The sequence below is a fragment of the Papaver somniferum genome, chromosome 4 (assembly GCF_003573695.1).
Source record: "Papaver somniferum cultivar HN1 chromosome 4, ASM357369v1, whole genome shotgun sequence".
NCBI lineage: Eukaryota > Viridiplantae > Streptophyta > Magnoliopsida > Ranunculales > Papaveraceae > Papaver > Papaver somniferum.
In genome coordinates, this window is record NC_039361.1 from 19,370,837 (window position 1) to 19,433,249 (window position 62,413).

General features: G+C 36.0%; 5 protein-coding genes and 1 long non-coding RNA gene across 6 annotated transcripts; 4 read left to right on the forward strand and 2 right to left on the reverse strand.

Moving 5' to 3' along the window:
* Window positions 1–13,071: 13,071 nt before the first annotated feature.
* On the reverse strand, window positions 13,072–13,993 carry LOC113274865 (CEN-like protein 1). Its single transcript, XM_026524280.1, has 4 exons — window positions 13,796–13,993; window positions 13,657–13,718; window positions 13,522–13,562; window positions 13,072–13,437 (listed from the first exon to the last, which is right to left on the reverse strand). Exons 1-4 carry the CDS (start codon window positions 13,991–13,993, stop codon window positions 13,214–13,216), a joined length of 525 nt encoding a protein of 174 aa, XP_026380065.1. The 3' UTR covers window positions 13,072–13,213.
* Window positions 13,994–15,844: 1,851 nt separating this feature from the next.
* LOC113274864 (replication factor C subunit 2) lies at window positions 15,845–18,607 on the reverse strand. Its single transcript, XM_026524279.1, has 7 exons — window positions 18,387–18,607; window positions 18,108–18,214; window positions 17,889–17,990; window positions 17,553–17,748; window positions 16,613–16,741; window positions 16,326–16,520; window positions 15,845–16,204 (listed from the first exon to the last, which is right to left on the reverse strand). Exons 1-7 carry the CDS (start codon window positions 18,549–18,551, stop codon window positions 16,094–16,096), a joined length of 1,005 nt encoding a protein of 334 aa, XP_026380064.1. The 5' UTR covers window positions 18,552–18,607; the 3' UTR covers window positions 15,845–16,093.
* Window positions 18,608–30,722: 12,115 nt separating this feature from the next.
* LOC113274866 lies at window positions 30,723–32,097 on the forward strand. The gene is made up of 2 exons (XR_003323286.1): window positions 30,723–31,269; window positions 31,450–32,097. It is a non-coding gene; the product is annotated as an uncharacterized LOC113274866 (long non-coding RNA).
* A 6,122-nt stretch (window positions 32,098–38,219) lies between these two features.
* On the forward strand, window positions 38,220–41,543 carry LOC113274867 (E3 ubiquitin-protein ligase At1g12760-like). Its single transcript, XM_026524281.1, has 5 exons — window positions 38,220–38,997; window positions 39,193–39,312; window positions 39,403–39,535; window positions 40,582–40,746; window positions 40,924–41,543. Exons 1-5 carry the CDS (start codon window positions 38,399–38,401, stop codon window positions 41,095–41,097), a joined length of 1,191 nt encoding a protein of 396 aa, XP_026380066.1. The 5' UTR covers window positions 38,220–38,398; the 3' UTR covers window positions 41,098–41,543.
* Window positions 41,544–42,275: 732 nt separating this feature from the next.
* Window positions 42,276–42,887, forward strand: LOC113273581 (BON1-associated protein 1-like). The gene has a single exon (XM_026523253.1). The coding sequence runs from the start codon at window positions 42,305–42,307 to the stop codon at window positions 42,764–42,766; it is 462 nt and encodes a 153-aa protein (XP_026379038.1). The 5' UTR covers window positions 42,276–42,304; the 3' UTR covers window positions 42,767–42,887.
* A 6,147-nt stretch (window positions 42,888–49,034) lies between these two features.
* Window positions 49,035–53,463, forward strand: LOC113274868 (leucine-rich repeat receptor protein kinase EMS1-like). The gene is made up of 2 exons (XM_026524282.1): window positions 49,035–52,489; window positions 52,585–53,463. Exons 1-2 carry the CDS (start codon window positions 49,262–49,264, stop codon window positions 53,287–53,289), a joined length of 3,933 nt encoding a protein of 1,310 aa, XP_026380067.1. The 5' UTR covers window positions 49,035–49,261; the 3' UTR covers window positions 53,290–53,463.
* Window positions 53,464–62,413: the final 8,950 nt, after the last annotated feature.

Here is a 62,413-nt window from a genome sequence, read left to right on the forward strand (position 1 = left end):
CGGCATCTTGATTATGCAAATAAATATCCTCATTTTCAAGGGTATTATTAGAAACACTATATTGGAAATTAAGATTATTTCGAGCAATTCGTTCGTTTGTCTCAGCCATCAGCTTGAGGGATTCCTCTATAGAAGGTTTACTCATGGGTGCAGTTTGTTTATTCATTTCTAACACAAACCTATTAGTATTCTCAGTTAACTGCTTGAGAGACTCTTCTAAAGGAAGAACAGGTTCAGAAGGATCATAATACGGACTAGTTTTCAACATTTTCATTATATTGTCCAAAGACGAGGAACTAGTACTATAATAATCATTATTTTCTTGCTCGTATGACCGGTGTATGTGTGTATAGTAATTGGGCTCACCATGGTATGAGCCGTAACCTTGAAAAGGTTGATGTTCCCAATCACTATTCACACTATGGTTAAAATTGTAACGTCCATTTTGAAACTCAGTCGTATATTCGTTGTATTGGCTATTGTGATACCAGTTCGACATTCTTTTCCAGGGGTGTGAGTTATCACAAAATAAAACCCACTGACAGGGGATTCGTGGGTGGATAGAGTCTTACCTCCCATACCAGACGGGCGATGAACCGTTGAAGTCGACTCAGGCCACCGACTCCGATGTCAGTGTACGAACCCGAGGGGCCGAGACAGTATCGTAACTATCGTCCTTCCCTGCAAACAATTGATATTTAATTTTGACCCTTCCTTAGGGTTTAAAAATAATGTCCAAGAATGTCCAAAAATAAAAATGTCCCAAAAAGGAAAAGAAAAATTACAAAAATAATACCCTATTTACAGTTTCTAAAAATAAAACAAAATAACTATATACAAAATCTTCTTCTTCACTCCTTCCGGATTCCTCTTTTCTTTCCTTATTTGGCGATGCTTTCCTTTTATAGCACTTTTTCTTTCCTTGTAGCTTCGCTCGAAATCTGAAAAGAATCAAAAAATACCAAAGGCGTAAAAGAGAACAAAAATTCTAAAATAAATAAAATAAATCTAAAACCTGAAACCTAATACAAATCCCAGGCAGCGGCGCCAAAAATTGGTGTAGTTTTGAAAGTGGTAGTAAAGTTCGTTCAACTCGGACTCGATAAGATTGGGTTCTAGACTTAAAATAAAAATAGAAAATATATATACAAAAGGTTTGTCACAATGTCGAGAGAGACTGAGACTCAGGATTCCACCAAATTCCATTCATGCGACTCAAACAATAATTCCAATCAATTATAGTTCAAATAATAAAAATATGGACTCTTGTTCTTGCAAAAAATAGATTTTTGAAAAGCAATGAATGTAAATCACAAGCATGATGTATCAAAAATACATAGACCAAGCATACACCATCAAACGAAATCACACCCATTCAATAAAAATCATAAATCGATTAAAAATCAATGCAAATAGTCATAAAAGAATTATTAGAATTACCACATGCGTGAAATAGGGATTCCTCCGTCATCCCAGTATTAGGGTTTAGCTTCTCATATCAAAAACAGGCTCAAAAGAATAAATCATGGCTCAAAAGTTGTTTTAATATGCAACGACGTAATGGCATTACAGAGTTCACTGTTACAGGAGGTGTGGCTAACTGAAGATAAATGTGGTTGTTCAGCTGTTACAGAGAGAATACTGTAGCAGTGTTGCGAATTTGAAACGCTGTTCTTATTTGCAACGTTGTTCTTCAGCAGCAGCAGCGACAAGTTTCCTGTAATCACTGATTCTCGCCTCCTGAGTTCTCCTATCGAACCCCAAACTCTCGACACCTCTTCTAGGGGACCTAAGAATCCTATTTATACACAAAAGGGTCATTGAATCTTTCCAAAATCGCATCAAAATTCCCTTTTTCCTTTCTTGGCAGTCACGGCAATAATCGCTTCCCAAATTTGTTTTATGCGTTTCTGAGCTTTCCCACTTATCTCAAACTCTTCCTTAGATATAATATGTACCTTTGGAACGAATTTCTTGCCTTTAATCTCTCTGAATATCCAAAAACAAACCCAACAGGACCGTGTTTCCTTATTCACCTCTGTTTCCCTTTTCCGGCCATTCCAACCCAATTCGATCGATCCAATTGCTTCTAGTAAATTTTTCTAGCCATGAGAAGTCCATCCCAATCAATTTCCGGTGTTGAATCTCTTTAAAACTGCCCAAAGCTTCACGTCCAAAATCTGCAGACGTATGCATGGATTTTCCCGCCAATTTTCTAATTTGAAACGTGAAGAAGAAATTCCCCCTATCATGTGTTGTTCTCCCTTTAGCAGCTGCCTGGAAATGGGTCACCCCTTAGTAATTAGGTTACCCCTTATCCAAAGTGAGAGTCCGTATAGTAATTTTCTCCCACGAGCGCAAAAACCACTTTTTTAGCCAATTTTGCCGCAAAAGCTTATTTCTCCAAAAATACCTACAGGGACATAAAAAGCCATAATAAATATAAAATTGAGCACTAATAATATATATAATTGGGATTATATAAGACACAAAAATGTGCCTATCAAAAGCCCACTAACTTTGGGACTAAACGTCAATTTCTACTTACTAGAATCGCCGTAGAATTCACGTACGGACTCATATTTTGACGATCCGCCCCTCTATTTCGATTGGAAAATAATTCTCTATCTCCTATCGCGGGAATATTTAGGTTTTGAGCTCGTTTGGGTGGTTAAAACAGCCCGACAGTAAAAACCAGGAAGAATTCAAGAGGGATGGCGGCATGGCCAAAGTTAGATTTTGGTGGCACAAGCCAAAGAATTTGGCGTCAAGACTAAAAGGTCTCCACAAGTCTTTTAGTTCGGTGGCGGACTTGGACGGCTAAGATCTGCATCTTAGATATAAGGGTGGCCATTGATCGTTGCAATCCTTCGTTTTGGCAGACAGCGGCATGAAGGCGTGGTCGGCATGGCTTTGGCACGGTTTAGGCGTGACCAAGCTAGGATTTTGGCATAGTTAGGCGCGACCAAAAACTAGGGTTTTGGCATAGTTTGGACGCGGCCAAAATTAGGGCTTGGCGTTGGGCCAAAGGTTACCACGCGTTGGCTGGCGACCTTGGACGCCTAAGATCTGCATCTCAGATGGAAGGGTGGTCGTTGATCGTTGCAACCCTTCGTTTTGGCAGCCAGCGGCATGTAGTAGGGCTGGCGTGGATTTGGCATAGAGGCATGGTTGGCATAGTTTGTCATTGGCACAGTGGCGCGGCTGGCATGGTTGGAATGCCTTGGCGCGGAGACGTGGCTGGCATGGTTTTCCATTGGCACGGTGGTGCGGCTGGCATGGTTGGCATGCCTTGGCGTGGAGACGTGGCTGGCATGGTTTTCCATTGGCACGGTGGTGCGGCTGGCATGGTTGGCATGCCTTGGCGCGGAGACGTGGCTGGCATGGTTTTCCATTGGCACGGTGGTGCGAGAATTAGGGTTTGGTATATACGAAGATAATGTCAGTCAATACTAAGGAGTCTGCCGTGGAACATGACACATGTATATATATATAAAAAAGGTACCCTGGTAATTCTTACGTAGGCATGCCGATAGATTCAATAAATGCGCTAGTGCTCGTAGTAACTTCATGTCATATGTACGGCTTTACGATTTAACCCCTAAGCTAAAAACTACCATCAACAAAGAGAAATAACATGAGCGGTACCAAAGACCAATGTTCGAGGATCAATCAATTTCAATCAACAACCAAAGGTTGGATTTACCAATTGATCGATTCAACGCACAACCTGTGATATTTCAATTATATAAAAAAATATAATGCGGAAAAGAAATAACATATGCACTAGAAGTTTTCTTAACGAGGAAACCGCAAATGCAGAAAAACTCCGGGACCTAGTCCAGATTTGAACACCACACTGTATTAAGCCGCTGCAGACACTAGCCTACTACAAAGCTAACTTCGGTCTGGAATGTAGTTGAGCCCTAATCAATCTCACACTGATCAAGGTACAGTCGCGTTCCTTACGCCTCTTGAACCACGCCAGATTCTGCGCACTTTATTCCCTTAGATGATCTCACCCACAACTAAAATTTGCTACGAAACAAATTCGAAGACTTGATAAACAAATCTGTATCACACAGAAAATTCTATTGAATAAATAAATCTGTCTCCCACAGATATACCTACAAGTTTTTGTTCCGTCTTTTGATAAATCAAGGTGAACAGGAACCAATTGGTAACCCAGACTTATATTCCCGAAGAACAGCCTAGTATTATCAATCACCTCACAATAATCTTAATTGATTAGCGAAAAAAGATATTGTGGAATCACAAACGATGATACGAAGATGTTTTTGACTACTTTTCAATCTTGCCTATCGGAGATATAAATCTCAAGCCAATCTTACGATTATACTCAATCACGATAGAAAACAGCAAGATCGGATCACGCAACTACAGAGAAAATAGTTGGGTCTGGCTTCACAATCCCAATAAATTCTTTAAGTCTTTAACCTACAGGGTTTCGTGAAAAACCTAAGTCTAAAGGATAATCGACTCTAGCTTATACAACTAGTATCACACAGGAGGTGTGGGGATTAGGTTTCCCAGTTACTAGAGTTCTCCTTTATATAGATTTCAAATCAGGGTTGCAATCTAAGCTACCTTGGTAACAAAAGCATTCAATATTCACCGTTAGATGAAAACCTGATTAGATTCAAGCTAATATCTTTTAACTTTTAGATCGAACTTAGCTTGTTATACACAAATCAAATGTATCTTCATTTAGGTTTGAGTAACCGTACCTAAACTTGTACACTCAGTCAGTTCAACAATAGTTACCAATGGTTAGCCATATGAACACTTTCATATCAACCTTATTCATCTTTACCATAACTAGTTCAAATGACTCAAATGAAACTAGTTAGAGAGTTGTTCAAATTCTTAGATCTCATAGAAGTATACAAGACACAATCTAAGCAAAATCGATTTTGATTCGCTCGAATTAATTCATGAACATTATAGCCACGGTTTGCAAAAATTGCATTCCTTATTATATAAATGTTTTAGTTCATCAACAAACCGATTTTAGAAAGTAACCTTCTTAAGTGTGCAAACGGGTACGCATACTTAAGTAGCCGGATTGAGTTTTTTTTTTAATTCCAAACTCCAGCAGAAATTCACGGACGTGAAACTTCCGCCAGTATGCGTACAGGTACGCATACTTACCCGGATTTCCAACAACCGCCGGTACGCGTATGGGTACACATACTTTAGTTTCCCGGTTTTGGACTTTTACACAAATGTGAGAACACACTATGTTTATATCCAAACATGGTTACTTTTTCTAAACTCTCATTTAAATCATTGAAACTTTCTTAGAGGATGTTAAAATAGTTGTTATTCACAAACTATTAGCATCAAAGCGATTTAAAGTTATTGAAATAATCAACATGACTTTCGGCACGAGTAAAGATGAACTTGGCTAAAGCGAAAGCTTACCAACACATATTTCGAGAAATAGATAAGCGAGATAAACTCGGCTCGAAATAGCAAATGTGTATAATTGAAGTCTATATAGCAATACGACTTTTGTCTCAAATAGGAGATAGAGTAGATAGATTTTTGAGTGATAGATAAGTTCAAGTCTCCACATACCTTTTGTTGATGAAGTTCCACAAGTTCCCTTGAGTAGTTCTTCTTCTTCATTCGGTGAACGACGCGGAGTCTAAAGCTCAACTACACTTAATATCCTAATCCGAGACTTAGCTATAAGTAAACTAGAAATCAAGACTTATAGTTTTGGAAACTAAACTTGACAAACAAGCTTGAGATAGTAACGCTTGCGAGTTCGACCGAGCAATGCTCTAACAATCTCCCCCTTTGTCAATTTTAGTGACAAAACTATCAATACATATGGAATACAAAATAAAATAAAATTTGACGCTTCTCATCCAAATGCTTGATCTCCTTGGTTCTTCAACATTACTCGAAATTTTCTTCACTTCCAAGTACTCCAATGATTCTAAATGTGTTCAACTCAGCATCATCGTTTTTGAAGATCCGTATCTATAACAATGAGAAAACAATAGCTCTCAATCATTGTTATACAGTGGCATAGTATTACACAGCATCAAAGTTCAATTGTATCACAACTTCGACAATAATACTATGGTGATATGTATTGCTCCCCCTTAGTCAATACTTCATCTCACATGAAAACCACTCCCCCTTACATAATGATCTGAAAACCATATGTATTTGTAGTGTGAACTACACATTAATTTTCTCCATTTTTGTCAATAAAATTGGCAAAGGTACGAAAATTAGTGGGATCCTAATGAAATTTCCATAGAGATACTTCATGACCAAAAGAAAAGCACATATCAACTTTTTTTAGATGCAATCATATAACCGAAACTAAATGCATTGATCAAGGAGATTATAAAGATACAAGATAACCCCTATAATATTCCACATCCGCACTCCCCACAAAGATTTGGAAATTAAGCACAAGCTCAATTAAGAACTCTCCCCCATAAAATGTCATTCCCGAAAGAGCAACAAGAGCGACCTTACTTTCACAGGAAAAGAAGGATTTCTTTGGACATTAACAAATCACATGAAACATGAATTTGTATCCAAATATCTCAATTAAATTAACCACAAGAGAACCCATGATTAATTTAATCGAAAATGCTCACATAAGAGAACTTACGGAGCCGCACAGTATTTACATAAATATATGGATCAGGGAAGATCAATATTGCGGAATAAAAAAGATTCATTCTATTTTTCATCACTATTTGCATAGAGACATATAATAGACTTAATCTTTGTAAACAAAAGTTCATCCTATCTTCCATCAATATTTGCATAATGACATAATAGGCTTAACTTTTGTTGTCAAAAGTTCATTCTATCTTTCATCAACATTTGCATAACGACATATAATAGAGTTAACTTTTGAGATAATATGGGACAGTCAAGGTTCACGGACGTAAACAACATATCCTATAACAAAAGTATATAAAACCAATAAAGATTAATACTGCAAAATCAATCTTTGTCCTTAGAAGGTAGAATCAATATTTTTCGCACGGATTTACACCTAGAATAGCTAACAAAGGCGTATAAAAACATTTTCTTAACAAAGAAGAACATACAAAGTCAATAAAGACCATGCATCATAGTTCACAAAAGATGATTGTGGACATTCAAGAATCTCATAGTAATGCGTTTTACTGCCCATTGTTGAACTTCCTTCTTTGTAATTCACCAACAACATTCTTTTAAAAGCTACAAATGAGCTTAGAAGAGTAGTACTCCAAGAAAAAAAGTGTCCAAGTCCAAGAGAAGTGTAACAATTGCGACGAAACGGAGCACAACACTCAAAAACAAGAGATGGGACAAAGACCAATCTTAACTCATCCTAATTCAGGAATTCTGATCTCTATTTTGAAGATAATTCAAAGAGGAAGAGAATGCAAAAAGAATGAGGTAATTCCGAGTTCGTACGAAGACGTTACAGCCAAAACAGGTTTATTGAATATCGACGTCTACGGTCAAGTATGCATACCGGTTTGCAAACGAATTTTCATGACCTGGAGCAGTATGCAAATTGGTATGCATAATAAATTCCCTGGATTTTGATTTTAAATGATGGTATGCATACCTGGTATGTGTACCATGAAGTCCAAACATCCTGAACTACTATTTTCAAACCTAATCATTTAAGAACCTTAAACACAAATAAGTTAGGTAGAAATGAACTATAAGCAAGGTACATGGATCATTATAAGTACTTTAAACGAATAAAAACACAAATCTTGCTCAAGTTTATGGACATAACTTTTTAGAAGAATCCAATCGAATTCTACAGACTTACCGAACATAATCTGTGCGTCTCAATTCTCGTGCTTCCCTCACCGTATACATAGCAGGGCATTCCTTGGTGAGAATGCACTATCAACACACTCAAGTTGTGTTGAGGTGAGAAATGTCTTGCTCACCACAAGTGACTTTTGGATTATTATGAAAGAGATCGCTTTTAGTACCTTTCTCATTCAAATCCATTTTTCCAAAGAACTATTTAAGTTCTAACATCATGGATACTGCCTTCTCCATAGTCATGGAATTTTCTGGGAGATCATTCCTTTTCACACTCAAAACATCATTGACTTTGTTTGGTATCCACTTCTGAGTGCTTTAGGAAAAATAAGAACTTTCTTCCCATTACTCTCTTCTAGAATTCTCGGAAGAGAATCGGATTGACTATTCTTTTGCAAGTTAGTCTTTCTCCAACTGGGAGCATCGGATCTTGTCTTCGTGTTTACGAAGTTATACTTTTGATAACCATTACGATTGTGAAAAGGATTCGTATGACGTTTATAGGAAAATCTAGGTTTATCACAACACTGATTCCTTTTCCTAAAGGTTGCACAGCTACAACTTGTAACGTTAAGGAGATTAGTCTTAACATATGATCTTGGATTCACAACTTATTGTGATGCCTAAACAAGAACATCATGAAGTTTATCATTCCTTATACGGAAACGACATCTCCTTTCCATGTGACCTTTATTTCCGCAATATTGGCAAACATAAGGAATGATATTACCTCGATCTGTGTGTGCTGACTTTGGAGGTTGATATACTTTGATCTTTTGAACCTTAATTGCAGGTGAAGTTATTTCACTTTTTCCATCAGTGGAAACCTTTTATTGAGAAGAATCACTAGCCTTGACAAATTTTACCTCTTTGCTAGTACTTGGAGCATTTATTCCCTTATAACCCAATCCTCGTGTATCACGATGATTTTTACTTGCTCCTAGCATAGTGGTTAATTTGCTTGAACTAGTATTGAACTTTTTCAAGCCATCTTCCAACATCTTGATTTTATCAAGAGCAGCAGCTAAATCAGTCTCAAGGATTTTTTCTCGAGCGAGATACGCGCCTGCTCTGTCATCTAAACTTGCTTGCTGGGAATTAATCTTTGCTTCAATTTCTGCAAGTTTCTCTTCTAACAAGAAGTATTTTTGATAAAAACGATCACATTCAAGTGACTTTCTACTCAGGTTTTCCTCAGTAGCTTTGAGGATCGATTCGCAAGAGCTATTCTAACCATAAAGACCTCCGTAAATCCTTTTCAATTTCTTGTTTTCTCGACAGAGAAGAGTCAGAAGAGGTGTGACATGAAAAGTTGTAATCTTCTTCATTTTTAATGAATCCAAAAACTTAACATACTTTGAGACTTCCTCATCAATATCTCTATCAATATTTGAATCACCTTCATCAGAAAGTTCATCCAACTGTTCTTCTAGGCGTGTTTCCCAATCAACGGTTTCTACATTCAGAGAATGTTTAGATATTGACTTAGATGTGACAGTTCTCTCAGGTGAATTCAATCTTTGAAAATCATCTGGTAACTTCTGACCTGGTACGTTATTAGAGATAGACTCGTCCATAATAATCAGATTGCTACAAACACAAACTTATGAGGTCTTACACGAGTTTGCCTGCTCTGAGACCAATTGAAAAAGTGGGGGTCTAACAACCTCACCCAATATTTCGCTTAGCAATCTGTATGGACTAACTCCAATATACTTTCAAGAGAATCAACTAGACAGTTAGACTCAATCTTAAGAAAAGTATATCAAAGAGTTATATCTCAATTTCTCAATTCAATCCGCAATCAAACAAATAAGAATTTGCGAGCCTGATTGAATATAAGAGAAATAACTTGAACGGTACCAAAGACCAATGTTCAAGGATCAATCAATTTCAATCAACAACCAAAGGTTGGATTTACCAATTGATCGATTCAACGCACAACTTGTGATATCTCAATTATATAACAAAATATAATGCGAAAAAGAAATAACACATACACCAGAAGTTTTGCTAACGAGAAACCGCAAATGCATAAAAACCCCGGGACCTAGTCTAGATTTGAACACCACATTGTATTAAGCCGCTACAGACACTAGCTTACTACAAAGCTAACTTCGGTCTGGAATGTAGTTGAGCCCTAATCAATCTCACACTGATCAAGGTACAGTCGCGTTCCTTACGCCTCTTGAACCACGCCGGATTCTGCGCACTTGATTCCCTTAGCTGATCTCACCCACAACTAAGAGTTACTATGACCCAAAGTTGAAGACTTGATAAACAAATTTTTACCACACAGAAAAGTCTATTGAATAGATAAATCTGTCTCCCAAAGATATACCTACAAGTTTTTTGTTCCGTCTTTTGATAAATCAAGGTGAACAGGAACCAATTGATAAACCAGACTTATATTCCCGAAGAACATCCTAGTATTATCAATCACCTCACAATAATCTTAATCGATTAACGAAACAAGATATTATGGAATCACAAACGATGAGACGAAGGTGTTTGTGACTACCTTTCTATCTTACCTATCAGAGATATAAATCTTAATACAATCTTACGATTGTACTCAATCACGATAGAAAACAGCAAGATCATATCACGCAACTACAGAGAAAATAGTTGGGTCTGGCTTCACAATCCCAATGAAGTCTTTAAGTCGTTAACCTACAGGGTTTCGTGAAAAAACTAAGGTTAAAGGAGAATCAACTCTAGCTTATACAACTAGTATCACACAGGAGGTTTGGGGATTAGGTTTCCCGGTTGCTAGAGTTCTCCTTTATATAGATTTCAAATCAGTGTTGGAAATCTAAGTTACCTTGGTAACAAAGCATTCAATATTCACCGCTAGATGAAAACCTGATTAGATTCAAGCTAATATCTTTCAACTGTTAGATGAAATGTATCTTCATTTAGGTTTGAGTAACCTTACCTAAACGTGTACACTTAGTCGGTTCAACAATAGTTAACCAATGGTTATCCATATGAGCACTTTCATATCAACCTTATTCATCTTTACCATAACTAGTTCAAATGACTCAAATGAAACTAGTTAGAGAGTTGTTCAATTGCTTAGATCTCATAGAAGTATACAAGACACAATCAAAATCAATTTTGATTCACTCGAATCAATTCATGAACATTATAGCCACGGTTTGCAAAGATTGCATTCCTTATTATATAAATGTTTTAGTCCATGAACAAACCGATTTTAGAAAGTAACCTGCTTAAGTATACAAACGGGTACGCATACTTAAGTAGACGGTTTGAGTTTTTTTTTTTACTTTCAAACTCCAGCAAAAATTCACGGACATGAACCTTCCGCCAGTATGCGTACGGGTACGCATACTTACCCAGATTTCCAACAACCGCCGGTATGCATACGGGTACGCATACTTTAGGTTCCCGGTTTTGGATTTTTACACAAATGTGAGAACACACTATGTTTATATCCAATCATGGTTACTTGTTCTAAACTCTCATTTCAATCATTGAAACTTTCTTAAAGGATGTTAAAATATCCACAAACTATTAGCATCAAAGCGATTTTCAAGTTATTGAAATAATCAATACGTCACGAGTAAATATGAACTTGGCTAAATCGAAAGCTTACAAACACATATTTCAAGAAATAGATAAGCGAGATAAACTCGGCTCGAAATAGCAAATCTGTATAATTTGATGTCTATATAGCAATACGACATTTTCTCAAATAGAAGATAGAGTAGATAGACTTTTGAGTGATAGATAAGATCTAAGTCTCCACATGTACCTTTTGTTGATAAATTTTCACAAGTTCCCTTGAGTAGTTCTTCGTCTTCATTCGATGAACACCGTGGAGTCTAAAGCTCGACTACACTTACTATCCTAATCCGAGACTTAGCTATAAGTATACTAGAAATCAAGACTTATAGTTTTGGAAACTAAACTTGACAAACAAGCTTGAGATAGCAACGCTTGCGAGTTTGACCGAGCAATGCTCTAACAGCTACTACCTTGGCTACTGCTATTAATTGGGTCATTGTCACCTTGATAGAAATAGGCAATCTAAATTTAAAAACTACAGGCCATGTTATACACAAGTTCTGAGAAACATTGGGTTGGATCTGATCTAGTCATTGGCTTGTTCCTTGGTACAGACTAGTTTTGGTTTCAAAACTTGTTTGGCCTTGTATATTTTGTGCTCTCCTTTGAGAGAAAAGAAGGTCTTCTGAAATAGTTCTTCGATTTGAAAAGATGTAATTGATAAGCAAGAATTGGTGGAGGTACTATTATTTGTATGAACATGTAATGATCTTGAATCATCTCTCTAAGTTTTCGGATTTCCTAAATCAGAGTTATCAATATATTTACTGTGGTTTAACCTCTTTTTGGGAAGAAAAAAAATGCATGCTCCTCATAATTGCTTTCCTGAAGAAAGTGATAGAGTAAAAGAATTTCATAAACACCTTTTGGATATTTTGATGTCCAAGAATTATATATTCCCCTCATGTCTGTGTGTTGGCATATAAGAATCTCTGATAAATCTCATGAAAAAAAGACATATTTTCCTATGCTTGTGATAAACCAAAAATTATAAACCCGTTGTATTATATTTGGAAATTAATATTATTAACCTTTACATCAAAAGAAAAAGAAAAGAGAATAACCCATTTTTTATGCGGACGTCGTATTAGATTCCAGCATGAGTAAAGCTAGTACTAATTAATACTCTTTCCGTCCCTAATTAGATGACCTACTTGGTTTTAAGTTTTGTCCATAAATAGATGACCTATTTTTGTTACTATAAGAAATATGTATATTTGATAGTTATGTTTACATTCGTTACGTAGGTGTTTTAAAATGCTTTTCAACGGTATAAAATTTACGAAAAACCGTGATATGGTTTAAGAGATAAATCATTTCTAAATTTTACTAACATCCTTGTCTTAAAAATTGTGCAAAGTACAGCTAGGTCATCTAACTAGGGACGGAAGGAGTATCATTTTTAAGTTTTAATTTCCATGATTAAGGAGATGGAATTCTTACATATTGAACCAATTTTTAAAAATCTGGATTAAATTTATATGCTCACACTGGTTTTTATTTAATTACCAACATTTATTTTTTTCGATGAACTGGCATGACTTGAGTTGTCCCTAGAACAAATAATTGGCTGCCGGCTCCAAAAGTTCGGATGAACTACGCGCCCATTTAAAATGGGAGCAAAAGCAAACGCAAAAGCAAAACCACTACTTCAATGAGTTTGTTCACTTAGCTTCAAAGTGAGGGAACAAAACCAGAATCCATAATAAACCATAAAACCTTGAGAGAAAAAAAACAGAAACTAAAGCCTCTCTTTCCGTCTCTCTCAATGTTATTCTTCTTGTTGTAGTTATCTTCTTCTAGCAGCTGTTTCCCTCTGACCAATGAAGTAAACAGCTGCAACAGGGAGACCTAAACCATTTTCCTGAGAGAAACTTCTGGTGTTGAAACCATCTCTTGATTTTGGTGGTGAAGTGATCACTGTTTGTCGTCCTTTTTGTTTGAATAAAATGAACACATACCTATGGATACCGATAACTGGCTTTGGTATCTCATAGCTCACTATTTCTTTTCCTGCATGCATTTACATATATGTTCAGTATCACTATGCATGTAATGAAATTCTCACATAAAACTTCAGATTATTACAGTACTCACCAAATGAGGCATCAGTGGTGCCAGGAATATCAGTAACAATCCTGAAAAAGCAAAAGGAAAATGTTAAGTCATATGACCCCATGCAGAAGAGATGACTATGTTACTATGAAAATAGGATTGATATTAGTAGCAAACCAGTGAAGATGTTCTTTTAGGTATGGATCACTTGGCCCTGGAGCATCAGGATCTGTCATGATCTGTTAGAACACAAAAAGAAGAAGTTCAGCTAATTAGAACTACAAAACTTAAACTTTTAAGTGTGGAAAGTTATTACAAGTGTGTAAGCAGCCCTCATATCAAGGCCACCGATCTCGACTCGCGGTTTCATGGAGAAAGAAGCTGGCATAAATTCATGACCATTAGAAACTTGCTTTGTGTTGTAAATAACTTTTATTTCTACGCTAGGGTTAAACTCATCTACTACCTCCCCTACAACTCCACCTACTCTCAGTGTTGCCATAGACTTCACCATGATAAGTGAAAGTGAGAAAGTGAGCAAGTGCTGAATGTTTTTGTGTGTGTGAGATAGAGGATGGGGAAGTTAGTGTTGGAGATTTTGGTTGAGGGAAATACAAGCATTTTATAAGGAGAAAGAGCTTAGAATTGAAGCTTTAAAGATTCTTCTACAATGTTATATAATCCATGCAAGTCTGAAATTGAGGAAAAAACCATGCTTGAGATTTTCCATAGTTGGTATAATGGAGTGTTACAAGATTGAAGAGACAGCCAATAAGATGTCTTTGGAATTTCTTTTGAATGGGGTTATGGCCCTTATGGGTATCTGTCTAAGGTTGATTGGACAAATGAGAAATTACTTTTGCTTAATTTATTTGGGTAATTTTGGTACTAAACAAGCTTTAATGTGGGTTCTCTCTCAATTTAAGTATTTTAACAGTTATTGGAAGTACTTTGAAAAGCCAAAAATGGCATGTACCACCTAAGTTGAAGAAAAGTTTGTTCTAAATGTCGTTTTTCAGTCGTTCTAATGTAAATTATGTTACACCCGTTGAAAAATATCTGGCGAGAACCTTTTTGGGATTGCCTTGAATCTAGACCGTAAATGTCATCGGCTTGTGGGTTCGAGACAAGCTTTTAAAAGTTGCAATGTGACCACGGCGTTTCTCACGGGTTCTTTCACGATTTATTTAAAATTATCATATTCATTTGTGCTTTTGGAATCGCATATGATTAAATGAGTAGCCTACTTCTGAAGTGTAGTCCATAGACTCCCGTACTTTCCTATATAAACAATTTAATAAAGCCATATCTCATCAACATTCACCACTTTAGAATATGTGTTTACAGTTACTGAAGAGTTTTATTCAGTTAACAATTAGCTAAGATCAAGCCGAAGGCCCAAAAGACAGAATAACCTTTGGTGCACTTATCTCAGATTGCACCAGGAGGGAGCTAATTGATTACAACTGAATTTATGCTTAAAGGAAGGGTGAATGGTGACCAAATAGATCACAATTGAATTTAAAAAAAAAAAAAAAAAACAAGAAAGATGAGCTCAGAAGGCACTCCGAAATTGCTATAATAAAGAGTGCATGATGGGAATTCCCATGCATGTCATAGCTTAGCTGAGCTTTTATAGAACATAGGTGTTCAAAATATTGTTCAGAAAGGACTATCCTGGGCTAATCCAAGAATGTCAAGGGTTCAAATTCATCCATAGATGCTTCAGGAAGAAAAAAAATCATCCTTAGGGTATACATGTCAGACTGCTCCAGGAGGGAGCTAGTCTTCACTCTTTAGGGTATATATGGTGTGGGTTAATAGGCCAGTCTACCCAACCAGAATTCATAGCCTGCCACCTTAAACAAATATAGGGGGTTTGGTATAGCTCTCTTAGCATAGCATCTCTTTTACTTTAGTTACAACAAACCTTGACCAGTGACTAAGATATAATGATCATCAGCAGAACCATTGCAGAACCATTACAGTAGTGGAAAAGTGGTCCTGTGTGTTCTCATCTGCCACCTCAATAAACTAGGGATTTATGGAATACCCCAGGTCCCCAGCAGAAAGGAAAACAAGGGCTGGGTATACTGTGATTTGGCCTTATCCCTGGTCTGAACTGTTAATGCAGGTCCTGCTATTTGCTTGATGCCAATCCAGAACTTGGCTATATGTACAAACCAACCTACATGAATACATGGCATGTGCAAAATTTACTATCTGACCGTCTAACGCCCATAGACTAGATGATGACGGCTTAAAACCCTGGTAGAGGCGGTCAGTTTTTGTTCAGTTATGCTCAAACAATGGTGCAGGGCGTATAAGAACAAGTAATGGATTACAACCCAAACAACGGCTAGAATTCAGTGAAAGTGTTGCCATTAAAAGAGCATAGGTTATATCCATAGTTACATGATGCATTAAAGTCTCACATGTTTGGAGATTAAAAAAAAAATCCTATTAAGGCTACAGATAACATAAAACATACTAGTTCAATCTCGCTGAGGAAACAGTGTGCATAAGTGAAGGTAACAAACAGAAACCAAACAACATGTAGACACCCAATATCCAGAAGCGAAAAAAACCTAAATACTCTAACCAATACATATACTTACATGGCTTTTGCTGTTTCACGTACTATGGAAAACTTAGCAAGAAGACCACATAGTTGAAGCAAAGAACCAACTCCATCACAGATTCTCATATGAGCAAATCCAGTCTCCTGCAGTACATGCCCAAGTTAAAAAAAAAAAAAAAAAAAAATTAGGAGTTGCAATAAGGATGACACCTTGCAGAGAAACATATCAACTTAACCTCAAAATAGCCATATATTTCGTTTATACCTTCAAAAACTCTAACTTCAGATACTCAGGCATGTCGTAGTTCTTAATTATTCTGAAAAGGGTTGTTATCACATCAGTTGGAGAATAGCCCATATCATACAGTTGCTTCAAAGCAGCACATGCATCATCAAAGTTCCCCTCGAGTATATTGCGAACCATGTTCTTAACATGTAAAGGGTGTGGCTGGTCACACACCTGAACATACAAAAAGATCTCACTCAGATACCAGAAAAACATGAACAGAATATCGACGTGAAAAAAGTAAATAAGATGTTTCGACACCTGACCTTAAACACATTCTCTTGATTGACAAATCGAAACCCACTGAAAGTAGCTTGCAAGTTATTCAGTGCCTGTCTCATATCACCATCTGCAGTGAAAATGATGGCTTCTAGACCTTCCGGCACGTAAGGAACCTTCAGTCATTAGAAACAAAGATCAAATTAAATGCTTAAATACATGTGTCAAGACATGTGGCGTATGTAACTTAGGGTTCCCAGTGATAATTCCCAGGGGCAATTTTGAGGGTGGTAGCCACTGTAATCCGTGGGAGCACATGTTCCGTTCAAGTCATGTTCTAAAATTTGAGTAATACAAGGTCTATTATCTAACAACTAGAAAGATAGTAATGCATTTGAATATATGGCCCACAGGTCATTACGGTAACCCTAGGGCACTATGTAAGCACGAATGGGGAAAGCAGATAAACTCCCTTTTACTTGGATTAACCAATTCATCAAAATAAGGCATACCATGCTGTGAATGATTCAAGGTCATATCACCAGAGCTAAAAAGTATTTTCAATGTCATGCATAATAGCATTTAGAATGTGATAAGGTTTTGTGACAGTCAGATAGTTGTTACTGGGATAGACCTTGCTATTTGAGTATCACATGTCCTTATTAGAATGTTTGCGTATATTTTGATGTATGTGACGTGCAACAAGCTTTCTGTACCAACTAATGTTCCTGTCTAAGAGCCTCATTGATGCTTCATTGTTTTCAGGCTTAAACCAGTGACGATTGAAATGCATCGCATCCATGGATTTCCGAACAATATAATACAATAAGACATATATCTCTAAACGAGTTTGTTCCCCAAGAGAACACATTATCCACCCTAAGTTCCCAATGCAAATGATATCCATAAATAGTAACTTCCATTCGCATATTCTCCACATTACGGGGTTAAGAAAGAAGTGGTTAGGACTAAAGAAGATGCAAATACCTTTTCAGCTTGGACCACTACCATAAGACGACCAAGGATCTCCTGGTCTGACAATCTTGAGAAACGAACCAAAGCACATCTACTCTGAATGGGCTCAATAATTTTTGAAGACATATTACAAGCAAGACCAAAACGCGTGGAGTTTGAATAAATTTCCATCGTTCTCCTCAAAGCCTGTTGTGCTCCTGATGTCATGCTGCATTTTTTCAAGACAACGGCATATATATCAACTATCGTGAAGCTTAAATATATGAAACAACACAAAACAAAAGGAAACAAACACTGTGCCAAAAAGTAAATGCAAGAGCTTCTTGGTAACCAAATGGGTGAATTTACCTGTCGGCTTCGTCCAGAATAATAATCTTATGACGCCCCGGTGGTAAAGTCACTTTCTTTTGAGCAAACATCTTGATTTTGTTTCTCACAACATCAATTCCCCTAAAACAAGAAACCGGGTACTCATAAAATTATCAATACTAACAAACCCAACAGCATAATTCTCAACAATCAAACAAATTCGACGAACACACACACGGAGAGACAAAACCCTAGTACCTGTCATCTGATGCATTTAGCTCTAAAACAGCTTCCTTACAATTTGGCCCTAAAAGCTCATGTGCAAGAGCCAATATACTTGTAGTTTTTCCAGTTCCAGGAGGACCCTGCAATCACAACAATATTGCCGTTACAATGAATACAAAAATTTGCCCTAATTTTTCATGAAAGATGAATTTAACAGAAATCTTCAAAATTGATCAAAATGTAAACATGGGTTTTGGAAAAACAACTGGATTTATTCGTGTAGACAGAAAAAAGGTGAGATTTTTTACTTACAGCTAAGATGAGATTGGGCATATTTCCATCCCTCGCGATGATTTCAAGTCTTGAAACAGCATCTTCGTTACCAACAATGTCAATGACTTTGTTAGGTCTGTACTTCTCTACCCATGGCATCTCATAACCAAGGGTTGTTGATGAAGCCGACGATGAAGAAGCCATCTTTTTTTCTTCTCGGAGGTTTTCAGAACCACCTGTGACGCGAAATAAAAACCCCTAAAACCCCATTGTGGGGGGAATTTGGAGGGAATTTTCCGTGCCTAGGTTACGAGATTGGGCCGTGCCATCTTTTTATATCTGGGCTGTCTCGGTAAAGCATCGAACTCTGTGATGCCGGAAACACACCTCGGGCAGCACGACATTAGTCGGGGTCCTGTTGTGACGAGGGGTCACCTTCGTGACAGCTTCTGTAAGGGCGTGTTTTCTAACCTTTGGATTTCATAGCTTAGATGTATTTAAATTTCGAAACAATATTTGGGATATTATTTTTAATTTTTTTCCATGCCATATAGTTTTATTTAATTTTATTATATCATTTGTCCCTTTAACCAATCAAATTTAATGTACAACTGTTCTTTTGGCTCTCTTCTCATTCCTAAAATTTTTTCTTCGTGTAACTCATTAATGACTTCTGAATAATTCTTTATTGTGTATGTCCTTAGCTTAATAGAATGATAGAGATGAAGGGGGGGAGATTTTTATCAGTTACTAATGGACTCATCCTTCCGTGTAATATCATATTGATTCTGATCCTTTTGAGATATAAGGCTTTTTCTTCGGCAATTTTTAAATTTTTATTTCGCTATGTTTTCCGAATGATTTGCTCCATCTGCATGCCTCTTATCTGTGTTATTTATTTGTTTCCGTAAAAAAAATTTGCTCTCTTCTAGTTTTCTTCTAAGTAACTTGCTTTCTCTATCTTCCTCATTTAGGACTTGACGAAGACATGAACTTTAATAGAACTAGTAATTTAAGTAATATTGTTAGTTAAAGGCTGAATTAGGATACAGTTCCCAAAGTACTTTGAGTTGTTATCCAATTTTCGAAACTCCTAGTCTGTTTGCCCTCTTTCTAAATCACGTTGGAATCTAATCTCACAATCTTTCCGCTCTGTTCTATCTCTTTGTGATCTCTATGAGCTCATCCTTCTATAGAAATTGTTAACCCTGGCTATAGGCCTTAAACTAAGATCTTGGATATATGTTTAGGTTTCTTTGTTTCATGGGTAGAAGATTGCATGCTTCGGAAAATTATATGATCTCAACTCTAGAAAAACAATTTAGAGGTTTGTGCCACAATAAATAAGTTATGATTTCCCGACATTCTTTTAGATTTTTCCTTTAGATTCTAGTGTCAAATTTGATATAATCTTTTCTTTTCAGCCTAATATGAATTTTATTTCTCAGTCATTCTCTTTCTAGATTGTATTTTTTACATCTCATAGCATGCATTCTCTAAAATCTTCAATCATCTTTAGCATAGCTTAATCTTGCAAATAGATTAGCATAACATTCACTAGATACAGAGATAAACATTCATCCAATTTAAACTTCAAATATAGTTCAACAACAACCATGATCCGTATGTTCATAAAAACTTAGAAACATATGTTCATAAAAACTCATAAAAATATATTCATTTTAGAACAAAAATCAAAGATAAGAGTAGTGCTAAGTGCCTTTAACTTCTGGCCGACAGTACTGCAAAATATTCATGTCTAAAGATACTACACTATATTTATCGTTTTTAAAAAGAGAAGTTAGGTATGCAGAGATGGGGTGCGATCTTTTCTTAATTGAAAATCAGATATCTTATTTTTCTCTTAAGCGTTTATATGAGGGTACAGGTTTAACATACATGAAACATCAACTTCATAAGCTTCTTCACCCAATCCTTCCTAGAATTCACCCGCTAAAAAACTTACCTTGTGATACCCTGGTTTGCATCATACCCATATTCTTGATATCATGTGATCTACACCACATATACTGGGAAAGATAATGATGGTGATAGTACACTACCAAGAGCCATGCTTCTCATTAAATAACACTACAACTTTAAGAGCCAGAGGTATGGAAATTGTATTCAAGGATGCCCATTTTCTTGATGTGGAGTTGTAAGGAAAAACTTTATTTATTCCTCCCGTTCGACTGAACCTCAACTTTGTCGAGAAAATATTTGGGAGTTTCATGGACTTAGAAATCACCAAGAATAAGGAGCTATTGCACGGATACTTTGTACATCTTGTCTATGAAAAAAAATCCAATTAGCTTGATATACATTATGTTAACAAACAAACAAAAAAAAAGATTATCAAAAAATTAATTTACTCCTAAGTTTTGAGATATTATCTTCAATAATAAGTAACATTAATATATTGAATCTTATGATAACAATAAAACTAACTAATTTTGCCCAATAACAATCTCAAAAAGAACAGGACACTCGACATAGAAAGCTTCCTGAAAAAATACATCGAAAAGAACTAAAAAGTAACATGACAAAAAAAAAATAACCCAATAAACCTTACCTTTTGTACAAACTCGACAATAAAAATAATGAACTTTAAGAAAGAAAAGAAATAAAGGGAAATAACTCGACTAACAAAAAGAAATCTTATAGATAGACTTTGTACCAACTTAGCACTAACAAAAATTATATACTTTTAAAATACAAGGGAAAAGAACTAAAAAAAAAAATCTAGCAAGATATAAACTCAAACTTTCGTACTAACTCAATGAAAAAAAGAATGAAGTAAACTGCCAACTCAACGAGATAAGCTAAGTTGAAAAAGAATTTGTAACGAGTTTTAATTAGTAAGCAGAGAACCAACTAGTTATGCAACAAGATAAACATATATTTTTCTCAAAAAGAAGATGAAGAAATAAAATAGGTTAAAATGAAAAAGTGACAGTAACTTTTCCAGAAACATATATGGAGTAATTTAAAAGAAAAAGAAAATTAAAAGAAAAAGAAAAATATTGTTTCTTTAATGTACACTAGTTCGACTACATGTGCGACGCACATGCTTGAATTTTACTCATTTAACAACACCAAATTTGATAACAATGATATTTTTTTCGTAAAATAAAATTTAGTGTTCTTATTTGTACTCATTACGTAGGTACTTCAAAGAGCTTTCTAAATATATTAGTTTTACAAAAATCCGGTGTGCATTTTGAAAGATATAAGTTTTAAAAGTTTTGATATATTTTTAAAACAATGGCATTTTTGTGAATATGTAAATATATGATTGAATATGGGAGCATTAATTTAATATACGTTTTTACTCTTGAATACATATGTATAGCAGCGGTCGACATTAAAGGTCATATTAGTAATATCAGGGTTACACCAAGATATTTTTTCCTTTTGTGACCAACCAAAATACCTCTTTTCTTTATATTATTATTATTAATTAATTATTATTAAGATCCAAATGTTGTATCATGATGCTATTTTTTACTTGTAAATATTGTGAAACTTCTGTTTTCTTAGACCACCTCCTTATTTGCTAGAAATGGTTAAAAATATCATAATCACATATACAAAAATGGGCACCAATTGTAAATATCCTGGCCTGAAAATTTGAATAATAATTTTTTAGAAAAAGACACACTTATAAATCATATTTAACTTGATGTTCTAATAGATGATCAATGGCTTTATATAATTTTTATTTGTTTGCCAAATGTTGATATTACCGAAAGAAATAACTTTCATCTATAAGAAAAGAATATCTAGAATTTCACTTGGGGTAAGCTAGAATTGAAGGTTCAAATCTGATGAAATGAGACATTCTCTTTGACCCACTTCCTACTGCACTTTCGGCATTAAAGAAATCATGATTGTTAGCACATCCTTCTCTCAAAATAGTAATGGCATCTCTTGACGAAGACGAGGTACTTTTATTTTTGAAAAACATTATTGGGAAGTGTTTATTTGGAAAACAAAATAGGATTGCACAATGAAACACAAAGAAAATTGATTGTTGTACTTTTGACTTCAAGGATCTAAGCAATTATCTTATAAAATAATGTGTTATTTAACGTTTGGTACCCAACAAATGTCCAACACCTAGCCTTGGTACCCAACGTTTGAAATATTATCGGTTGGTACCTTGACCAGTTACAGATCGTTAAATCAATGCGTTACCTGAATAATTAAATCAAAAGAGAAATGAAAAATATATATATATATATATAATGAAAATGGTCAGCGAGTGGAACATAACATTAACTCAACCGTTCTTCTTTTTGAACCATTACCCTGTTGTAATGAAATTATGAATACACCAACAACTTTCAATCTTCGATCTTTATCTTCTTCTGCGTACTCGGATCTTCATCATCAGCAACATTTTTATAAAAGCTATTCCATTGCAATGATTTTACATCAAACTTGTTATAAAAATAATGTAAGAACATGACAACAATTTCAAACCCCAAATTAAAAATTGCTCCAATCTCAATAATCGTCTCGATACATGTCGTCGGTACATCATCCATTCATGCTCAGTTCAACAACTACAAACTAAATTAGAAAATATGAACTACAACCACAACAGAAACATTCAAACTCATTATCAAATGTTCACTCTAACTCCCCCACCCTTCTCTTCATCTATTGTTGTTGCAGTAACTGATTTATCACCAAGTTATTATTATGGAATCGATGGAGTTGATGATTCGTGAAATTGCATTATTATCACCAATTAATTAACCCCCCAAAATCAAACCTAAACCTAGTATAATCATCACTATAAATAACATAAGATCCAAGCAGAACATATGATTTAAATTTCTTCTTTTAGATGACGAATAGAATAATCAAGACCTACAATTTCCATCATGAGATTTTTTGGGAACCACGATTGTTTTCTGACCTTAACAAGTCTAGTTTCTCAAAGACCGAAGTACCATAAATGGTTTCTCAAAACCGATAGTACGAGATATAGAAGAAATGGATAAAGTAAAATTAGGATAAATTAAACCCATCTTCTTCATTTATATTTTTATTTAATGACCGATTCTGATTAGAGAGGAAGTTATATAAAGAGATATCACAATCATAATAAAATGAAATCAAAGGAATTAGCAGATAAAGGGAAGTAATTGGGGAAGAATATAAAGGTTTTCCATAATAAGTAAATATATGAATTCGATTTTTTTAATTAACTTTAATTATTCAAGTAACAGTTTCTTAAGTCAATGGTTTCATTTAACGGTCTCTAACAGGTCAAGGTACCAACCGATAATATTTCAAATTGAAATGACGAGGGTACCAAGTACACCACAATCTTTTCGATATCAACTTACAAGTCTGATACCTCGCGTAATCTGATATAGACAGAGCATCTCAAGAAGAAAACAACCAAAAGGTATACACTTGGTATATATTATAAGTCTAAAACCAAACCTTAAACTATAGGGATCAACCCAAGTGTTGGATTAATGTACAAGTGCAATTACTTTAATTATAACTTAAGCAAATTATAATGCAGAAAGTAAAGTAAAAGCACGCAACAAGATTTTTTTAACGAGGAAACTGCAAATGCAGAAAAACCACAGGACTTAGTCCAGTTTTGAATACTCTCAGAATTAAGCCGCAATACAAAGACCACTACCGACTTCGTATAATTGAGACCAATTAAACTACCCTTAGTTACCTAGTTTCCTCAGTGTTCCTGCGTATACAACCAATCTTCCGAAGCACGTGAATCCTAAGATAGTCCACTATCTTAAGTTGCTTCAGCCTCTTTGAAGACTTTAAGCTCCCAACCCTTTTGATCGTCTTCCAACCAGTAAATGACTAATCTATTTGGTAACCACTATTCTTATCGCAAGAAGTTAATCAGAGATATTATAGTTGAGCTTGACAAAGCCTTTTCTGTTTAAATCAATAAACTCCTTTGTCGGGATAGATCTTCCAAGATATGGATTAACAAGTTAACCAAATCAAGTCAAACAGAACTACCATATTTGGATACTGAAGAGTACCCCACATGATATCTTATCGACCTAAATACGACTAGCAACAACAAGTTTATCAAAAGATAAACCAGATCTAGTAGGATCCCAGCCGATCATGTTTGTGCACGAAGCAAATCACAAAGATATGAAACCAATAAGAAAATCATATTGTCTTTAATATTCAATAGTATTTTGTACCTGCACAATAAAGAACTTGATTTCAACTTATGATCGATCACTCACAGAACGAAGTATGTTAACAATGGATGATCACAAGTCAACGTCAGATCTGAACTACCGCTAGTCTTTTGATATAGTTTGAGTGACCTTATGTTAGAAGATAAGGCTCTCAAGAATAATCAAACTAAGTGAAATCAAGAGTCAACAACCGTTAGTCAATCAAATAAATAATCGAAAACTAAAATAACAACGCAATTCTAGTTTCCCATCACTGGTACTAATAGACGCTTCTTTATCCCAAAGAAATCTTTAAACTAGTTGACGTAAGAGATTTCGCCTAATTAGGTTACTCTGGTCTCCAAGATAGTATTACAAGTAATATTATTAGTCGGCTACAACAGTGACTAAAAAATTAAATGCATGCCTTAGGATAAGTTTGTAAGAAGAACAAACGTCATTATTTATAGACCAATGTAGTTTGGACACCAAGGAATTTCCATAACTAGGAATATATTCAACATATGCAATAAGCACCTAGATTTGGTTTTGTCTAATACCTCTTGGACAACTCAATATTAGTAAAAAACGGGGGTCTAACAACCACACCCAATATTTCGCTTAGCAATCTGTATGGACTAACTCCAATATAATTCTGAGAGCACCAACTAATAAGGCGAGCTCAATCAAAAAATATATCAAAGAGTTATATCTCTGTTTCTTAATGTAATTAGCAAATTAAACAGATATAAATCTGTGAGCCTGATTAATATAAGAAACAACTTCGACGGTATCAAAAACCAATATCCAAGTGTCAATCAATTTAATCAACAACCAAAGGTTGGATTCACAATTGATTGAACTTATGCACAACCTGTGATATTTTAATTATATAAACCAATATAATGCGGAAAAGAAATAACACAGACACCATAAAAATTTTTAACGAGGAAACCACAAATGGAGAAAAACCTCGGGACCTAGTCCAGATTTGAACAGAACACTGTATTAAGCCGCTACAGACACTAGCCTACTACCAAGTTAACTTCGGACTGGAATGTAGTTGAGCCCTAACCAATCTCACACTGATCAAGGTAAAATTGAGTTCCTTACACCTCTTGAACCACTCTGGATTCTGCGCACTTGATTCTCTTAGCTGATCTCACCCACAACTAAGAGTTGCTACGACCCAAAGTCGAAGACTTGATAAATAAATCTGTCTTACACAGAAAAGTCTATTGAATAGATAAATCTGTCTCCCACGGATATACCTATGTGTTTTGTTCCGTCTTTTGATGAATCAAGGTGAACATGAACCAATTGATAAACCGGACTTATATTCCCGAAGAACAGACTAATATTATCAATCAACTCACAATAATCTTAATCGACTAACGAAACAAGATATTATGGAATCACAAACGATGAGACGAAGATGTTTGTGACTACTTTTTTCATCTTGCCTATCGGATAATAAATCTCGAGCAAATCTTAAAGAAGATAGTACTCAATCACGATAGAAAACAGCAAGATCAGAACATGCAACTACAGAGAAAATAGTTGGGTCTGACTTCACAATCCCAATGAAGTCTTCAAGTCGTTAACCTACAGGGTTTCGTGAAAACCTAAGGTTAAAGGAGAATCGACTCTAGTCGCAACTAGTATCACACAAGAGGTATGGGGATTAAGTTTCCCAGTTGCTAGAGTTCTCCTTTATATAGTCTTCAAATCAGGGTTTGAAATCAATGTTACCTTGGTAACAAAGTATTCAATATTCACCGTTAGATGAAAACCTGATTAGATTCAATCTAATATATTTCAACCGTTAGATCGAATTTAGCTTGTTATACACAAATGAAATGTACCATCATTTAGATAAAGTTAATCGTACCTAAACGTGTACACTTAGTTGGTTCAACAATAGTTAACCAATGGTTATCCATATGAGCACTTTCATATCAACCTTATTCATCTTTATCATAACTAGTTCAAATGACTCAAATGAAACTAGTTAGAGAGTTGTTCAATTGTTTTAATTCTCATAGAAGTATACAAGACACAATTTAAGAAAAATCGATTTTGATTCATTCGAATCATTTCATGAATATCAAAGCCACGATTTGCAAAATATTGCATTCCTTATTATATAAATGTATTAGTTCATGAACAAACCGATTTTAGAAATATAAACTACTTAAGTATGCAAACAGGTACGCGTACCTAAGTAGGCGGAATGAGTTTGGTTACGTCAGTACGCGTACAAGTACGCATACCATTTTACACTTCCAAACTCCAGCAAAAATTCACGGAACTTGAACTTCCGCCAGTACGGGTACGCATACTTAGTTCCCGAACTTCCAACAACCAACCAGTACGCGTACAGGTACGCATACCATGGTTCCCGGTTTTGGACTTTACACAAATGTGAATACACACTATGTTTATATCCAATCATGTTTACATGTTCTAAACCCTCATTTCAATCATTGAAACATTCTTGGAATACGACAATAATTATCTCACACAAACTATTAGCTTCGAAGAAATTTTCAAGTGATCGAATGATCAATACGAAACATTCCGAGTCTACATCAAATGACTGTCTCACACAAATCATGTAAGATGTTACAAAGCGATTTTCACATGATTATATTTTGACTTTCGTCAAGAATAAAATATGAACTTGGTTAAAGCGAAAGCTTACCAACACATATTTCGAGAAATAGATAAGCGAGATAAACTTGGATCGAAATGCCAAATGTGTATAATTGAAGTCTATATAGCAATACGACTTTTTGTCTCAAATAGGAGATAGAGTAGATAGACTTTTGAATGATAGATGAGTTCAAGTCTCCACATACCTTTTGTTGATGAAGTTCCACAAGTTATCCTGAGTAGTTCTTCGTATTCATTCGATGAACGTCGTGAATTCTAAAGCTCAACTACACTTACTATCCTAATCCGAGACTTAGCTATAAGTAGACTAGAAATCAAGACTTATAGTTTTGGCAACTAAACTTGACAAACAAGCTTGAGATAGCAACGCTTGCGAGTTCGACCGAGCAGTGCTCTAACAATTAGCTAGAACTTAACCAATATAAATTTTCAGGGATATTTTTGCTTGCTGGTAAAACAAAACATATATATTCGAAAATTTAAAAAGATCCTCAAACATTTCGGTTTGGGATCTCACCTTCAGTATCAAGGAATATCTTTGAACAATAACAAATAGCATTTGTATTCATGTTCAAATTACTCATTATGTCGACATCTTTTAAACTTTCCACATTAACCAAATATATTTTCGGTATCTATATAAACCCTAAAGTAAATAGACAAAACGAAAAGAAAATTTGGTTAATTAAGGAATAGGTTTATACTAGGGTTTTGCAATTGATACTAGTATAAATCCTTAGACCGATCCTAACAGGGATCCTTATAAAGGTCCTACTCGAGATCCTAGGATTGATCCTTTGATTTCCATTTCGACTACGAAACAAGTTATGCAAGTTTACTTCCTTTAAACATATATGTAGTTAAACATAGTTTTCTAGATTTGGAATCAATCCGAAAGTTTATCACACAATCTAGTAAACAAGTTACAAAGATTAAGTTGATGTCGCAATTACGAAGTTCAAAAAATAAGCGTTATACTTCGTAATATAGTATACCAATACATCACTACTATTGATATATTGTTCATTTATACTATGATCATTAATAAGATGATCAAGTCTCTAATAGAGTTTCATGTATATAACTTCACATGTTATGTTTTCAATCAAAACGACTTGAAAGCAACGATATAGAAATGGAAACAAGTCAATTCATATATTACTAACCTCAAGTGGAAGGATGATGTCTTCGTTGATGTTGGTATGCTTCGGATTCTTCAGGTCTTCAGAATACTACTTGTATGCCTCAACATTTCGAGACTTCCTAATCTAACATATCAAAGTCGACTCTAGTAATCTAATAAAGCAACTTATGAGTTTTGATAATAAAATATGACAACCAACCTTGACATACCAACGCTTGGTGGGTTCAACCGAGCAGTGCTCTAATGTATTCATTGATCAAGCAATATTTTCTCTGACTGACAATATCTGCTCTGATAATCGATTGCTTTATCAAGCAATACTTTAGTAGTTTTGGTTAGCAAATGTGAAGTCGGTCCTTCTACCAAGATTTATTTAATCTACGAAGCAATATTTTATTGATCCAGCTAGCAATTTCTCTGCAAAGCAATATTTCACATGTTGATCCAACCATTAATATTCGGGAAATAATATTTTTATACTGATTCAACTATCAGTATTTTATTGGTTCATCAAACAATACTCAGTTGGTCCATCAATCAATATTCAGTTAGTTCGTCAGTCAACCAATATTTTAATATTATGATCTCCCTGCTTCGTTGTATGACTTACTCATGACATGTGGATCGAAGATGAATATTCTATAATAATTCAATGATGATTAATTTTATATGAATTCCTATCACATGCTTTTCATATCAGTGGTTTATGATCGATCTAGCAATCTCATTAAAACTATCCTTATCAATTCAAATCATTCGACTATGATTACTGCTTCATCTAGCACAATTATATGCCACAATCATCAGTGACACATCAGACTCAACATTTATGGTCCACAAAGCATGTTGCTAGTTTAAAAGTCACTTCATGCTTCATCCATCATAACCTCGAACTACGAACTATGTTTAATTCATCAGTTAAGACTTATAGTCTAAATAGGTCAACATTTGACCATTTAATATACGTCTGCAAAGAAGACTTTCACATGAGACATCAATTCATGTCACATAAGGGGATATTCACTAGGGTTTTGGTCTGGCGGCCTACAACACGTGCGATGTGCAATACATCCACCGTGAGAAATGTGAGTAAGTCATGCTGCTAATTGAATGAGTAAATGGAATAGTGAATGATCAATTAACCAAGTCTCCCACGCAAAGTGGAACTGGTTTACACACGTTATCTCACTTCCCCATTCTTACACTCCTCTTCAACCATCACCACTTATAGGAGATCGATGTGCTAACAACAATACATAGGTCCTCAATCTATGACTTGATAAGAAAACTGAACCGAGTAAGACCCAGGGTAAGTAAAACCTACGTCATTCAATTACCAAACAATTACAAAGGATTTATCTCGTCTTACATAGAGAAATCATCCTCAAAGCATTTCAAAACATTACAACATCAATTGATCGATCTCCATTGATATCCACACATTCTCAACTTTCCTCCCTACAAACCGACCTTTCTCATTCCTTGTGACCGAATTGGATATAAAACGACCATTGTGGGTTTAGGCCAGAGTCCTACGGCTTAATCTCTCGAACTCAAAGTACTCCCGTGCATTACATTTGTTTAAAGGTCTAGACGATTTGATCCATCGATCATTTTCTTCATTGAGCACTTGCCTACTCCACCACCTTTACAATAAAACGGTACGTAATCCAAGGACAAAATTCAAGCAAATCCTAATATGTATACGCTAAGTCTTTTTTTTTTTGCAAGTGATGCACAAGAGTATGCATCATTGGGGCCACTTAGTTTGCAAGTATGTTTCTCCAGCTCGGGCCATGCAAATTATTGCAATGTTCACATTTCCTTCGTTTTACATCATTCTGATGCATTCTTGGTTTAGTAACGCAACAACGATGATGCCTACGCATCATGAAGATTTCTCGAGAAAGCAACATAGCATAATGATGCTTTCGCTTATATATGACTCATTGGTCAAGCTTAATATCTTAAGGATGCATCTACGCTTAATTGTGAAGACCCTCAAGCTCGTCAACGCTACTAGACCGGTCAAATGACAATTAACATCAATCTAACAATGATCAAGAGACGATTTAGCCGTTAATGACTCGATTAGTTTAACACGAATGTTAGTTAATATAAATTAATCTAACAAAGATCTAGATACGAAACTAGTATCATTGAATAAGTATCGAAAATATATGCGAAGTGGACATCTCGAACGTGTCATTCGGATAGCGACGAAGAGGTTATCATGAGATTAGTATGAAGGGCAAACTGGTAATTTTGTTTTAGATCGATCTGGCTGCCCTTATCTGTTTCGTGGGAGCCTTCATAATTCTATCTGGCCTTATCACCAATTCGCGTCGAGAGAAACTCATTTCTTCTCTTCGTCTCTTCTTTCTTCTTCTTGTTCTTCTCTGTTCTTTCTCTCTCCCTCTCTGTTAATTCCGAGCTCAGAGATTTGAGCCTCTTCTGTCGAGAAATTCTTATAAGCCTTGTTAGCTTGATGAACTGGGTTAGGAGATGGTGACATGATGTCGTTTGAATTTTGGAAGAAGCAGAAAGTTAGGGTTTGAGTAATATTTGAGTTAGGGTTTCAATTGAGGATCAAAGAAGAATTAGAAAGTGAAGATGATGGTTTAGGGGATTGAATTAAGTTGGGTTTGTCTCGAATTTAAGATTTAGGGTTGATGTTGAAGATGAGATTGATGGTATGGAATTAGGGTTTTGTAAATTGAATTGGAGTAAGGATTAAGGAGAGTTAGACAGAATTACAAGATGTGTTTGCTTAACTGAAGATTTTGATTGATGTGTTGAGATTGAATTCGAGATTGAAGATAATTAGAGATTTTGTTCTTCCCCAAATGGATTTAGGGTTTCAGTAGATTTGGATTGGGAGAAAAGCAATTCAGTGGGTGCTGATACTTGGGTAAGACTCTAATTTTTGTTTATGTTTGATATTTTAGTTTAAATTGCTTATATCATTGAACTGTTGTGCTTGTGAATGAAATTGTTTTGAGTTTAGTATAGAGTTGGGGTTGTTTAATAAGATTATGTTAGATCACATGGAGGAAGGAAAGATGATGTTATTATTGAATTGGTTATGCAGTGAGTTTAGATGAATGTTGGGTTTGCTGTAGATGATGATGAAGATGATTATAATTGAGATGTTGCTGGTTTGAGTTGTCTGAATAACATAAGATTAGTTGCGACTCTTAAATGGAATCTGGGATATTGTTGATGTTGCGTTATTATAGAGTGCAGGAAAGTTTATGAAATAGAGTGGTCGAATTGTTGTTGAGACTTAGCTAAGATGTGGCGGTTGAAATGGGACGAAGATAAGAGTATGTTATGGGTGAGCTTGTGTTGCTGGTGAGCTGATAGTGTAGGTGAAGGCTGCAGTCTGGATGTGATATGTAACTAAGAAGAAAAGTATCAAACTTAGAAGAAGAATTGAAATGAGATTAAGTCAGGGTGTGTGTGGAATTGAAGCTGAAGAATGGAAATGAGGATGGCATTATGATTGTTGCTTAGGGTTGTAACTGCAAGGGGTGTTGGTTAATGAGAATAAGGAGTAGAGATGATATTGGGACTGAATTATGTACAGATTGGAGTGGACGGGTAATGGAGGTTTATAGATATCACTGGGTTAAGTTGAAATTGTAAGTAATTGATCTGATGGAGATTCAGATTGAATATGCAGTGTTGTCTGTATTGAATTTAGATGAATTGAAGTTGTATTTGAGTTTCTGTTTTATGTGGTTTGCTGGTGTTGCACCATGATGGTGCAACAGTTCTTTTTGGCCTGAGCAATGGCTCTGGCCTGTTCTAAGGCTTTGGCTTTGAGCTTTTCAGCTCAGTCAGAACCTGACTGACCTAGCTTACCCTGACTCAGATATCTGACTGAGTCGAATCGTGTTGACTCACCGAGTTTTATGTCTTGACCCGAGTTGACTGACTCAGAGAACTGACCATTTGACCGTTGACCTACCTTGACTCGTTGACCCTAGACATGACTTGACCTTAGACGTTGATTGTTAGTTGACCTTTGACCATCAGTTAGTCCGTTAGTTGACCAGATGGCCAGGCCTTGGATTAATGGGCTTGTGTAGTGGACTTGGGCTTAATATCATGTATTCTTAGGTGGATGTTTTGGACCCTTTATGGTCCGAATTAGCCTTTGGTTCATTCTACAAAGTTGTGGATCTTCTTAAGACTCTTTTAATGGATTATAGAACCAATCCAATTGAATTAGTAAACCCTTAGATGTGCTAAAGATAGATAATGAAAGGTGTAGAATCAAAAATGGACTTAGAACCATTAGATAGTTCCACTTAGCCTATAACTAGAGACTTATATGAGATTATGTTATGAACCTTGCATGAGCCTTTTGGATAATTCCTTAGAGTGCTTGTGTGATTAACAATTACACTTTACTTAACAACGATCGTTCAAAGGATGAACCAGTGGATCATGGATCTCGAGGTAGGCATGGCTTGTCATCAATTCAGGTGGGAACTCTGTAACCTTCTTGTAATCATTAAGTTTACTTTATCTGCGAGCATGATGAGTCTTTAATTTCTGTAAGCATATTGTTTGTAACTCAATGGGTATGTTGTGTAATATGCGTTGGGTGGTTTCCCTGCAAAGAGTGTCTGTGTGTTCCCCATAGCTCTTGGCTAAGTTTTAGTAGGGCAATGCTACGTTGTTCGAATATTACCTAGTAGTCCGACTTTATCCCGGTTGATTATTATTACATTTTATTGTTTTAAGATAGTAGTGCGTCTTTACCCCGGTTGATTATTACCTAGTAGTCCGGCTTTACCCCGGTTGATTATTATATATACTATTTTATTTGGGGAAGTCACTCATGTGCATATTATACTTGATTGTGCAGTCTTAGTAGTATGACTGGGTTACTATGATCTTGACTTAGGAAGAAATTCTAGGTTCATGAATGGATATGGTTATTATTCGGGGACTTAAGTCTACGAATAATGATTGGGCCTTTTGTGAACCTGTTGTGCGGGGTCAGATCATAGTAATCAAAATCTTATTATATTCTAGACTTAGATGGTGGCATTGGGTTTTATGAGGTGTACGCATTCCACAATAATATCTTACGGTACCTGGATTCATGCTATCGTTTGAGACTGAAGTTATTCCTAGCATCTTCTCCTTCATTGAGTGAGACGAGGTTGGGATAACATATGTTTAGGTTGTTTAATTCTCTTCTCGTAGATCCATCTGGAGGTGGATCTTTCACGGATATTACCACTATGGACGTAATATCTGAGGATTTGAATTGAAACAATCTTCTGCTCTATGTTGTGTGTAAAAGATGTTTATCGTTGTCCTTTAGTAGAACTGTGATGCATGTTAGTGATTACTTGAATGTTATAATGATAACCACTGAGCCCCCTTTTAGGATGATGTGCTCACTTGTTCCCACTTCAGTTTCAGTTTTCAGAAGAGATGACGCGCATGAAGATAATCGTTTCGTAGTTTGAAACTTTAGCAGATTAAGAACGTTTAGGGATCTTTTTTATATATGTATTCTTTGATTATTTGTAAAACAACACATTAATATAATCGTATCATATGAGAGTTTTCATCTATTAAGTATCAGAGTGTTTGGGAATTAGTTTTGTTTTATGCGATTATGTTCCTTAAGTTCGAAGATCAAGATTCAGTTACTCCAGGTTTAGGCTATATTATAATTAGCTAAGCAGGTTTAGTATTTGGGGTGTGTCATTAATGCACCTTCAACCTACACACGTTCCCTATATATGTCTTATTGACTTTTTTACGAATAAGTTTTGGGGAGTAGATGGCCATATATACAAAGTCCACCTGCTTCTGTGACTATTCGAGAAGACGCATCATACTGATGCGTTTCCAGTTTTCGTCCAATGATCAACTTGCGAAACACATCATTGTGATGCATTGTAGCTCTTGGCCAGCATCCCGCTTGCATGATGCACCACGGTGATGCAATTTCAGTTCTTAGCCAACATGTCGTGCATGCAACACACAAGCTTGAGATGAAGCTTTATCTTATTCAATGACGCAATGAGCATGATTCATGCAAAAGAATGCAGGTATTCCAATATTTCTTAGAAGATATATTAACTTTTGCTTCACGAATCCCAAGTGAAATCTTTCAAAGTCTTAACTTAGATCTCGAAGATTCTTCGAGTTTTGGAGGACAAACTTTACAACAAGATACACAAGCATGTATGGATATCTTGGTCACCGGGTGGTGAAGAATCATTATATTGGCAATCCTTGGAATTCGTCTTCAATAGAGAGACGGTGTTCTTCGAATTTTTCAAGACTATATGTATCCATTTTCTTTCAATGGGAGTTACTTTTTTCTCGATAAATTTTTTTGTGAAATGATGCGAGCGTTCTCCAAAGTCCAAATTCCCTTTCAGATATTATTGACTCTTAACTTTATTTGATATATATAATTTTTTTTGTATTTCCGTTCTTTGCTCAAGGAAATATTGCTACAAATGAAAATTAAAAGAACAATTCTAGACTGATCTTAGCATATCCTATGAAAAATCACTTAGGAAGATATGGTTTGTTTAGCCATTCTATCGTTGGCATAGGCGATGACCGATGTGCATTAGTAGTCTCCACCGCTTTTCCTAAAGGATGTCTGTTGAGTGAAATCTCGACTAATTTTGCTGTAGCATTTTGCAAATGAAAATCGTTTATTTAATTTAAAAATAGAGAAGCAACTATAGATTTACCTTTCTGTTTTGTTTTTTTCAAAAAGGTAATGATATATTAAAAGGAAAAAAATAGTATACAACGTACAAACTAGATCAAAGATCTAGTATAGCCAGAGACAAAATCAAACAGAGGAATTACACAGCCAAAATAGCCTCTCATTGAAATATCACTTGATTCAAATAATAAGAGCTAAAAGTCTTCATAGAATAAGTCCAAAGATGCACAGATTGTTTAATCATCATCTTGATCTCCTCTTTAGTCTTCGACCGCTTGCCATTAACTCTTGCATTCTGTTCCTTCCAGGTTTCCCAAATCACCGCAAAAAGAATCAACTTCCACAAATTTTTTCTAATGTCATGAAAATTATAAGACAACCAATATTGCAAGAGAGTTGCAAAAGAATTAGGTTGAACCCAAACCATCCTACATGACTCGATGAAGTAAGTCCAAATTTCTGCCAACCATCTACAATGAATGAACAAATGTTGTAAAGATTCTTGCTCTCGATTGCACAGCGGGAACAAATTGCTAGCCACTTGAACTCCTCTATGTTCCAGCATCACTCTAATAGGAATAGAATTGTGTAAGCCAGCCCAGCAAAGAAAAATTACCTTAGATGGAATATGCTTCACCTCTAACAAGCCTGCAAACTCCCATTCTACACCCTCTCTACAAAGCGTATCATAGAGTTTCTTAAGGGAAAACTCTCCGGAAAGATAATCTCCCTCCCCTACATGCAAAGTGATGCCATTCAGATCGTCTCGCATCTCTAGTAAATCAATTCTTTCAGCTGGATTTAACTTCCTGCTAAAAGAGAGAGACCACGCACCACCCACAACTTCTTCCAGGCATCTCTGGTACTTGCACAAAAATTAATTAGCGGGGTCTAAATCAGGTTATGTACTCAATGCATGTTCGTACTCAATTATGGAACATTGATATTGATATGTACTTTTTTTCATTCTGACTCCATGTTATGTCGTACTCTTCAAAGGTCGCATATTTGAGGATAAGAATGCAAATTTGTTAACCTATCTTCAAGTAAATCCAGTTAATATTGTACTGTTTCTATGTTTTAAAGCATGTTTAGACAAATGAATATTCATTAATCACGATCATCTTGGATCAGAAGTGAGAAAAATAACAATCTTTGAGATTAGTTCAGAGGTGATAGACCCACCGAAGACTTTCACCGTGGAATGCACAGTGAAAGGAATGCACAATCCAGATAAGCGTGCTTAGCATTTGGATGGGGTGGGGCAGAAATGGGTCCCACCCCCTCACTCACACGGTGCAATGTGTTGTGTAAAATTTCGGTGGGTTAATCATTTTTGTTTGTTATCAAGAAATGGGTCGCAATAAACATAATGGGCCCTATAAACGATATGATTGTGCTTAATAATTGAAGAAAATCTGACCAAATTGATGCTCAATAGCTTGAATTTCCTCATATATTTAAAAAAAAAAAGAAAAAAGAAGCTCGAATTTCCTCATATATTTAATTGGGCAGACCATACTTACATATCCCTACAACACCCCATCATAACAGAAATAAAACAAGTGTATGAAGCCATAAGCCCATAAAGTATGAAATGAGATATGATATGAACCCTGATTTTGGGTATACCAAAATCTTTCTAGGCATATTGAATAAAGACAAAAAAGGTTGAGAAATAGCAAAATCAGATAACCCCTTAACCCAAAATTTTTTTAATGGCAAATCTGCCCTTTACGTATTAGTGTTAGTAATATTGATTAGTGATTAAATATTTCATTTAGTGATTAAGATAATTTTCAGAATTATAAAGGTTGTTTAGATGATTTTTTGGATCATGCTTTGGCGAAACAGGTTGAGGTTTGGTTCACATCTATGAGCCGAATCTACCAATTGATGAACGGTTCGGCCCACTGAATCTGTTTACTACATGAACCGAACCTATAATTTTCAATTCCAACCCTTTTGCTAGACACTAGTTCGGCTTATATGAAAGTTTCATAGTAAGCCGAACAACATCCTGAATAGCCCGGAAAAAAAATAATTACTGGTTCGGCTTATATTTCTAAAATCGTATGAGCCGAACATCAATTTGTTATTTTTTGGGTTAAAATATTGTTATTGGTTCGACACATATTGAGAATATCGTAATAGCCGAACCTCGTAAATGTGCTAGGTTCGGCACATATTATGATTATCGAATACGCCGAACCCCTATGCATCTCTATCTGTGACTAGGTTCGGCTTGAAATTTCATGTCGAACTGTTCATATACACTTACAGGAAGCTTTTGTGAAGAACAGTTCGGCTAAAAACGCAACTCAATTTTGAGCCGAACCCAACACTGTAACCGTCATTTAATCGATGAAAAACAGCAAATATGAGATTGGGTTTGTACAACTTACTTTCTTATCCTCATTTCCGGAGTTGGAGATGCAGTTGGTTTAATTTCTGGTTCAATTGGTGGTCGATTTTCTGTTTCTACACCTTCATCTTCAATTGGTTCTTCTTCTTCAATTGATGGATTAGAAGACGATTTGGTTTGCCTAGTCCCTACTTTTCTTTGTACGAGTCATTATGTGGTTGAGTTTAACCTACGATCAAATTTTTACGAATCGACAATTAATCACGATGATGAACTGTTTTTTTTCGCAGGAGGAGGAAGAGTTCGGCTAGAGGAGGAGGAAGAGGAGATGTTAAGGGAAACTGATTTTGATTTTTTAGAAAACTGATTTTAGATTTTTGTATTAAGGGTATATAGGTAATTGAACTACCCATAGGGTACCCCTTATAAGGTCACCCAAGATGGAACTATTGTTTTGTATGCCTACAAAGATTTGGGTATGCCTAAAATCAGGGTTCTATGCTATTGGTACCGTATGGTCGAATTTCTCACAAACCGGAACGGTCAGACTTCTCGCGGTTTCTCGTCTAATCGGCCGGCATAGTGCACCAAAGAAATGAATTATGGTTCATGGAGCATGATAATTGTAGTCCACCCAGCCTTCTCTAAATAAGACAAGATGATAGGTTTTCAACTCAACAATAACCATTGGATGATCAAACGACTACTACATAAAACATCTGCGCTACACGATATCGCTGCCTCGATATCTTAACGTGAAGTCAAACCAGAAAAAAAATCACAAAAAAACCAACCGATTTTTTTTTCTTATCGATCATCACAAAATTGGGCTCTTCGTTTCTCAATCTAGGGTTTTGCGAATGGGATAATTTTCGTATCAATTTCTCAGAAATCACAATTAGGGTTATTAAAAATTAGGGTTTCATTTCATTTCTATCAAAAAATTTAAAGAAAATGGAGACAACAACAAGAACATCAACTTCACCAACAGCGGATATCATAGAACCATTATTAGGCAATTCAAATCGAGGTGGAGGAGAAGATGGTAGTAACAATGGAAACAGAATCAATCGAAGTTCTTCATCGGGTTTACGCGGAGCAGCAAGGTTTTTACGAAGAGCAAGTAGTAGAAGAATGATGAGAGAACCATCAATGTTAGTAAGAGAAACAGCAGCAGAACAATTAGAAGAAAGACAAAGTGATTGGGCATATTCAAGACCTGTTGTTGTTTTAGACATATTATGGAATTTCGCTTTTGTTATTATTGCTATTGTTTTCTTGATTTTGGGTAGAAATGAAAAACCAGCTTTGCCGTTGAGATTATGGATTTGTGGTTATGCTCTTCAGTGTATACTTCATATGGTTTTCGTTTGTGTTGAGTATAAACGAAGAAATCCACCGCAGCGGTTGGCTCCGATTGTTGGGACTGGTGGGAATCAGAGTAGTGAGAGTTTGAGTACTAGTTCTCACGAGGGATCTAGTGATTCTCATGAATATCTTGTTGAACAACAGCAACTGCAACAAGAAGGGGGTGTCAGTTCTTCTACTGCCAGGTATACAATTTTGATATCTAGTTAGCTAAAGAGTTCTTTAAGTTTTATGATGGTTTGAATGCGAATTGAGGAAAAGTTTAGCTGTTTGAAATTATTGGTTCAAACTAGGATTTTGAGTTGGAGCTATTTGGATGTAATTTGGTGAGTTTTATAGCTGTTTTGATGAATTTTGGGATTTGGGTTTATTGTTGACAGTGCTGCTAAGCATTTGGAGTCTGCTAATACGATGTTTTCGTTCATATGGTGGATTATTGGATTCTATTGGGTATCTGCTGGTGGCCAGACATTGACAACTGATGCTCCTCAGCTTTACTGGTTCGTATGAGTTATTTATTTATTTTGATTTGAGTTGAATTTGAATGTTACTTTGGTCTTGTTTCTGATTGAGACTATTTCATTATGCAGGTTATGTATTGTATTTTTGGCGTTTGACGTTTTCTTTGTAGTATTCTGTGTTGCCCTGGCATGTGTTATTGGTATTGCTGTTTGCTGCTGTCTTCCATGTATAATTGCTATCTTATACGCCGTGGCAGATCAGGTATCTTCTTGGTTTCCCTGCTTTTTGGTCATATTGCATGTTACTTTCATCTTGTATAAATGCTTTCATCAACATGAAAATTGCACTTTGCGATACCAGTTTACAATCAGATTCAGATGTTTTGTCATGTTGGGTTATGCATGCTGAAGGCAATTGTTAAGAAGCTAGAGTATCCCTATGCAGCTTGATCCAAGTAGGATGGTAGGAAGTTGGAACCTCAGTTAGGCATTCAAGTAGTCTGAGAAAGTCAATTCTAGACATGCTCGTCATTTTAAATTGTAAATTTCTCAGGGTATTTGGCTTTTGTCAGAAAGAAAACATCAAATACAGTTATCTACTAGAAATGACAGAGGCGATAAAAAATGGTTACTAGAAGATATGTGTTTTAGTTTCTTAATTATTGACGTTAGAGATGAAAATACATTCACAACTATTAGAAGACATATCAATACGTGGAGATGTCCATATGACATATCCCAGGGGCGGAGCCAGAAAATCTCCTATGGGGAGGCAGAAGGCAAAAATTAGGCTTGAGATAGAGAAAAAAAGGCATGAAATAGGTAAAATTAGGCTTGGGAACCATCCTTGCCATGGGTTGGCTCTGCCACAGTCCTAAATGTACCCTCGTTTGTGTTTTCGACTAATAGGTGAGTTTTTCATTAAGCAGCAATTTTTGTTATGTAGTAACTATTTGTAGGTGAAGGCCTATTTACATATACTGAAGCATTTAAGGTAGTTACAGTTTGTTTTTTTTTTGCATTCTTTGTTCACCTTGACGATACTACGCCCGAAGAGCAACATCCACAGGGTACAATTTCCATCAGATTGAATTAATATATGACACTAACTCTGTAAAAATTGGGTCTCTTTGTGGTGTGGTGTTAAGCTGAAACCTCTCCGAAATATTACTCAGAGTTTGAAAGGCTTTTGGCTCTGTCATATTTTCCTTCTTTTTTTTTGCCTGAACTAGCATGATCTTCCTTCAATCAATATACTCATCCTTAGGTTCTTTCATCAAATTTTGATTCTCTCCCTAATGCAAGCAGGAAGGTGCATCCAAGGATGACATTGATCAAATACCAAAGTTCAAATTCCGAAAAATTGGTGATTGTGAGAAACAGAGCGGTGAGGTACAGGGGCCATTCGGAGGAATCATGACTGAGTGCAACACTGATGCACCTGTAGAGCACGTTCTATCTTTGGAGAATGCAGTAAGTTGATCTGATCATATTTGTATGACCTTGAATTTTGATAGTCCGACAACTTTCTATATATAGTTAAAAGTTAGTAAAACTCATTCCTCAGTCTTAGCCAAAATAAAACAGTGTTACAGTAACCAGAGAAAAGAAGGGTTACCTCCGTTCTGTTGTGGATGATGATTCTTGCAGGAATGTTGCATCTGTCTTTCTGCCTATGATGATGGAGCTGAGCTGCGTGAGCTTCCTTGTCGCCACCATTTTCACTGTGCCTGCATTGATAAGTGGTTATTTATAAATGCCACCTGTCCTCTATGTAAGTATAACATTTTAAAGACTGGCAGCAATGGAAGAGAGCAAGTATAGAGTGTCTAAACTTCTGAAATCTCACCTGCAATACATGCTTCAGGTATTCATTAGTTGTTGTAAACACCTGTCTTTCAAATTTCCACCTAGTTAGTGCGAGTAGAACATCCTCGTTCTTTTCTCCCCAAAACCCTTTCACTGTCAGCCTACGGTTTTGCATCTTTATTCATGGGCACCATGGATCATTTTTATCAGGTGTGAAGATTTCCTCCTTCATGTGTGTGGTATGTTTTATATCTTTCTGCTTAGATTCGTTGTATGTAAACTTGAAATGGCAGAACCATGTGCACATATATATTGTAATATTATACCGGAGCTGGTTGGTGTTCTGTTTGAACAACTTGACCCCTACTTTTCTTGATGATATATGTTAATGATGTCACAGTTGGTGAAGTCATTAGCTATCATCATTATTTTTTTCAAAGTCTTCATTTCCTTTATGTGCATGTTGCTTGTCTTTGGACCATCTCAATGATTTCTTCCTTGTTTTATTTTGTGTGTAATGTTCCTTTAAATCTTGGTATTAGCCTGGTAAGGTAACTGATTGTGATGGTTGTTTGGTTCATTAAATTTGTAGTAGAAAATAGCTCTCCATTTAGTCACAGAATTATGGATTGAATAGCCTTCTAGTTCAGGAGTCCAGGACTCGAGGAATTACAGCATACCAGAATTGAATAACCTTCTATCGGTGTCTAATAGATTTGTCTTTGTTTGACCTGTCACCTATACCAGGGCTCCTTGCTTAAAATTTAAGATAGTCAAACTCAATGGAATACTAGGGATTTATGGTTCACGCCATTGGTTTCCTGTGTTAACAATTATTCTTTATGTTCATGAAGGACGAGGTTATCAGTTTATCTTATGGAAAACCTTTAGATCAATATTTTAGTACAGTCAACTAGATTCCGTGCTTGACTGGGTCTTTTCGATATAATGGAGGTTGGAACACCTACTTTGGCTTGACAGATAACTTAGAAAATAAAGTCTAATATTCCGTCCCTGCAAATAATAGCAAATTTCATTAACGTGTCTTTGGAAAAAAAAAAAAGAAGCAAAGAACTAACGTATCTATTTCCCTCCATTTTCCTGTAACCTTCAAAAAGAACTCAGAAAAGTTGTCCACTATCTCTATAAAGCAGTTGTTTTCTACACATATATAAATGCCCAGCCATTGTATCCAAATTCATTAGATAAGCAAATTTGAAAGATGGATAGGCAAGCACAAAAGATTTTAGAAGTAACGGTTGTTTCAGCTGAGGATTTACATCGCAACGGTCGTTCGGTTAAAAATGCACTTGTAGTCGTACAAACAGATTATTCCACCAATCATCGTTCAACGAGTATCGATACCGAAGGTGGTAGCTACCCTTCATGGAATGAGAAGATAGTGTTGCCGTTATACCATAATGTCCGATTTATCAGAGTAGAAGCTCAGTGTAAAACCAGTTCCGGTGCAAAAATGATAGGAGAAGCAAAGATTCCAATTTCTGATTTCTTGGGAAGTTATTTCCCTCCTTTTTATTTGCATTTCTTAAGTTATAGGCTGAGGGATCGTGATGGCCAGCCTAACGGTATTATTAATCTTTCAATTCGAGTAATCGAACCACCACAACAATATCCTGGAGGAATTGCCGTAGGATACCCAGTGTCATATGGGTCTAAGGTCTAACGAGGGTGTTTTGTGCATTATCTATTTGGATTCAAATTCTTTTATTTTTTTTACTATTATGTTTGATGAATTGTAAAGACATGAAAACTTAAAGTCTGTGTAAATGGGTTCATTCAAAACCCTGCGCAATGGTATAAAATGTTGTTTTTTCTTTTTTACTGCTGGCGTGACAATTTTGAAAGTACGAAGGTGCATGAATAATCAACCTACCATTGCTGGCTTTAATAATCGAGCCAAATCTTATGTGTTGGGTTTGGGCCTCACTGCGATGATCAACCTACCATTGCTGGCTTTAATAATCCACACCGAGGAGCAATAGTGGGACTTGGGAGGAGCCAAAGAAAATAATACAGTATAGGGGAAAAGTGAACCGTCAACACCATGGGGTTTTGTAACTAACTAAATCTTTTGAGCCAGTTGACAAGTCGGGACATCGAAACAGACTTGCCAGCTCCATCCTTCTAAAGTACTAACACGAGAAACAGATTAAAAATCTTAGCACAGTCACTTCAAGTCCTTGGATTCTTCTAACCTAAAACTAAATTAGGCTACAACAAGCTGGTGCCCGGATGGTTCTGTTTTGAATCGAGTAGCTACCACTTCCACATTAATTTGTAAATCACATGTATGGGTCCAATGAGGTCCGCTTCAAAGTCCCCATGAAAAATAAGTGAAATCATATGCGGGACCGGTACTAGTAGCAGGTCTTACAACAAAATAAAAAAGTTGTTAAAGACATAACACCAAAGTACACATACAGAGCAATCAGAATCAGTTTGAATGAATGAATGCGAGTTGCGAAAATGAATGATTCCCTCGAGCTAGCTTTAACGTGTTGCTATGATGCGATGCGAGAGAGATAAGCGTGCACGTTACGCGAGAGAGGGGCAGAGATGCATTGTTTATAACTTGTCACTTTCTTATTGGTCTCTTTCTTTCTCTGCAAACAAATTAACTTTCAAGTTTAAATTTTTTTCTCTTTTTTCTTTTCCAGGGAAATATATTTGCAGGTACTGCATGCTGTGTATAGTGCTAGTTACGGAAAGAAGACAGAGATAATGCAATGATATAGACAAATGCATTCAAACTCTAGCTATCTATACCTTTCAATATCAGTTTTCCATTTTTTGTTTCATCTTTATCTTCACAACTTTGTATGCAGAATAAGGCAAGGTACTGGTGATAAAAAGATAAAGAAAAAGAAGAAAACAAAATAATTATTATTACATATGATATGAGACATTTTGAGAGTGATGGGATATGAAACACTGCATCAAAGCTCTGCCTCATTTTGCCATTTCTTGATATCACAGGTTTCACTGTTCTTTGCAAGTGTTACTCATGGGTAGTACCACCACAGTGGAGTATTTGGCGTTTGTGTTTTGACAGGCGTCGTTTGCCTGCTATTCGTCAAAAACCTATTATAGATTATAGCTCAGACTATATGCAAATATATTATCCAAAACTCGTAGCTAGGTGTACTACTTGTTTTACGGACCTAGAGATCTGATTGAGTGTGGATTCAACATTATTTCATAAATGGGCAGAGGTGGTTCGCTTGCCTTCATCTTTCTGCAAGGCTTACGTTTGCGTCTAAACTTACATCTCTTCTTGCATGCATTGAATTTGTCTCAAGTTAATAATCTGTCCGTTCAAGTGGTTGGTTGGGCAACTTCTGAACCCGAATCTGCTCTGGATGATGGATGCGAGAACAGTCTAGTAGTACACTGCAAAATTTTAACTGTGATACTGACGTACACAAATAACTAAAAATGCCGCAATTAAGGATAACCCGATAAGTAGATCTACCTAAGTAAATATTTGTATATGTATATAGCTAAGCAAATCCACAAGTTTGACAACTACGTACAGCAGTGACTCTCCTATGGAGTAGATCACAGTAAATAAATGCAACAAACACACCACCTAGAGTAGAAGAAAATAAATGCATTCATGGTAAATAAATATAATTGATGACCATTATCATTATCTATCGTGACCATAGCTTTTGTTCCTATCTTCTCCTATCTATATTCAGCATTGGGTTATGGCATGACTCCATTATTACACAGCAACAGCTATAAATTTGATTGCTGGATGGACTTAAAAGACTTGATATAGTGCCCCGCTAGACTTGTGCGATGTTGTTGAGTATTTACATTCAATCTCCACATGTATTGGTGGTCTAGTATGAATGAGACCTTACTTATTTTTTGCTAGTAATTTAGGCTTACAAGAACGCGACATTTAGACCTATACGATATTTTGGTGGCAGGACCGAGAGCAACCAAAACGGGTAATAAACCAAATATTAAAATACTGGTCTACCGCACCTCAGAGGGCATTTTAATCCACGCGTTTTTGCCGTCCAGTTCTGTACAGCCATAGTGCCACACAATATACTATTACGTAAGATGTTCACGGCTCCAATTTGATGTCGTCATTTTATGCCATGTCTTGGGACCCATAGGGTGTACTTTGGTACTTTTGAACTCAACTAAACCACATCAGTATCAGCAGATTAGGATTCGGTTCATATGTTGTCAACGCTAATCATTTACATCTCATAGCTAAAATTATATAAAATGAACACTAAATTATCATTTTCCAAAGCTTCTTCAACGACACCACCGGCCACAAGTCGATAACAATTCGTTCCCTTGGCGATGTTTCAACTTTTTATTTTGTTGATAAAGCGACGTTTCAACTTAACCAACCTTTCCCAAGAGAAAATCATATTTCTCCACAGTAAATAAAAAAAAAAAAAAGTTTAACTCGGATTCTCTAGATAGTTTTTTTTAATTTTGTTTTATTTTTTGTGATCGAATGAGGATAGATTGAAATGCACATAAACGGGACGAGTAGAACTGATTTATAGAGCGAAAGCCAACAGAAAAAGCAACAAAGTAAAAATAAAGCTAAGATAAAGTTGCAAATTAACACAACAAAGACCACTGCATATTGACAAAACAATAAAGACCGCTGTCTAATGACAATTTGCATACTTATCAACATCTTCAGTAGCTAAATCATCATGATTTTTCGCGAGATCGATAAACGTTTCTTTACGATTAGTCTTTAGAGGTGGAAATTCTAATCTCCATGAAGTACCAAACTCCACTAGTTTATTTGCCGAGATTTTGTTAGCAGCTTTAGGTTTAGGAAGTTTTTTCTTTTTCAAACTTCAAAGAGTACCCATGCCTATATCATTAGATTTCATACCAATTCCTATAATAGGCTTTGACGGAGACGGCTTTGCAATGCTAACCTTTGGACCTTATGAAACCAGCTGGGAAATGGCTACCTCTTATTCGTCTTCTTCGAATCCATGAAACCTGTTACTGGATTCATAACCAGGGGGAATGGCGGGCTCACAGGATGAGGTGCTTGCACTTTCAACTTTCTTTTTGTTGGCGCCATTCTTTCTTTTGTAAGAATCCCACTCAATAAGAACATTTTCTTGTTCAATTCCCCTCCTATCAGTATCAACATCAAAACTCTTGTCCTTGCAAAATCAGACTCTCATCCAAAGGAGTCTTTTCCATCACACTGTCTTCATCGCTTAAGTTTGGAAAAGGAAGTTCAGAGTCTAGAATGCTATAAGTATTTAAAACTTCTGTAGGCTCCTGAATTATCTTGTTTTTTTTTTTCCCAGCTTTCCTCTTCTTAGGGTTTAACCAAATTCCATCAGATCGAATAGGGGCCCTCTCCCAAGGAAGTAAATATAGGTTGTATCGGCCAATATTATAGGTTTTTATCGTGTATCAGGAAAAACCCTTACGATATCTAAAATATCAGCTATATAAGGATTGAACGATAAAAACGGTCGTATCGGCTGATACAAACCGGTATATCGAGTTAACTGATACACTGATAATATCGGTAAGGGAAATTTGGTCGAATAAATGATCTATATCTGAAAATTTGTAAACAGAACCCCTCCTCCTAATAATCTTCTTCCTTTGTACACTTTAATTTGTATGGCGAAGCTTTTGATCTTCAGAATTAATGCATCATATGACACCAATTTTTTTTTAGATTAAAATATTTATAAATATTTAATATTTTATTCTTGATGACGTATGACCGATAAAAACCGATATTATCTTTTGTGTAGGTGTATCGAACCCGACCGATACGATACAGATACACGATATTAACTACCTTGCCCTCTCCAAAACACCATTTCCTTCATCATTTTCGATTCTTTCCAAAATAATTATTGTTGAATTGCTGATCTCCATCTCTTCTGATGGTTCTCTACCATGAGAAGCCTCATTTGTAGCCTGAGTTACATCCACCAGAGGGATTTGCCCGACTCCGTCTTTAGTAATCTCGACTTTATCGCATGTGTTAACAACCAACTATGTATTGCTTTGAACTACTAAATCTTCAGTAGTAACCAGAGTTGAACAAGGAGGCGAGAAGTTTTCCTTAGTCTTAGGAACTAAGATACACTTGGCACTTTGAATGCCCAAAAGTTTTGCGGTGAGAACAAACATCAGGTTTCCAAGGATACTCGGCCTTCACCACAGATTTTACATTATCCACTTGAATAGGCAATTCAGTTGGGAAAGCGCAATCAGCTGCAACTTCAATCAAAATCTGGTATAAGACATCTTAGTGTTCAATGTTGTAGGAGTGTCGGTCATGATTGAAGTGCCAACAATGCTTGCAATGCTAGATAATCCTAATTGGTTCCAGAGATAAAGAGGAACCTGCCTGAGATTCATCCATACCGGGACTGATGTAATAGCATCATTGTTTTGGTCTAGTGAAATGGATCACCAGGGTCAAATAAGAAAGAGTTTCGAATACTGAACCCAATTCTAAAACTTTAATCATTTTCTTCTTCTTAAACAAATTTGAACAAAAAAGCTTGTTCCCCATGAATAGTCATGGAGAAAAAAAAATTATATCTTAAAATCGCCCGGAGCACCTCATAACTATTGACGATCCTAATTTCGTACACCACTATTCAATTTCTATCGTCGTAAATGCTGTTATCATAGTATTTTTTTTTTTTTACTCTCATCCCTCTTTTGATTATAGCGAAAAGTGGACACCCACAATGCTTACTCTAACACGTTTTATGGTCAAGTGTTGTGCATCTAAATTAGGTAAGATGTTCACAGCTTCATAATATATATTCGGTACGTTTCAGAATGATAGGTTGGTTTCATTAAACTCCTACCAGACGACCTCTACTTATCGATAATGAATCAATGATGAAGTTTCTTTTTTCTCTGATTTAGAATATCGTCAACGCTAATCGTATACATCCAATAGCTAAATTATTAAAAATTAGCACTAGATTATTGTTTTCGGAAGCTTCTCCAACGACACCACAGACAACTATTTAGGCAGTATTTCAAATTTTCAACTTAAACAACATTTCCCAATAGAGAACATTAGTATTGCTCTAGTTTATTTTTTTAAATGAGATCCTTTGACAATATAATACCGTTGTTTTTAAAGATTATCTATGCTCCGGCCCTATCTCAGAGGTACGACAACAATAATCACCCTGTCAAATGTTTTTGTTTAGGAAGTTTGGTTGGCTTTGGGAAAAACCACCTTAATAACCCTTTTAAAAGACAATTACAAGTCAACTAAATCAAATCATATCAAATCAGAAAACAACAAAATCATGAGTAGAAAACAATGAAATCTGCACCATTGATTTCAAAATTTTGTCGTTGTGCCCAAATCGAACATCATGTTTCATCCCTAGAAGACAAGTTTTCTCATTTTTAGTCTTTCTTTAGCAAAATTATATTTTCAGACTTTGTTTCTCTTTTCAGCAGGAAAGACAACTCATCTGACTGACCACATTACTTTCTTTCTTGTTCTCACGTCTTATCAAATCCTCTTTCCATTCTCAATCCCTGTGCAGATACGAAATTTACCAAAACTACCCTTCTTTTTACCATTTTCATGCATAGAAACACGGCAGACTTTAAATGTGATTGCCCAACTCGCCAATAACCCACCCAAGGGTAATTTCGTCATTCGAAAGATCACCCGGGAAATTAATGTTTTGTAGTTTTGAAAAAAAAACTTATGGTTTTAAAGTCCCTGAAAAAGTAAGTTAAATATTCTGTCAGTCCTTTTGACTGGACTACCCTTAATCCTATCCACTTTTCAGGTGTTTTCCGAGGGTATTACTGTCTTTATAAATTCAGTACATTTTGTGTTTTTGTACTACGGACAGCTTTTTCTCAGACATGCGAGGAGGTCTTTTCAAATGTAACGTAACGTTTCGGATTTGATATTTTCAGAGCAAAATTTATTGCATGAATAAAAACACTCTGTTTTTCATGACTCCGTTTGCAGAGAAAATTACAACTTCCAAAGACATCAGTATTTAGTTGCAGAGATTCACAGCTTAAATGCCTCCCTGCCTTCTTGTCTCTCTATCTCTACAGCTCAGTTCCACTCTGTAAAAAAAACCACAAATAAAACCTCCATTGAAGCTCTTCATTTCATGTGAAAATGGCGATGATGAAGATTCTATCTTTCCTTCTTCCTGTTTTTCTTGTATGTATGTTTCTCTCTTCTTCTTCTAGTTTCGTTTCAGCTCAAACAGATGAAAACCCAGAAAGAAAATCACTTTTGTTATTCAAAAACAGTTTAGATAACCCAAGTGTTTTATCTTCATGGAACCCCTCTGTTTTTTATTGTCAATGGAAAGGTGTACACTGTAATAAAGATAACCGAGTTACTTTAATCGTTCTTTCAACTCAGTCTCTGAAAGGTTCCATTTCTTCTTCTTTATTCTCTCTTTCAAACCTCATTACTCTTGATTTATCTGGAAACCAGTTCTATGGCAATCTCTCATCTTCAATCTCTGGTTTAAAATCTCTGAGAGAATTGATTCTGAATGAAAACTCATTATCAGGGGAGATTCCTAGTCAGTTAAGTGAGTTAACACAGTTAGAAACTCTAAAACTTGGTAGTAATTTCTTCACCGGAAAAATCCCAGCAGAGCTCGGAAAACTGACGGAACTGAAGTTTCTTGATTTGTCTCTGAATGTTTTAACCGGAGATATCCCTGTCGAGCTCGGGGAACTGACTCGTATTGAATTTCTTGATCTTGGTAATAATCTTCTGTCAGGTTCTCTTTCTCATACTCTGTTTACACAGCTCAACTCTCTGGTTTCATTAGACATTTCTAATAACTCATTATCTGGTACTATCCCATCGGAAATCGGAAATTTACAAAATCTCACCGATCTTTACATCGGAATCAATCATTTCTCCGGAGTTTTACCACCAGAAATTGGAAACTTACAGAATCTTGAAAACTTGTTCTCTCCTTCTTGTTTGATTAAAGGTCCCTTACCAGATGAAATATCAAAGTTGAAGAATTTGAATAAGCTCGATCTTTCTTATAATCCATTGAAATGTCCAATTCCACAATCAATCGGAGAATTAGAAAATTTATCGATTCTTAATCTTGTGTATTCTGAACTGAATGGCTCTGTTCCGGCAGAGCTCGGTGAGTGCAAGAATCTGAAGACATTAATGCTTTCGTTCAATTCATTGTCTGGTTCATTACCTGAAGAACTATCGAAGTTACCAATGTTATCATTTTCAGCAGAAAGGAACCAACTTTCTGGTTCATTACCATCATGGTTTGGGAAATGGAAGACAATTGATTCGATATTGTTGTCGAGTAATCGATTTACGGGTGAAATTCCACCGGAGATTGGTAATTGTTCTGCACTTAGCCATATTAGTTTAAGCAATAATTTACTTAGTGGTGAGATTCCTGAAGATATTTGTAATGCCATTTCGCTTTCAGAGATTGATTTGGATAGTAATTTGCTAACTGGTACTATTGAGAAGACATTTGTAAATTGCAAGAATTTGACTCAATTGGTTTTGGTTAATAATCAGATTAGTGGGGTGGTGCCAGAATATTTATCTGAGCTTCCACTGATGGTAATTGATTTTGATTCGAATAACTTTACTGGTGAAATTCCAGTGAGTATTTGGAATTCAGTTAATTTGATGGAGTTTTCGGCTTCGGATAATTTCTTGGAGGGACATCTTACTGTGGAGATTGGTAATGCAGAGTCACTTGAGAGATTGATATTGAGTAACAATGGGTTACAAGGGGAGCTGCCCAAAGAGATTGGTAAGTTGACATCGCTATCGGTTTTATCGTTGAATTCGAATTTTCTTAGTGGGGTGATTCCATCTGAGATTGCTGATTGTGTTTCGTTGACGACATTGGACCTTGGAAATAATAGTTTTAAGGGGTCGATTCCGGGGAGAATTGTTGGTTTGGAGCAGTTGCAGTGTTTGGTTCTTTCGCATAATGAGCTCACTGGGTCAATACCTTGGACCCCGTCTGCTTATTTTCGGCAGATTAATATACCTGATTCGAGTTTTGTTCAGCACCATGGAGTTTATGATCTGTCGTATAATAGGTTGTCTGGTTCAATACCTGAAGAGCTTGGTAATTGCTTTGTCATTCTTGATTTGTCACTGAACAACAATAGGCTTTCGGGGAGTATTCCGAAATCGATATCTCGGCTGACTAATCTTACTTCACTTGATCTTTCCAGTAATGCACTTACTGGGACGATTCCGGATGAGTTACGGTATTGTGTTAAGCTTCAAGGACTGTATCTTGGAAATAACCAGCTTACGGGTATGATACCTGAAACACTTGGTTATATCACTAGTCTTGTGAAGTTAAATTTAACTGGTAATATGCTTTCGGGTGCTGTTCCTTTGAAGTTTGGAGAACTGGATGGACTTTCTCATTTGGATTTAAGCTCGAATGAACTTACAGGAGTCTTGCCTTCGTCTCTTTCAGGCATGGTTAATCTTGTTGGTCTCTATGTTCAGCAGAATAAGCTGTCTGGTTCTTTAGATGGACTCCTTCCGAACAATATATCGTGGAGAGTTGAAGTTCTGAATTTGAGTATGAATTTCTTTGATGGGAATATCCCAAGTTCTTTGGAAAATTTGTTGTATTTAACGTATTTGGATCTTCATCAAAACATGTTTACAGGAGAGATTCCTGTTGAGCTTGGGGCACTTGAACAACTTTTATACTTCGATATCTCGGGCAATTCGCTTTCTGGAACAATTCCTGATAGTTTGTGTGCGCTTTCAAATTTGTATTACTTGAATTTGGCTGATAACAGATTGGGAGGTTTGGTACCGAAGATTGGAATTTGTCAGAATTTCTCGAAGATTTTTCTTTCTGGCAACAAACATCTGTGCGGGGGAATTCTTGGTATGCACTGTGAGATGAGTGGGGTTCATGGAGTACCACCATTTTTGAATTCATGGGGATTGGCAGGAGTAGTAGTGGGTAGTGCATTTGTTGCTCTTGCGGTTGTTTACGTGTTGATGAGAAGGAAAATCAGCAGCAGCAGGGAAAATCCTTCAATGAAGTTCGACGACAGCAAGTTTAATAGCTCAAGTGATCCAAATTTCTATTATCTTAGCAGTAGTAGATCAAAAGAGCCTCTAAGCATCAATATTGCCATGTTTGAGCAGCCTCTACTGAAGCTAACCTTAGTTGACATTCTTGGAGCAACTAATAATTTCTGCAAAACAAACATTATCGGAGATGGAGGGTTTGGAACTGTGTATAAAGCAATATTGGAGGAAGGAAAAACAGTTGCTATTAAGAAGTTAAGCCATGCAAAAACACAAGGTCACCGCGAATTTCTAGCCGAAATGGAAACATTGGGCAAGGTAATATAACAGTCTCCGAGTCTTCCAATTCTACTTTTAAATTTATCCACTAGTTATCGTATTGATTTTGGGTGATACATTTTATCATTTTACAGGTAAAGCATCAAAATCTCGTGTCGTTACTTGGGTACTGTACTTTTGATGAAGAAAAACTTCTTGTGTATGAATACATGGCAAATGGAAGTTTAGATATGTGGTTGAGAAACCGAACCGGAGCTCTTGAAGCTCTTGACTGGTCTAAGCGTTTCAAGATTGCGTTAGGATCTGCTCGAGGACTATCTTTTCTGCATCATGGTTTCATTCCTCACATCATTCACAGAGATATTAAAGCAAGCAACATTCTACTAGACGAAGATTTTGAACCGAAAGTTGCAGATTTCGGCCTTGCAAGACTAATCAGTGCTTGTGAAACGCATGTCAGTACTGATATTGCTGGAACTTTTGGTTACATTCCACCAGAGTATGGCCAGAGTTGTAGGTCTACAATAAGGGGAGATGTATATAGTTTTGGTGTTATCTTGCTTGAATTGGTTACCGGGAAGGAGCCGACTGGTCCTGATTTTAAGGAGATAGATGGTGGAAATCTGGTTGGCTGGGTGCATCAGAAGATCAAGAAAGGTGAAGCCATTGATGTTCTTGATCCGATGATTATGAACGTTGAGACGAAACAGGGAATGCTGCGAGCATTGCAGATTGCAACTTTATGTGTAACTGAGAACCCAGCAAAAAGGCCAACAATGCTACAAGTATTGAAGTTCTTGAAAGGAAACGACGAAGAGGAATCTGCGCATGATCCATAATCATTGTTCTAGTGTTCCGTTAGTACTGTAAATTTTTAAGTAAGGCTTGTAATTGTTAATTTCTTCGTCCTCTGGTATCTTATACTAGTATATTTTAGACGAAAGCAATCCATCAATGTTATGTAGGCCAAGTAAATGTAACAAAGAGATTTACACCAACCACATCTAAGGATTATCAGCAACAATTCTCTCGCCGTGCTCGTCAACATCGCAGTCCATGTAATTCTTCCAAAACCAGTGCTGCTTCCAAACTTTTTCAGCCATATCCTCTATTGGAACGTTTTTGGTTTCCGGCACAGAAATACATAATAGCTTTCATATGGCATGTCATTGATAAGAATGCTTGTGCTATAATGAAAGTGGCAGAGCGTGTTTGAATAATCTGAGAATGTGAACCTCCCTGTCCTTGTTTCCGGCGGGAACGTCTCACTTGGAATCAACCTAATGGTTCTCAGGACCATGCGGAGCTCATGACGTATAAACAAATCAAAATCACCACACAGGTTGATTATACAGAGCCTAATGGTCCGGTCTCGTTCAGATTCAGCTGCAGGATTGTTCCTATACATACCTGGAATACTAACATTAGGCAACATGCTGAAAGAAGTAGTGTTCTTCTCCCAAAGATATCCACTGTATAAATTGCAAGCGCTGTACTGACAACGTTTACTAGCCCCGAAAGTCTGAAATAAAACTGGTGCATAGTACAAAATAGCACAGATACCTGTAAACTGCTGGAATACTTGCATCAATAGACCGATAACAAGAGGAGGTCTGCTAGAGGGTTGCATAAGTTTCATGTATGGGTTTTTTGTTTCTTGAGCGAATACAGTAGCAACTACCATTCCATTATATTCATTGTCAACTTGGAATTTTCTCAAGAATGGTTCTTGCTTTTTGTACTTGACCATGCTCTAATAGACTGGCAGGCGTTTCAGGGATGATAAAAGAACCAACAAAGAGCATAAGAGCAGGAACTCCTGCTAGACTTAAAGCTAATAGTTATAGTAAAACACAATATCCTTATGGGAACCTGAATCCTTTTTCATTCTTAGAGTTATCGTAGAATCAGAATTTTAGATATTTCTCTAGTTCAGTTTGTAATGCGCGTTCCTACCAAGTAACTTCTTTTCTTGTCATGCATAAATTTTTGGAACTGAACTTGGTCATTGTATGTGTATTGCGGAGTCGTCTAGTTCTCATGCTGGTTCGGCTAAACAATAAATTCTTTCTGCGTAACTTGGGCAAATTAGGCTCATATCTGGTGACAAATTTTATCTTTCGCATCAGCATTTTCGAAGTAAGCAAGCATTTGCTGATGGATATGTGCGTCATTTTTTGCAGGGGCATAATTTAACAGTGGCTTAAGTCATCATGTAAAACTAGTTCTGATAGTTCTCCTTCTTGTCTCCAACGAACTACAACTAACTTGATTTCTATAGCAGCAACAACATGGACTTAGTGACCGAGATTTTTGAGCAGTAATAGTAGTCACACAAAATGTCTAAAGACATTGTCCAAATATTGTCTCCACGCTCAAGCAGAAATATTGAGTAGATGATGTCCATCTACAAGCAGGTGGTCTTATTTAGGAAAAGGTTAAATCTATACTATAAGCATAGCGCTGAGGTTGCACACTGAATAGATACAAAGAAACTAAGAAAGCAATGGGTCTGACGCGAATAAACCACATTTAGCAGTACTCCGACGCCTTTGAAAAACTATAAAGCGATAACTAAATAAGTTCGCAAGGGATATATACCTAGGACACTGTGATAGTGTGATCGTCATTGTCAACTACAACCACACCCCTATGATAATCTGTCAATAATTCAAGTCATAATAAAGATAATCTCAAGTATTATTAAGAAAATGATAGTATAACAACCGAACTTACGTGTAAACCCTAATATTAGAACTCACACTACTTCTCTCCAACGCACTACGAGACTAAAAAAATCTTAACCCCTTTTACAATACTCTTATGTCCCTTAGGCTGGCTCTAATGGAAACCCAAGATTCAACTTTTTTGGGTCTCCCACGTCATCAAAATTCAAATATCAGGTTTAGTGGAAGTTCAAGATACAAAGTGAAAAAGTTGTTTCAGATTGCGTAGACGCTATTTGAAATGGTGTATCATTTTCAACCGTTAGATCTCCAATAAGATTATCAATCCAAGGGTGTATATGATCATGGTGTTTGACTTTAGGATTCAGTATTTCCCATACGCCATTTCAAACCGCGTCTACTGCTTTTTTGGTACGCAATTTCAAAGTGCGTGCCTGGATTGCTTCCATATCGCATCCAAGCAAAACGCTGCACTCTCTGGGAATCAAGCAAACAATAGTCTTATTAACGACACTTCAATGTGAGAAACTTGGATCTTGGATCCCATTAGAGCCAGCCTTAGGCCAAGTCCTATGAGGTAGATTTGGCTACTAGACTAGCCAAAAAGTGTTGCAGATTAAAAAAAAAAACATTGTCTATTTGTTAACACTACTTATCTCATTAATGGTCCAACAAAAGATCTGCGATACATCACTCCATCGCGCAACTCATAATTAGTGGATTTACTTTTGATCTTGTTTGCTAGTATTCCTTCGCGCTGTAATTCAGCCTTTTCCAAATATGCTTGGACTGGAGCTCGTCAATCTTCCTTTCCCAACTCTTTTTCTTCTTCATGACTTTCTTTATATATTGATGGATGCTTTAGCATAGCGATTATCTTTTATGCAAATATGTTTCCAAATGATGTTTATGCGAGTTGAATAATGCTGGACAAGTTGAAGGTACTTTTGAAGCGAAAGATCATTTATGTTGTACTGTCCTTGTATTTGTCTAATGACTAACTGTGAGTCACTAGTTAATATGATATCATCCAATTCCATTTCTTTTGCTAATCTCAGAGCATGTACTACCTCTTCATATTCTGTTTCATTATTTGTGGATTCAAACTCCAACCTAAAAGTATGTACCACTTTAGATCCTCCTGGTGAAGTGAAAACAATTCCAATTCCCTGCCTTTACTGTTTGCTGATCCGTCCACCAATATTTCCCACCTCCGCGGGTTGCACTCTTTGAGTAAATCATGTGGGTCCGTGCACTCATCACCAACGTTCATCATCTCCTCCACCTCTTCATCCTCTTCTAATGAAACTCCGTTAGAAAATATGCAATCACTTGAGATTTTGGGAAACATAATATCTCGTATTTCACTCTGAACTGCTTAATTTGTGAGTTCCATCTTTCTACTCTTCCTACCCTTTTGGAATTCTTAAGGACTAATTAAATTGGAGTCCTTGTTAATACCTTGATCCTATATGCTTGGATGTAAGTGTGAAGCTTTTGAGTTGCATACACCAATGCTAGTATTAGTTTCTAAATCTTCGTGTAATTCTTCTCTGTTGAGCTGAAGGTTTTGCTAATGTAGTATATCGGATTTTCCACTCCTTCATCAGAGTGGAGTAATACCACACCAAGAGCGTAAGGTGTTGTCGCGAGATATATTAACAGCTCTTCGCCTGGCTCGGATTTTTGCAATATGGATATATTTGCAAGATAATATTGTATACTCTGTAGCGCGTACTCACATTCTTGAATCCATGTGAAAGTGGTTCCCTTTCTTAGAATATTAAAGAAATTTTTATATTTATCTGACGAACGCGAAATGAATCGCCCTAAATATGCAAGCAGACCATTCAACTTTTGAACATATTTTATAGTTGCAGGTGATGGCATATTCTTGCACTTTCGGAGGATCTACTTCAATCCTATTTTTTGAAACGATATAACCCAAAAACTTCCCTAATGCGACTCCAAAAATGCACTTTGCAGGATTCATTTTCATTCTTAACTTTCGCATCTGATCGAGTATCTTCTTTAAATCTCCCACACGGTCTTCATATTTTTTGCTCTTGACCAGCATAACATCGACGTAAACTTCTAGCTTGGTATGTACATAGCTTGCAAATATCTTCTCCACCATGCGTTGGTAGGTTGCACCAGCATTTTTCAATCCAAAAAGCATTCGTGTATAACAGTATAACCCCCTTGGTGCAAAAAAGGCGGTGTGTTCCTGATCTTCCTCTGCTAACGCTATCTGATTGTAGCCTGAATGTCCATCCATCAGTGAGAGCCTATCATATCCCGTCGCGGATTCTACCATCTGTGGTATATCTGGTAAGGGGAAACTGTCTTTTGGGCATGCTTTGTTCAAGTCACTAAAGTCGATGCAAATGAGAATTCCATTGTTTTTCTTTGGTACCACTACCATATATGCAATCCACTGTGGATATTTCGCATGTCTGATGATCCCTGACTCAATCATCTTATGTAACTGTGCTTCTATTTGCGTGTGATATGTGGTTGCTATTTTTCTTAATCCCTGCTTGAAAGATTTCGCGTTCAGATTGATAGCAATCTTATGACATGCGATCGAAGGATCTATTCCTGCCATCTCGTCCATGCTCCACGCGAACACATCGCTATATTTTGCAATAATTGCACTAATTTCTTTTCTTCCCCCTCTTCCATACTGGTTCCAATTTTTACTATCTTCAGTGCCTCTTGACTTCCCAGATTTATGTATTTCGTTGGTTTGAATGTTGTGAAATTCCCAGCGTTGTCCCAAAGGAGGCTCCTTTATTTGGTGTAGTGATCCGCCTTTGTTTTCCTGGATTTCACTTGGAAGTCCCTTTCCTGCTTTCGATCTTACCAGATAAATTTGAAACTCTTCTTCTTTCTTGTCTTGATTCGCCTTCTTATTTTGATCATTTCTCCGCTTCGCTCTCCCTTCACAATGTCGAATATCCATCTCGTTGCAGAGCTTTGCACTTGCTGAATCCCCTTTGGTATCTCCAATGTCATTGGCATTGGAAAGAGAATGCACTGGTCAAAACGTAGAGGCTACACCCTTTACACGATGGACCCAAGGTCTTCCCATGATCGTGTTGTAAGGAGATTCCACATTTATGACACAAAAGGTGACCTCCATTCTCAGCTTCCCAATAAGAATGCCCACGATGATTTCGCCCTTGGTCTTGGTTGCGACTCCGTTGAAACCATGAATATTGTTAGCAGAATAAATAAGGTCCGAGTCCTTTTGATATTGTACACCGGTACTGTTTTTCGCGCTTGAGGATAGTTTCTCTTCTTTAGGGATGATGTGAGTAACACTACTTTCTCCTTGTCTTGTTTACTTTGTTCTGTTCACTTAGTAGTATCCTCTCTTTGATGTTTCCGCCTTTGATATCTCTCATCTTTGTCGCAGTCTTTTCCCTGAATTCGCCTTTGATAATATCCTTCTTTATTTAAATCGTCTCCTTCTTCCTTTCCCTACTTACTTTTTTTTTTCCTTCAAATCTTTAGCACGCGAAATCGTGAATTTCATATATTTGTTCGCTGGTACAATTCCAAATCACGAACTCACATAAACTTTTCACAAAGATATTTTATGTTTGCTCACAGATGTTTAAAATGATGTATTCGAATAAACTTGAATAATGAACACTTAATAGTGCTTAAAACATCTTCAACTAAGAACGCTTAAAGGAACTGAAAGAAGTAGACTTGAAATACCAAAAAATAATGAATTAGAAACCTTTAAAACTCAACAGAACTTAGAAATTCTTCAGATCTAACATGAAAAACTTGAAATCATATGGAAAACTTCTAACAAATTCTAGATTTACGGCTGAAAGTCGAAGAAAACCCCCAAAAATATGGTGAAACCTTGAAAATGAAGGGTTATGCAATATTGGATCTTGCGAAAACAAGATGATAAAGAACTTTTAAACGATGAAAGTAATGACCTCAAACCATTTATCCAACTTAACATGTGGGGATAAATCCTTTTACTCCTCCAAGTTGTTTCTATGCGCCAAAATGTAGTTGCAGGAAATTCTACAACCACACCCCTATGATAATCTATGAACAATTCAAGTCATAATAAAGATAATCTCAAGTATTATTAAGAAGATTTACAATGGAAATTATGTGTAAACCCTAATCTTAGAAATCACACTACTTTCTCTCCAAGGCACTACCAGACTAAAAAGATCTTAACCCCTTTTACAATACTCTACTGCACCTTATATAGGATTTTACACAGTGGATGACAGCTAAGAAAGCCTTCTTTCTCGCCTTTTATTTCGGTTATGTTCATGCGATGTTATCGTGTTTACACTAGAAAGTCAACATTTTCCTCACAAAAGGTATCACACGTTTTGCGTGAACCTTATCCTCGCATTGGCTTCATTATGACGTCATTGGTACATACTTCACTAGTGACGTAGTGGGGCTGTGTATCGCACTTGGTATAAATTTTTCTTCGCGCTATTCAGTCTTCTTTACTCGTCTTATCTAGGCAATGTGATATTTCGTATCTTCATTCGGTCCTATTATTTTAAAATCAGAATAGTGTTGCAATGAACTTGTAAGATTAAAAATGTTTTCACTCGAAGTATATTCATATATAGACAACTAACGAAAGAAATAAGCTTTATTACTGATCAAGTCAAAGATAACAACAAGATAATATATCTATCTTGAATCAAACAAGAAAAATAAAACTTAATATTTGCTTTTGAGATGATTATAAAAGTTCTAAAAAAGAAATAATTGTTGAATCACTTGCCGATATATCTTTAAAAAAGTCTTCAGTAAGATATGAGTCTTTCTTCCATGCCTTCGAAACTTTTCTGGTGGTTCCTTCATCCATCGTCACCCAAGATTTCAAGGAAAAGAAATTCTCTACGTGACTAGAAATGTAATAATCATGAAAATTACTATTATAATATTCGTTAGGAATTCTTACTCCACTTAATTCTTTTGAATACACATTGTAGAACCTAACAACCTTACGTTTTTTATTCCTCCAAAACAGAATCAACTTGTTAGAAAAATTCTGAATATGTATATCAGCACAAGGAGGATGATTCTTTAATTCTCTTGGAAGATCGAACGTAATAGTTTCCTTAACCCAAATGTGTTTATCAGTGTCTTTCAACATATATAATACAACCTTACCTTCATAATGACTGAATTTCTCTTTATGAGCATAACAGAAACAACCTTTGCACTGGAGACAATGATTAACTTCATCCACCTCAGATAGACCCATATTCATCCACCATCGATTGCATACGGGAGACAATGATTAACTTCTCAAGCCTACTAGGGTTATAAATTTAAAGTGAGAAAGAAAACCATCGACCACAATCACTACTACGATCACAAGATAAACCATTATCATACCCAATCATATAGTTATATCGGATTTCGTTTTTATCATAACGTAGGTCCATGTTCTTTCTCCAAGTAGTAGAGTCTCTTCTTGTTGGGATAATTATGGAATGCAAAAATGATAATTGGCTTCTTTCGAGATTTCAACACAGTGAAATTTGTTGAATTGTTGTTGATTAAGTTGCACCATAACTTAAACACACACTCGAATCTCATCACAGATTTAACAGGTGATTTATAGAATATATGTAGAAGTGCATCGCCTGGAATATAAAGGTTACTCAACAAATACTTTTAGAGATTCGTGGAGAATTTAAATGAGTCACAAAAATTAACAACTTTCTAAGAGTTGTATAGAATTAGGTAAAATCTTGCAGAGTTATGAAGAGTTATATAATGTCCTATAGAGATTTGTAGAGTCCTAAAAAGTTGTAAAAAAATATATTATATAGATATCTGCATAAATCTAAAAAGTTATATGAAAACTAATATCATAAATATAAATTTAATCTTACCTTATTTATTATACTAACTTTAACTAATTTTTTATTTATTATAGAGTAGATATCATCGTTTTTCTCTCTCAATAAAATGCAATAAATAGTAATAATAATTATGGCACATGTGTACAAAATAGATAAAATAAAAAAGTGTTTGATGATAACATATAATTTATTCTTTCAAAAAAAAATACATATAATTTATATGCATCTATGATTTATTTTTTAGGCATATATATGCATCTAAAATATGGGTTTTATAGATTGTATATTTTATGAGATAAAAATAAAAGTAATTTTGGGAAGTCTTCCAAAATCTTACATATTTTGTAAGACTTTTATCAAGTCAATTCTATACATAAAAGTCACTCGAAGTCTTGAAAATAGACAAGTACACAAAGTTTTTGAATTTTCAAGTTTCAACGAGTAACGCAAACTTTAGAAGACCTTTTAACAATATATATCAATAACATAAACTTTGAAAAAAAATTTAGAAGTAGACAACCAACAACAGAATACTTTATAATTTCGTTAAAGTCTTTAAAAATCACTAAAAATATTTATTAAGTAAATCCCGTAAACTTAACCTTATTCTTCATCAGATCGATCTTTTTTTTTTCTTAGACCGAGTATCATTAATGAATAGGAAAAATATAATTTATGAGAATCCTAGTCCAATCTTTAGATTTTAGACGCACTAAAGAAAGTTATCCTACTATGTATATTACTATCTTTAGGAAATTATTAGGGCTCTCTCTCCATATTTATAGCCGACTTGGCTTGATATTTCGTGAATACGCAAAGGTGCATGACTGTTGCAGGGGGATAAAATTGATCAGTCTATTCTACGAGTGATGCTAATTCTTGTATTATGAAGCTATAATAGTTTGACATTACATCGGTATCATGCAAGACAATAGTATGCCAATGACAAATATGCATCATTGGATACTGCAAGGTTGTGTGTCCTAGGACTCGAATATTCCCAACTCAAGAAGGATGTAATGACATGAAGTAGGTCATGCAATGCATATGTAATCCGTAATTGGATGAGTTCTGTAATCCTCCTTAACTGTAATGAAAGTGAGTTGTTGCATTATATTATTATGTTCATTGTAGTACTGATCCCATGAGGTAGTCGCATAGCATATCTTCTAGTGCAGCACAGGATGCATCAAAAGGTAGAATAAAAAAGACGAAAAACTCTCGTTGTCAGTCTGTGAGATTGTTTTTATAGTGTGAGACTGAAACTTGTGCTGCACTGTTGAAAAGACCATGTTGTGTTTTACATACAAGAAAAATGTTTTAGACAGTTAGTTGGTCGAGTTGGAAAGCCGCATAACCCTCCATATTTAACTATCGTGTATGACTCGAAATACCTA

Coding starts and splice junctions, on each gene's coding strand:
- LOC113273581 (XM_026523253.1), top strand. CDS start 42,305: ATGGATAGGCAAGCACAAAAGATTTTAGAAGTAACGGTTGTTTCAGCT.
- LOC113274867 (XM_026524281.1), top strand. CDS start 38,399: ATGGAGACAACAACAAGAACATCAACTTCACCAACAGCGGATATCATA. Junction 39,536..40,581: donor TATACGCCGTGGCAGATCAG/GTATCTTCTTGG, acceptor TAATGCAAGCAG/GAAGGTGCATCCAAGGATGA. Junction 40,747..40,923: donor TTCTATCTTTGGAGAATGCA/GTAAGTTGATCT, acceptor TGATTCTTGCAG/GAATGTTGCATCTGTCTTTC.
- LOC113274864 (XM_026524279.1), bottom strand. CDS start 18,551: ATGGCTTCTTCATCGTCGGCTTCATCAACAACCCTTGGTTATGAGATG. Junction 17,991..18,107: donor CTAAATGCATCAGATGACAG/GTACTAGGGTTT, acceptor TTCTTGTTTTAG/GGGAATTGATGTTGTGAGAA. Junction 16,742..17,552: donor TAGTGGTCCAAGCTGAAAAG/GTATTTGCATCT, acceptor TAATGACTGAAG/GTTCCTTACGTGCCGGAAGG.
- LOC113274868 (XM_026524282.1), top strand. CDS start 49,262: ATGGCGATGATGAAGATTCTATCTTTCCTTCTTCCTGTTTTTCTTGTA. Junction 52,490..52,584: donor AAATGGAAACATTGGGCAAG/GTAATATAACAG, acceptor ATCATTTTACAG/GTAAAGCATCAAAATCTCGT.
- LOC113274865 (XM_026524280.1), bottom strand. CDS start 13,993: ATGGTGAAGTCTATGGCAACACTGAGAGTAGGTGGAGTTGTAGGGGAG. Junction 13,563..13,656: donor CTAAAAGAACATCTTCACTG/GTTTGCTACTAA, acceptor TTGCTTTTTCAG/GATTGTTACTGATATTCCTG. Junction 13,438..13,521: donor CACCACTGATGCCTCATTTG/GTGAGTACTGTA, acceptor AAATGCATGCAG/GAAAAGAAATAGTGAGCTAT.